Source organism: Setaria viridis, chromosome 9, assembly GCF_005286985.2.
Source record: "Setaria viridis chromosome 9, Setaria_viridis_v4.0, whole genome shotgun sequence".
NCBI classification, from domain to species: Eukaryota; Viridiplantae; Streptophyta; class Magnoliopsida; order Poales; family Poaceae; genus Setaria; species Setaria viridis.
The window spans coordinates 21217309-21288369 of NC_048271.2; the positions used below are offsets into that span (position 1 = coordinate 21217309).

Here is a 71061-nt window from a genome sequence, read left to right on the forward strand (position 1 = left end):
ATCACCTGGCCGACCTTGTGCTTGTGTAAGTGTGTTCCCTTAATTTATATGCGTATGAGAAATGAGGTGGTAATGGACTAAGTCATTCTGCTCCTCGAACCACATAAGAGTTGAAGCAGTGAAATAGGATGAATTATTTCATTCTTCAAGCAAAGCAGCATATTAATTCACATGCACCCCATGTATGTAACACGTAGACCGCAATACCACATGCCACTCCACTCTTTACCATAGAAAACACCCGAACTGGACCACTAGTTGGACGAAGAAACCATGAATAGGTGACTTCTCTAGTCGGGTCACATAAAAGATTGGTTAAGAAAAAGAACCGGACATAAGCGGCATATGCTATTAGACCACAAGACGGCCAATTCTCGTAGGCCCAAAGCCTAAAATTAAGGGAAACTTAGAAGAAAAGGTACAAAATTGGGGTTCGAACCCACTACCACTTAGAAGAAAAGGAATGGAGTAGTTGTGTTGTGCGAGCGGGCAGCCCAAGCGCAAGGGTCCATTGAGGTGGAGCTGACCATCGAGTGGATGACAGGATCTTCATCGAAGCTGGACACATGCGTGCAATGGCGCGAGCATACGCAGACACGAACACAATCTCCATTCCGCACGGAAGTGACTAGCCAACAAGAACGGAGCAGCATATGAGAAAACATGATGACAATGGAAAAAACTGACATGTGGACCATACCCTTTTGCAACAACAAAATTAGCATTTCACAACATTTCTCTCTCCTCTTAAGCTGTAAATGAATTTTTATTTGGTTCGGTGCCTACCGATAGGGATGAAAATGGGTCAGATACGAATGGATATATACGGATGTTGGTGGTTGAGTTCATGTGATTTTGACCACCGACATGCTTTGGAAATTCATGATCTTAAGCCCCATCGTAACAAATTTCATTTAAACTGATGAGTTCCACAAGTTTTGGTAACTATTTGATTTCAGGGACTCACCAAGCAAAATGGGTGAAAAGGGGCAAAGTGGCCCGGCCGCCCGACCTTCCTTAGGTTGGCTAGCCTGGCACTATGGCCCATCACGGCCATCTTCCTCCTGCATGAAAAAAAGCACACTTCCTTTCATGATGGATATAAGCTTGCATTGGCAGAATTTGGTGTAGAGCCCCTTCCTTTCCCTGCTAACAAGGGTGCCAAGGAGATGTTTGATTGGATGGATCAAGAGTTTGAATCCTTGCCCTTAGTCATTGCTGGAGCTAGCGACTACGCGGCCTATTTCTGTTGCGAGGGTATGCTGAAGCTATTGGAGGGTGAAGGCTGTTTAGATTTTCAGAAATTTGGGGCACGCAGCTATCAGTTTCCCTTAGCCTCGGAGCTTGAAGGACAAGAGATGTCAAAGAATATTACAATTGTGAAGAAGAATTTTTGAAACAATTCTAGGCAGCCTCAGGGCGCGATCATGTGAGGCTAGTTGCTCGTGATCAATTTGCGAAGGTTTGCACTTTTTCTAGTTGTTTTCTTATTGATATTGTTTTGATCAAGCCAAGGGAGAGAAATCGAGGGAAGAAGATGAAGCTGGTGGTTCTGGGCAGCACGAGGCGTACGCTCGAGGCTGGTTTTAGTTTGTTGTAAAGCTTAGGGTCAGGAAGTGAAACATTTGCTGGTTGTAACATTTGCTAGTTGTGAACATTTGCTGGTTATAAACATTTGCTATACATGGTGTCTTTTTTACCTTATCTGTTAAAACGTACTTGTTAATAATCGTGTTTGGCATCTCTCCTACTTTTGTTCGTGCGCTAGTTCTCACGATTCCTTTTTGCTTCGAGGGTTGTTTATGTTTGGTTGCTATGTTAGGTGCGCTACCTGAGGCTTCGAGGGTGAGGGTTCAAGCCCATTGGCTCTTAGTGTCGTGAGGTTTCGAGGTTCGAGTCCTGGTTATGCGATAGAAATGCTAAACAAAACTCGTAGCAAAATAGGAATAAATAGTGTTTTTTCCTTTGGAAAAGCGTCACCCCCCTCTATTCCTTTTTGTGAGGATTTTGTTTTGGTTACTAAAAATTGATGGTGCCTGTTCAACATTTGTTAGCCTTGAGGGGGTTGTTGATCCGCTGCCTTAGCATTAGTCATACAAAGGGATGAAGAGGCATTTTGCAAAAGCTACTCTCCGACAAGGACCAAGCTGAACAAGTCTCACGACAAGGCAAGAGCTATGTTCTAGTCGGAGAGAAGCTCTACAGAAGGAGCGCATCTTCAGGAATACTCATGAAATGTGTCACCGGAGAAGAAGGTCAGAAATCTTGGAAGAAGTACACAAAGGAATATGTGGGAATCATGCCTCTTCACGAACGATCGTAGGAAAAGCTTTCAGAGCAGGCTTCTACTGGCCTATGCCACTGGCCGAGCCAAAACAACTAGTCTGCAGATGCCAAGGCTACCAATTCTTTGCCAAGCAACAACATTTCCCTGCCTACAAGCTCATCACAATACCTCCAACATGGCCCTTTGCATGCTGGGGGCTTGACATGATTGGTCCACTCCCAACTGTGCTAGGACGGTTCAACCGGGTACTCGTAGCCAGTGACAAGTTCACCAAGTGGATTGAAGTCAAACCCCTCACTTGCCCCAACGCCGACCGAGTCCTCGACTTCCTGGATGAGATCGTACATCACTACGGCTTCCGCAACAGGATCATCACTGATTTAGGATCCAACTTTAACAATCACGAAATCTAGGAATACTATGAGAACAGCGGAATGAATTGATGTATGATACGTCTTCATCCCTCCCCCAAGGGCCAACGGCCAAGTCGAGCGTGCCAACAGCATGTTACTCGAAGCTCTCAAGAAAAGATTGCATGACATCGGCAACACGAAAGGAGGCAAAAGGCTCAAAGAACTACCCAATATTCTTTGGGGACTACGCACTCAACCATGCAAGCCTACTGGGCACTCTTCCTACTTCCTCATATATGGGTCAGAGGCCATCCTCCCTACAGACGTCATGTGGCAATCTCCTACAGTTGAGCAGTATGATGAAGGAGTATCAGAGGAAACAAGGCACCTAGACCTAGACAGTCTGGAAGAAACAAGATGTGCAGCACTGGTTCAGTTAGCCAGATATCTCGATAGGCTACAATGCTATCACGATCGTAATGTCAAGGAATGTTCCTTTAACATGGGTGACATGGTCCTCAGACGCATTCAAGACACATCAGGGCTGCACAAACTCAACTCACCATGGGAAGGTCCCTACGTCATATCCAAAGTCACAAGGCCTAGATCGTACCGTTTACAGTCACTCTCAGGTGAAGAAGTACCAAACTCTTGGAATATAGAGCATCTGTGTCGCTACTACCCGTAGCAGACTACAAGACATGTACCGGGGTCCTCACCCATAGTTATTAAACTCTTTGGCAAACACTACCTATCTTTGCCTCCGCTCGGCTATTCATAGCCACCCGAGCTCTTCAGCTTCGCTCCATCAAGCCTCTTCGAGTTATCACAACTCGTCACCTACTCACAGCCACTCGAGCTCTCCAGCTCCGTGAGCCCCAGCGCTCCACCCTCGACTTGATTCCATCAAGTCTTTTCAAGTTATCACAACTCATCGGCTATTCACAGCCGCTCGAGCTCTTCAGCTCCGTGAGCCCCAGCGCTCCGCCCTCGACTTGATTCCATCAAGACTCTTCGAGTTATCACAACTCGTCAGCTATTCACAGCCACTCAAGTTCTTCAGCTGCGCGAGCCCCAGTGCTCCGCCCTCGACTTCTTTTCATCAAGTCTCTTCAAGTTATCACAACTCGTCGGCTATTCACAGCCACTCAAGCTCTTCAGCTCTACGAGTTTCAACGCTCTCTCACCGACTCGTCCCTACAAATCTAAGCGGCTTCACAAAGCCACGACTCAAGTCATTCCACTTCTTGGCCTACAACGCCCTACCCACGACCTATGATAACAAGCCACAACTACGGTGCTAGTCACTTGTTCTTCAAAGGCACAAGACTGCCGCAACTATCAGTCAAGGAGTACTCAAACTCACTTGCACTTTTTGCATTAACGAAACCCCGCAGGATTACAATCGACTACCCAATAAAGTAGGAATTACAAAGTACAACACAATCACACAACAATCGATGGCGACAAGAAGAGTACCCGACGCAGGATCAGGAACAAAAGCACCAGGAAGACAAAGTGCACTCCCCAAAGCTGCTCCCTGGACAACTTCAGCGCACAAGTCCGTACCGTATGCCACACCTCCACCTCTAATCAGGGAGCCGGATAAAGACCGCGGAGCTCATCATCCTTCACTTACGAGTTCCAGCACGAACTGAGCTGGATCACGAGTTGCAAGACGAGGCATGCGGCAAACCCTCCTACGAGGATTCTTCTAGCATCGCGGCTATCCCTACGATCGTGATAGTATGTGGAGGGAAGGTGGCACTAATCTATGAGGAATCTTCTAGCACCGGGACACTCATTTGAAGCTCTTTACTATCAAACAACAGCAACCTGAAGCAAGCCATCGCTATACTGAAGGGCATGATCTTGATCGAGTACCTAGAGGCTCATTTATAGCCGAAGGGTTGCAACTGCCAACTGCTTGCAGTTACTGCTCGCTCGTGACAAAAAGCCTCAGACACTGACAAGGGCCAGACAGACAACTTAACTCCACACATGTGACCACACTGAGCACAACGGACAAAAGTGAACAGTGTACCCGTACACCCTCTCAAGTACAAAGCAATAATAGCTACCCTCACCAATAATCGAAGACCACACCGGATACTACAACTACTCGATTACTCGGATTTGTTTTCCCAATTACGTGTCAACCAACCATTCTCCATGAAAGATCATCAATCATATCAGAACTCAAATTTCTCGATAGAGCAGGATTTGCAAGACAATTGTTCGATTACATCCACAAGTATTCGGCAAAAAAATACAACACGAGTTCAAATGACTAGGGTTCCTCCAAGGATATGAACTCGGTCATCCTCACCGCATTGGGCTCACCCTCTTCACGATACTGTGCATAGGCGTCCTCTATGCAGTTCCGGGCAATACCATCTCCAGCCGTCGACAAATTTGCCCTCGGGTAATACGACTTGACAACTACGAGGACTTGCTTGCAGACAGTCTTACACAGTTCAGCGACTCTACCCAGGGCAGCTCTTAGTCTCTCGACAAATGAGCGAGGCTCTGCATCATCTTCGAGTGGAGCAATAGCATTGACTGTGTCCTGAGCAGCACTAGTCAACTCTTGAAGATCACCCTTCAGCTTCTCCACAGTTTCAGCACGACCTCTATAGGACATCGTAGCCAACGCCAGCATCACTCCCATCCGATGCTTTCTCTCCTTCTTGCGCTCATAAGCCGCCTGAGTTTCAGCCAATGACGCCCTAAGGCGGATAGCCTCATCAGCTACCCGGTCGTGAGCATTTCTCCAGTCAAGCAGTTGGCTATTCGCAGTGGCCTCCTTGCCTTTGAGCTATGCAACACACAGATCAGAGAAGAATACGACTACGATTAAACATACTCAACAACTACGAGTACTCACCCTAATATCTCTGATTGAAAGATCTATAGTGACTCTCCAGTCGCTCCTAAAGGACTTCATGATCGCTCCTTTCAATCACAAAAGACTTTGCGGCCTCCTCATGAACTCTTAAGGAATCCGTAAGGTAGAGACACTCTTGCTCCAATTGCACCACCCGCTGTACGGCTTCACTGCGCTCCTGAAGAGCCCGAGTATTTTTCTGGGCCTTGTCATACAGATCCTACAACAACACAACATAAGCATCAAAGACTTGTCAAAATATAATTACATAAAGAAAATGGGTTATATATGCACCTGAAAGCTCTTGATAGCTCTCTTGATCACCGATTCCAGTGGCAGCTCAAGTACCAGACTCCCAGTGCTCTTGACAACTTGAGGATCCGGCACTTACTCATAACAGGCCATGACAAGAAAAATCAAGGTTAGCTATTGGGTATAAGGGAGCTCCCCCTCAACAGCATCTCTACTCCAGTAACATACCTATTGCGCCAGCTTCGCCTACTCCTGTCTCAACAATCAGTGCCAGGCATCAGCACTAGTCACGCTCGCAGTCGACGCAACTTCAGCCGTTGTAGGTGGCACACCTCCAGAACTCTCGAGGACTCTAAGGTCCTCCATTGACCAGATGACCTCCTGCAGCATAGTCATGGTAGCACCCACGAGACTTGCGTCATCAATCTCAGGTGCATCATCCCTAGTCAAGTCGACTACGAGCCCAGAAATGGTAGTCGACAGACCAGCCTCAACCTTCGCCTCCACCTCGATGGGAAAAATGTCTTCGGCATCCTTGGATCGATCAAGTCACAAGATTATCATTCGGCTACAGAGTACAAAAATCATCAAACAAAAGAAAAGACTCCACAAGTCCTTACCGGGCTGATCGCGGTGGCAGACGAACACGCCTCTTTTCGACTGCCACTGGCTGGTCACTCGGTACTGGCTCCACAGGGGCCACGGGAGGAAAGTCATCCACATTCTCGCTAAGTCCTGAAAGAACCAAGGTTGAGACTACATACGCACGACTACCAGAATAGATCACGTACTCACCACCAGTAACATCCTCGGGCATTGAGGCGTCAGCACCTACTTCTGGTGTCTTTACAGCATCCGCCACTCCATCGGCCGACGGCTCTAAGACCTCGTTCACCGAAGCCGTGGCCTCATCACCTACTGGGTTAGTAGCCTGCCTGAGGGCTCCCAGCTCAGAGGCTCCTAGCTCGGGGGTTACCGGCTTGGGGGCTACCTGCTCGGGGGCTACTTGCTCGGGGGCTTTTGACCCTAAGTTTGATGGTGCCTCCTCCACGAGCAGCTCTTCAACAGCCACGACACTTGTAGCCTCATCTCTGGCAATCGTGACTACTTCAGCAGAAGTAGCCTCGTCATCACCAAAAGTCAAGTCGCCAGCCTTATCAACATACAAACTAATATCATTAGTATTCTGCAAGTAATACGACTAAGTCAACAAGAAACTCAAAGTACTCAAACAATTACAATGCACGACTACGTACCTTGGTACCTTGCGACCCCTCAGGGGTCAAGTCCGAAGCAGTCGCAGCATGCTGAGTAGCGGGTTTTTTCCGCACTACTCAGTGTTTCTTAGCTGGAGGAGCGGAAGGCGCATCTTCAGTTTTATCCTCGGCTACCTCCTCATCCATGGAAGGCGTGGTCCAGAAACCAGCCAGCACCCAGGACTACAAACCACAAGACAACATTGTTACTCGGAAAGTACTACTTGTCAACAAAATCAACCAACTACATCTTCAACTACACAAATGAACAAAGAGAAGCAAACATACCTCTACTGGTTCATACCAACCGTCGAAGTGTCAGAGGACTCCTAGGAGTACTAGCACTCCTCGATAGTTCTTAAAGAACTTAACCAACAACGCCTCCACGTCGTCATCCGATACATCTTCAGGGGACATACGCGACGGGTCATTAAAACAAGTGTACTCGAAGCCCCAATGAGCACACTGCTGCATGGGCTATACTCTGCACATGAGGAAACGTGTGGCTACATGGATCCCAGTCAACCGTAAATTTTTCAACTCGGTAATCTGCGCCAACAAATCGGTGATCTCACGGGTATCCTCAGCCTCCGTTACCCAGTTGTTCGCATGTTTCGGAGCATGGCCGGTGACTACTGGCAAGACAGGATCATGGTTCCCAATATAAAACCATCTCATTTTCCAATTGCCGTGGGAACCAGGCAGGTCGTACTCGAGATACGAACCCGAGTTTCTCAACTGAAACCCAGCTCCTCCAAAGACTTCTGTCCTAGTCCCACTAGGTTGTGGCTTACACCGAAACAACTTCCTAAACATGTCCACACTAGGCAGAGTACTTAAGTAAACTTTCCACAAGTGTACAAAGATAGCCATATGCCGCACACCATTTGGATTCAAATGGACAAGCTGAAGATTATAATACTCGAGAATACCTCTAAAGAAGTCAGAGGTAGGCACCGCTAGGCCTCTCTCGACAAAGTGAGCCAGCATCACTGTCTCCTTGGGGTGTTCTTCCAATTGCCACGCATGTCCATATGTGGGCCTCCACTCAAGCTCCACCTTCGGTTGGAGCAGCTTCGCATCAACCAAGGCTTGAACCGCCGGCTCCATCACAGAATGCTGCCAGGTGGCCCCAGGAGGTGGTGGCGTGGCCTGGTTCGTCGGGCCACACTTGGGCGCCGGCAACTCAGGCTCCTTGCCCTTATTGGATCTGGATCTCCCCTTGTTGGTGGTTGTGGCCTCCCCTTGGATCTTCTCAGGCTTCTTGCCCATCTTCTTGGTACGCATCAACTAATCTTGAGGAAAAAAGGGGGTGAAGAAGGCCGCAGTGATTTCTCTTCAAAGCTTGGGTGAGACAACAATGGCAGCGGCAGCGCAAACAGAATCAGCAGCGCTAGGGTTGCAAAAGGGCGCAAATTGCAGATCTGCTGAAACAGGTGTGCCAAGAATTAGCGCTGGGCGCCCCTATTATATCAGCAACATTTCCGGGATCCACCCGTTAATCAAGCAATGGTCAGATATGACGCAGATTTACCACCAGATAGTGTCTAATGGCTACTCTAACCAAGACATTGATCCCTTCCCCGACTACAAGTAGTCGCCCAAGTGCTCGGGGGCTGCGTATACCATACCCGTTTGGTAAAGTTTTCTTTTTCTGAAGACTAAGATAAGTCGAAGCAAAATTACAAGTTTGACCCTCAGCCTGATTCTTCGATTCAACCTAAGGCTCGGGGGCTACTCCATATGGAGTGCGATTGTCATCGTACTACCATATAAAAAAGTTTCAAGACAAAAGTTACTCAAAGAAAACATCGGGAATTGCTAACAATACCTTCCAGTCACGGGCATCTCCAGTACTTGAAAGATTGGCTGCAGCAAGAAGTACTCGAGGAGCACTAGGAGACTCGGGCAACATTCTTCAAGTACTTGGAACTGTTCCTCTCGACTACAAAGTACTCGGCGGCTTGTCGGCTAGGCATCCTCGGGCCCACCAGAAGACTTGTACGGACCCGATCAAGGGAACGTACCCAAAACCTGCTCGGACATGAAGACTATCTGTTGGGCGCATAGGCTTCATGGACCCCCCCCCCCCCCCCCGAAGACTAGTCGGGTCCAAAGGAAACTACTCTACCGAGTTAGAGTAGGACTCTGTAATGAACTCGACTAGGACTCCTGCCTTGTAACCCTGCTCCCCCGACTATATAAGGCTGAGCAGGGACCCCCTCCAAAGAAAAAGTGCAATTCAACACAAGATCAATACAACCAACACACAGGACGTAGGGTATTATGCGATCTAGCGGCCCGAACTAGTCTAAATCGTGTTCCTTGCATCACCATCGACTCCTTAATTCTCGACGATACCCACCACACAAAAGACCACCTTGGGTACTCCCTAGGAGGGTTGCCGGTCTAAAACACCGACACCCCCCCCTTCATTCCTTTGTGTGAAATGCATTGGTGCCCTTTTTTTATTGGAGATTGTGCCATCCTTGGGACCTTTAACATTTGAAATAATTTCTACTAGAGGTTTCATATTCGAGTATTCTAATGATAAGTCGACAAAAACTTATTCTCAAGTTTTGTGGACTTAAAAATTTAGCGTAAAGTTGGGTCGAAATCGCAACACTTGGTTGCTTCGACCATAAGGCTTGTAAATCTGCGAGGTTGGATAAAATTTTGTATAAATGTCGATTATGTATAGCTTGTAATCCTGCAAGCTTGAATAAATTTTCTCACGCAAGAATGCTAGACTCGTTTGCACAGAAACGCAAGTTTTTGAGGTGTTTGAAAATTAAAATTGGTGCTGCAACTTGTTGTTGCTTTTGCCCAATGCTTGTGCAGAAACGCAAGTTTTTCATCGCATAGAAATGCGAGGTTTCGCTGCAACTTGTTGTTGCTTTCGTCTTTAGCTTGCGCGGAAACACAAATCCTGCTTGCGCAGAAACGCAATTTGATAGCCTCTTCGGGGCTTGACAAACATAAGATAAGGGGAAATTGTACTTCATTAGAATGTGAAGGATTTACAAGGATCCTCCTCATTAAAAACCTTGCCTCCAGTGTGGAGCATCCCTAGCAAGGAAAAGAGTATGGTCTGTTTGCAGAAAAGTAAATACGATAAAGTAAATTTTGTGCCCTCGACATTGTTTATAGATTCACAAGTCGAAAGCTTTTGTAAGTGTAGCGACTATGGATAATATTTGCATAAGTTGTCCACATTCCAAGAGTGTGGCAACTCTGCTCCAAGCTGATTTGCAAGATAAAAGGATCCTGGCCTATTGCTTCAAGTGACAACATAAGGCCCTTCCCAAGTTTCTTGTAACTTCCCGAGGTTCTCCCAGTTTTTTCTCTTTTTGATAACTAGATCTCCCACCTTGATTTATTTTTTCACTACCTTCTTATCCCTCCACTTTCTTGTTTCTTGTTGGTACTTGTCAAGGTTTTTTGCTGCTTGGAGTATGTCAAGCTCTATCATATCTTTATCGATCTTTTCATTGTCTGAGGAAGCCTCGATCTCTAGCACTCTTAAACTTTCATTCTTGAGTTCTTTAGACGTCATTGCCTCAGAGCCATACGAAAGCCGGAAAGGTGTGAAGTCTGTTGCTCTTGAGGTTGTGGTGTTGTAAGACCATATGACTCTTGGGAGCTCGTCTACCCATTTCCCTTTCTTTTCGTCGTACAAGCATTTTTTGATGCTCGATTAGATTGTGGATGATATACTGAGGCAAATTTGCCATTTGCTCTTTCTACAGCTCCATTAGATTGTGGATGATATATTGAGGCAAATTTTACCTTGGTTCCTATACTTGCATAGAACTCCTTGAAATCGTTACAATCGAATTACTTGCCATTGGCTACTATTAGCTCTCTAGGAACCCAGAATCTGCAGATGATGTTCTGCCAAAAGAACTTTTGCACAGAGCTTGATGTTATGTTTGCCAGGGGCCTAGCATCGATCCGTTTGGTGAAGTAGTCTACTACCACAACTGCGAACTTGCATTTGACTTGAGCAGTTGGCAGAGGTCCTACCAAGTCCATACCCCATCTCTGCAGCGGCCAACTTGGCGGTATCAGCTGTACTGGTAGCAAAGGCGCTTTTTGCTAATTAGCTGTCTTTTGGTAAGCCTCGCAAGTTCTTACTAAGCTTCAAGCGTCGAGGATTGCGGTTGGCTAGAAGAAACCTTGCCTTATGGCTTTACCCACCAAGGCTTTGGTTCCGATGTGAGAACCGCAAAAACCACTTTGGATTTCAGCTAGTATTCTTTTCCACTCACTGAGATTTGTATAATTCTCCATCAACTATAGCATAGCCCCTAGCCCTTTGTTTCATTCTGCTTAGTTCAGCCTCATCATGAGGCTCGTAATGTCCCCTGAGATAGGCCATGATTGGAGCCCTCCAGTCAAATCTGGGGATGGCGTTTACAACCTTCGAGTCTTGCTCCTTTGTTGATGGTGAGTGAATGACTTCGTAGAACACGTCAGGAGGCATGGCTTGGTTTTTTGCTATTGCTTTTGCTAGTCTATCTACTTCATCATTTTCTACCCTTGGGACGTGCTATACGGTGAATCCCTTGAAATATTTCTCCACTGATCTCACTGTGGCTAAGTACTTTACGAGCTCTGGCTCTCTAGCCTCGCTATCTTTCTCGATGTGCTCTTGTATCACTTTTGAATCTGATTTCACAATGAATACTTGTTGGCCAAGGGCCCTCATTTTCCTTAGCCCCAAAAGTAATGCTTCATATTCAGTAGTATTGTTGGTCGACCTTGCTTCATTTTTGAAATCAAGCCTTGCGGCGTATCTGATTTTCACGCCCGATGGTGAAGTGATGATGGCGAACACTCCAGCCCCCTTTGTCACACCAAGCCCCATCGCAGTGTATGATCCATGGGACCTCGATCTTAGTTTGGCTAATGCATGGAGATGTCCAATCTACTATGAAATCACCTAGAACCTAAGATTTGATTTCGCTTCTTTTTTTGAAGTCCACCATGTACTCAGACAGTTCTGATGCTTCTATTCTTCCCGAGGCTTCCCTGTTTGTGAATTGGTTGTGAAGCGGCTGGTTAGTGACCACTTCTATTCTGTGATCCTCGAAGTAATGCCTTAGCTTGTGTGGTGCCATGATTACGGCATAAGCTATTTTTTCTAACTCTGAGTAGAACAGCTTTGACCCTGACAATGCTTCTGATGCAAAATATACTAGTGTTTGTCTTGGCTTGCCCTCGATCTCCTTTTCTTGTACGAAGGCGGCAATGACTGCGGAGTTTGAGGCTGACAAGTACAACAGCAAGGGGGACTTTGGCTTGGGCGGGCACAGCTTTAACATGTTTGTTAGATAGTTCTTTAGTTCTACGAAAGCTTTGCTCTGCTGTTCCCCCATTCAAATTTCTTGGAGCTTCGCAACACTTGGAAAAAAGGTAGGCTTCTTTCAGCAGCTCTTGGGATGAATCTGTTGAGAGCTGCTATTCTTCCTATCAACTTTTGCACATCTTTTACGGAAACTAATTCCTTCATGTTGATGAGGGCTTGGATTTTATCTTGATTAGCCTCGATGCCCTTGGTTGGGACCAAGCATCCCAGGACCTTGCCTCGCTGAATTCCAAATACACATTTTTCCTAATTCAGCTTTAAGTTTGCTACCCTCAGATTAGCAAAGGTTTCCGCAAGGTCATGAATATGATCTTTTCATTTGTCACTTTTTACAACAATATCATCCACGTAGGCTAGTATGTTTCTTCGAAGTTGTTTACTCAGGACTATTGCTATCATTCTTGAGAAAGTTGACCCCGCATTCTTGAGCCCCTCAGGCATTCTTACAAAGCAGTATGTCCCGAATGGAGTTATGAAACTTGTCTTTTCCTCATCTTCTTTTTTCATTCGCACTTGGTGACAACCTAAGAACATGTCTAGTAGTGACAACATTTCACTATTTGCAGCGTCATCTACCACTTTGTCAACCCTTTCTGGTGGGAAGTCATCTTTTGGGCAAGCCTTGTTTACATCAATGAAATCTATACACATTCTCCATTTTCCGTTCTTCTTCTTGACTGGGACTGTATTTGCCAACCATTCAGAGTACATAACCGTGTGTATTACATTGGCATCAGCTAGCCTTTGAACCTCTACTTTGATAGCTTGTATCTTATCTTCTGATATTTTTCGAAGCTTTTGCTTTTTGCGTCTCACGCCTTTGTTTATTTCTAGCTTTGTGTTCTATTATATCCCTATGGATCCCTTGCAGGTCACTTGCGAACCATGCGAAGACATCCTTATTTTTGTTCAGGAACTCAATTAGCCGTTTTTCTTCGTCGGGGTCAAGGTTGGCCCCTATTGTTACAGCACTGTCTAGAATGCAGTCATCTAGCAGCACTCTTTTGGTTTCGCCATCGGCACTCATTTTCACCTTTTCTTTGTGTCTTTTAGGCTTGATGTATGGTTTTTTCTTTTCTAATGGCTCAGTCTCGTCGGGGCTTTCTAGGTGGTGTTCATTAAGCTTCTTCGAGAACTCATAACTTCATGAAGTCTTCCTCCGAGTATTGTTCCTGAGTAAAGAGCGAAAAGGTAAAAGCTTGGTGTTCGAGATCAACTCCGAACACCCAAGGGTTAGCTCAGTCGGAGTTTAGTCATCAGTTATCAGTTGCCAGCTTCGAGTCCCTCCAGTAACAAAGAAGATGCGAGGGTACGAGTTTTATTGCTAGAGGAGTTCCCATGGAACGTGCGAGGTTAGCTAAGTTCTGTCTCTTAACTCGAAACTTACGAGGTTAAAGGGTTTTTTCCGTACGACGCTTAAGGGTGTTTAGGTTCTGGCGATCCCCAACAAGTTTAAATAGTGTAAATAATTAATTTATTACCAATATTAAAATTAACATCATTTGTAATTAGTATTTAGTAATATAAAAAAGTTTTAGATAGCTTCATTTGGTACTTTATTCTTTGCGGAAACGGATAATGTCAGATATTTCACATTTTGTCGAATACGAATCTGAAACTGGATAGAGAAAAAGACTTAAAATCGAATCCGGATACATCCATTTGACATCCACATTAAAAACGAATATGAATATTAGCATTATTAGCGGATACGAATTCGAATAATTCGGGTTTCTAGACATCCGTATCCATCCCTAACCGAATCAATCGGTGAGCCCTGAGCCGTAGTCTTGCACTGCCTTCCATCACCGACTGATTCGCTGCTTGCTACTATTACCACCGTATGAATTAGTGGATGTAGTGAAAACATCCGAGCCGAAACTGAGCTGATGTTGAGCCGAGCCGATGATCACCGATTGATTCCATGATGATCACTGTTAGCACTGAATGAATCAGTGCATACAGTGCACGCTCCTTCTTAACTAGCTCTGCTGCTATTCCTCTTGTCACCGAGTGATTCAGCGACCTCTCCAATTGTCACCGTATGAATCGGTGAAATATGTCGGTGCACATTTGCAGCAAGATTCGCTTCGTGTCTTCACGTGTCTTTGTTTTAGCTTTATTACCATCATTTGCATACCTTAGAAAAAGAATCTCTGGATTTTCACTATCATCTGGATGCAATAGAATTTTCTAAGTCTTTCTTTTTCTTCTCATTTTGATGGCTTTGGAATTCATTCTGTGACCTATAAAAGACCTACAAAGTACAACACATTAGTCCAATAACTATGTTATCATTAATCATCAAAATTACTGTGATCATTTTCGTAGTTGTACGTAAAAAACCTTCCGTTAGCTTTCTTGTCCGTATGTCTACAAAATAAACTTGAACACTTTCTCCCCAAACTTTTACCATCAGTACATCACGTGTCCGATCGAGCATATCTTTCTCATGCCCTCACGGTACAACCTCATGCGCGTGGACGGGACTTGGTAGGAGGGGCTAGTAATTACAGCCGGCGTTGCCATACGTAGGCGCCATAGCTAGATGATGTGGCCCTCAAATCTCCCTCATCAACGACGACGACGCTTGGCCTCAAGGACATTGTAGCTTCAACCACATGGAGATGATCCCGGTGGAGGAAGAGCAGCCACTGGCTACCGAAGAGGACATGCTGCCAATCGCATGCAGCCGTGGGCGGACAACGCAGATGGAGGGGACGAGGGCACATGCATCCCATGGGCTTATTTGAGGCCTGAGATCTAGAGAAGTTTCCGCTGCATTGCATCGTGCGTGTGTCTAAGAGCAGAAACAGTAACAGTTTCCGGCGGTTTGTGTTGGTACGCAGAACCGGCTCTGTCTTCACGTTTCCGCAGCCCATCACGGTGAGGAGCTTCCAGTTCTACAGGCCAACAATGTATAGCTGTCTGGCGATTTGGGTCGCTACGTACTCGATCTCTCATAATAGTATATACTATATAGTAGGTACCTACGAGCAGCGATATCGATGGCATTCAATGTCGGATGTCGACTTTTTTGTGTATATCGATGCTGCAAGCTTAGTCCAAACGACACCAGAGAGGTCGACATCATTTGTCCTTTGTCAAGTATCTGCGAACTGAGCATAGCTCATCAACCGATAAGTGTCTTAGGGATGTTTGGATACCATGTCACATCGGATATTTTGATACTAATTAGGAGTATTAAACATAGGCTAATTACAAAACTAATTGCACAGATGAAGTCTAATTCGCGAGATAAATCTATTAAGCCTAATTAGTCCATGATTTGACAATTTGATGCTATAGTAACTATTTGCTAATGATGGATTAATTAGGCTTAATAGATTCATCTCGTGAATTAGCCCAGAGGTTCTACAATTAGTTTTATAATTAGCTCATATTTAGTTCTCCTAATTAGCATTCGAACATCCGATGTGACACTGCTAAAGTTTAGCACATATCCGAACACCCCTTTAGTTTTTTTTTCCCTGTCCATTCCGAGTTTAAGTTCTCGACTGTACCTACGAGCAACGATACCGATGGCATTCAATGTCGGATGTCGACTTTTTTGTGTATATCGATGCTGCAAGCTTCGTCGAAACGACACCAGAGAGGTCAACATTTGTCATTTGTCAAGTATTTGCGAACTGAGCATCATCAACGTCTTAGTATCTTTTTTTTTTAACTGTCCATCCGAGTTTAAGTTCTGGACTCGGCATGGTTACTCGTATTTTTCTGAACGTGTCCACCCGAGCATAAGTTCTCGACTCGGTATGGTTACTCGTATTTTTCTGAATTTATTTCAAGATTTAACCAGCAATATTCTTTTAGGGATAAACAATGTGCCTATAAATAGCGAGGCACCACTACGTCAATCTCGAGATCTGCGGGCTCAGTATCACGGATGTGCTCATAGAGGTAGGGTTGCGTGCGTATTTTATTGGGGTGAGTGTGCGTGTATTTGTGATCGTTTGTGTGTTTCCAAAAAAATAGATTCCACGTATTTGGAAAAAAAATTGACCATTGATTTATCTTGGAATACATTATCAATTATTATAAAATTAATATCATATTGAAAATATGTGAAATAGCTGTATAACTCATTTCCACTAAGCATAGATACTATTTAACTAATCGTTGATCAAAACTTATGAAGTCAGACTTTTTCAAATACTTAATATGCCTTAATAAGAAATAATAGAATATTTCTTGGCATGTCTTTAGTACATCCTCCCGTTGGTCCTCTCTTTGCACCAATCTCCAAAAGCGTAGCCAATAAATCCACCTGAAAATTGCGAGGATTACGGTGACATTAGAACGTTTAATGAAGACAATATCATTACGAGACAACCATATGGACCAAAAAACTGCCGCTACCCCTGCTAAGTGTTGAGCCTTGGTAGTATTATTGCACTGCTGCATCCAACCACCAATTACATGAAGCATATTACTAGGTTTTTTAAAGAATTATTTTAACCCATTTTAATCTAAAATATTCAAAAAAGTCCGTGCCAAACTAAATTTCCAAGAAGTAGCCCATTTGATCACGCCAAAGGCTGCGGCTCGACTAATAGGGCGGTCGCGCTACATCACGTGGCGCGACTAGCCCTCCATGCTGGCGCGGCGCGTGATGGGAGGGCAACGTGGATGCTGAGCTAGCCAGGCTGAATCGCGCCACATCCTTTGGCGTGACTCAGTTGCGCCAGGGCGCATGGCACGACTCAACCCATTACAACCAGGTGCCGTCGGGCCCTCCCTTTCTTCCTCCTCATATCCTTCCTCCCGTTCCACCTACCGAGCTTCCTCCACTCTCCCATAGCGCTGCCCCTCCCACTCCCCCTCTAGATCTGCTCCATCCCCTACCGGATTCGAGGGGGAAATGAGTGGAAATCGATCCTTGAAGGTACCTCCTCCACTTGAACCAACTAGGTTTTCTTGATTTGTGGCTTTGTTGGGATTTGAGGTGGTTAGGGTTTGGGTAGGTTTTGGGTTAGAATGTGTGATTGAGTACGGCACCGTTAGGTGCCTTGTATCGATGAATTGATTGATTGTAATGCGTGTCTATCGTGTAGTTTGTATTGCATGCTTGGATTTCCACGGCATTTCATGGTGTAGATGTTGTTGTTAAATTATAGCATGAAAAAATGAAATGCAGCATTGGGAATGTATTAAGTAGAAGAAATGGTTTATTGCTGTTCACGGAAATGTAGAAGTTATGAATGGAAGTGTTTATTTGTCGATAAAGATATAGAATATTAGAATTGGTTATTACATATGTTTTCATATTAAAGTTATGCTTATTACATTTGGTAGTGGAAGTAGTGTAATATTAAATGTGCAACATTGATCCTTGATTATGTTATAGCACATGCCATATGGTTAAAGATTTGCATTACATTGCTGAAATGGTTTTTTAATATTTAATTTAGTAAAATGGCGCACAATCCGCGGTACCCCCTCCTTGATATGTTCTATGATGAGCACCACCATAGGAGGATGCTTGAAGACGTATAGATGGGCGAGCGGTAACCGGGAGCATAAAGCCGGGTGGATGGAGGGACAGGGTGCATATGTTGCTTGGAGTCTGGCCAGAAGATCCCGCACAAGATGTGAAGGATATGAAAACTACAGGTGTGAGTTTGGCTTGGCTGGTCCAACACTTTAGTAATCGACCACCCGCTGATGCTCAGGCGGGAGTTATTGCTAGGTACTCCCGTGCATGGTTGCGGCATATAGTGTCTCTGTTCCTATTCTCCGATTCTAGCAGGAGCACCATATCTTGGATGTGGCTACCAATCATTGGGCAAGAGTGGGAGAACATTAGCACTTATAGCTGGGGATTGCAACTCTTGCATGGTTGTATCGTAGGATGTGTGATTCCTGCAGGAGGATCGGAAATAATGCTAATCTTGGGGTTGTGCCTACCTTCTTCAGTTGTGGATGTGGGAGTGCCTTCCAATAGGCAGAGCGCCTTCCAAAAGGGTTAAAATACAAAATCTTGTTTTAACTCCCAAAGCAATGGTAATTATATGCCATATAGTATTAGCAAAAATGCACTAAAAAAAGAGGTATTTGATAGTCTCTTTATGGTTAAAAAAACACACTTTAGGCTGTCCTACCAATTCCTTTTGGACAAGTTGTCCTTGGTCAAAATAAAACCTTTGCCTAAGTACCATAAAAAAACCCTACATCTTGAGAGGTAGCTTTAGTTTCCATGATCATTTTGCTTGGACTGAAACGGGTTGAAGAAGCATTTGCTTATACATAGAGTGTACTATGAAACTGCACTGGAGTGTAAACCCCATTTAAATGTATATTGCCCTTCACATGTAAGTGAACATCAACTAATCTTTCAACCATATGATTCTAAGCATTTAGCTTATCCCCAATTATTGGTCTTCGGAAGGAGAGTCTAAGCAGGATAGAGCTCGTTACCTCCGACACGATGGAATTTTTCCATCTAACCACAATATACAAAGAGGGATATTGTTGGCTTTAAAGAGTATCGCCCAGCCAAGTATCATTCCGTAATCTAACCTTGGCCTCATTTTTTATGTTGAAGGATCCCGTTTAAAGTAGCCATGTTTCACTTTCATAAGTCCAGCCTAGAAGTGAGAATATCACCTGGCCGACCTTGTGCTTGTGTAAGTGTGTTCCCTTAATTTATATGCGTACGAGAAATGAGGTGGTAATGGACTAACTCATTCTGTTCCTCGAACCACATAAGAGTTGAAGCAGTGAAATAGGATGAATTATTTCATTCTTCAAGCAAAGCAGCATATTAATTCACATGCACCCCATGTATGTAACACGTAGACGGCAATACCACATGCCACTCCACTCTTTACCATAGAAAAAAACCGAACTGGACCACTAGTTGGACGAAGAAACCATGAACAAGTGACTTCTCTAGTCGGGTCACATAAAAGATTGGTTAAGAAAAAGAACCGGAGATAAGCGGCATATGCTATTAGACCACAAGACGGCCAATTCTCGTAGGCCCAAAGCCTAAAATTAAGGGAAACTTAGAAGAAAAGGTACAAAATTGGGGTTCGAACCCACTACCACTTAGAAGAAAAGGAATGGAGTAGTTGTGTTGTGCGAGCGGGCAGCCCAGGCGCAAGGGTCCTGGCCTAGCATTGAGGTGGAGCTGACCATCGAGTGGATGACAGGATCTTCATCGAAGCTGGACGCATGCGTGCAATGGCGCGAGCATACGCAGACACGAACACAATCTCCATTCCACACGGAAGTGACTAGCCAACAAGAACAGAGCAGCATATGAGAAAACATGTGCATTCGACTATATGGGCTTTCCAAGTCTTTCATTTTTTAATCAATAGTGAGATGGATCATAGGTAGATGAGAAGTATATGGGGTAGGTAGTGAATCAACAGTTAGATGAAGAGAAACCAATGGGCAAGATAATCTTTGTGGTCACATATACATGTGGATTTACGTTTTCCGAGAAACACAATGACAATGGAAAAAACTGACATGTGGACCATACCCTTTTGCAACAAAAAAATTAGCATTTCACAACATTTCTCTCTCCTCTTAAGCTGTAAATGAATTTTTATTTGGTTCGGTGCCTACCGATAGGGATGAAAATGGGTCAGATACGAACGGATATATACGGATGTTGGTGGTTGAGTTCATGTGATTTTGACCACCAACATGCTTTGGAAATTCATGATCTTAAGCCCCATCGTAACAAATTTCATTTAAACTGATGAGTTCCACAAGTTTTGGTGACTATTTGATTTCAAGGACTCACCAAGCAAAATGGGTGAAAAGGGGCAAAGTGGCCCGGCCGCCCGACCTTCCTTAGGTTGGCTAGCCTGGCACTATGGCCCGTCACGGCCACCTTCCTCCTGCATGCAAAAAAGCACACTTTAGAGCCAATCCAACCATCAACCGATCAGGTGGTGCATCCTACAGCCGAAAGGCTTGACCTATGGATTGAAGGACCCACATGAAGCGAGAGACAAAGGCTTCAGGCTCTGAACTACCACTCAGCATACACGCTACAATTTGGCACATGTAGTCAGTTAAGAAGTGGAGATGAAGCAAAAGAAGCTGAGCCGAGGCCAGCCGGACTCCCCCAGGCCGACTGGCCTAGTCAGGAGAATACCCTACAGAGATGCCCGTACAACCGCCATCCAGGGAGTAATCAGGAGCATCTGCAAGAAGGCGGTGCCAAGTGGCACCCATTCCAAGCCGGCCAGCCTCCCTTTGGCGCCGCTACGTGTTGCCTTTGTGGGCGGGCCACTTAACTGCCACAACTGCCTCCTGTCCGAGCAACCGACTCCTAAAGGCTATAAATACCCTCCTAGGCCTCCAATCTCAAACACACAATCTTGGAGAGAAGAAGAGTCTCAAGGCAAAGCCCTGCTCTACTCAAAGTAGAATTAGGGAGAGTGCGAGGTGAGAGTCCAGAGACGAGCTAGGTTTATCGCCCATCTTCAACTTTATCGCCTTGGAGGAATGAAGCTATATTGAGTTATGTTCCTCATCTCTCGTTGGTAACTCGCATGTCTTTCTGCTACTTTAGCTTCTTGTTTTATTTACCTACTTTGATTTGCAGGATCCCTTGACGGCGCAAGTAGCAAGTTCTGCTTATTTGCGTATGCTCTCTACATAAGTACACGGTAGGAGTATTTAACTAGCTAGTTTAGGTGTGGTGCCTAGGCTCGTTTAGTTATCTTGGGTTGTGTTCTACCCTGTGGAACTATGTGGTAGGTGGTTAAGTGGTGACAACTATGTCTGTCCATCATATTCCACCATGTTCGGGTAGTATCATAGGAGTAGTAGCTGACTGTTCGAGATTCCCTTCTCACCCATGTCTGAATCCCTTGCTGAGACCCCCAAAGTAGATCAAGTTTGCAAATTGCAAGTTGTCTGGGTAACTAGTTGGCTAGCTAACATTAGACCCTCTACCCATCACCTCTCTTGTCCCAAGTTGGTCCGGTTGAACACTTTTCTAGCTACTAGTGTAGGTTATCATTCCACGAATTTGATATCCAGTTTACTACTCGGTGAAAGCTACATCAGTATCCGTGCGCTTACAGATTATATCTATATAGGCTAAGGCTGCCAATAATTGATACGGATACATATAGTTATTTTTTTCTCGAAACGAATTCAGATATGAACAGTGCCCAGATGTGTCAAATATTAACATTCATCCTATTTGTATATTATATATGCAACTTTGAGTATTTAGATTCGGATACGATATGGATATTGAACGTCCGGATTTGGATACAAACCATTTGAGTGTCTAGACCTCTTCGGTCGGACATACGAATAGATAATATTCGTACCACTTTCATCCCTACCAACCAGCAAATAGACACAAAGGAGGAGTGTTTATCACCGAATCCAACATTAAACGATATCCACTGACAAATGGCATTTTTCTATAATACCCAAGTGCAATTACCCTTACTCACTAGAGCTCGGTATTAGTCAGGCCGGGTCGGGTCAAAAAAAATTCCGATTCATTTTGAGACAAAAAATTGTGCCCACGACCATCCCATGGGCATTGTTGGGCCGGGCCCGAGCCGAGCTCGAACTTCCCATTATTTTTTTAGTTGAAAATAAATCAAATAAATTTTTTGGACAGGACCCAACCTGAATCTTTTTCGAGCTTGGTTTTTGCTAACCACATCTAGTCCCATAGCAAGAGAGGCCGGGCAAAAAAAATGCTCTGGTCTATTACTCACTAGTTGACCACTGTCCACGGCATAGGGCGCTTTCTTCTTGGCGCTCCGAGAGAATCACTTTACAGCCCGGCCGTAGGAGGGCACCACCCGTTTATCGAGTCTAATAGTATCAATAAGTATTCCATGCCTAATTTGCAACAATCGGATCCGTGGCGCAATGGTAGCGCGTCTGACTCCAGATCAGAAGGTTGCGTGTTCGATTCACGTCGGGTTCAAAACCCCGGTCCATCAAACGGGTTCTTATTTTTTTATCAAGTTTATTAGATGCTCGGGCTACTGGGCCGTTTCCTTGTGCTTGTCTCGTGGGCCGGGCCCAGTTTGTCTGAGCCCCCATGTTGAGGCGCGGCCAATTGCGCGCGCTTTCTCCCACAATCCCGCGCCGCTTCTTCCTTTGGCGCGCTCAGCGGCGGCGACGCACGGCAACTGCAGCAGGGCTCCTCCCTTCCGGCCTCCCCCGCACTCCGGCAACCCCCAAAGGTGCTCCTGACCGGCGTAGCCGCCGTAGTCCCCATCGAATCCGAGCAGGTGCGAACTTTCGCCCTTGTCTTTTACATCTCCTCCTCAACGAGCCTCCAACGCCGTCGCTTATTGCGCCCAGATCCGGCAGTGAAGCTCGCACTGCTAGCGTTTTGTTCCGTTCCGTTCGCTAGGTCTGCGCACCAGCCATGGCCGCGCCCCCCGGCGACGCTCCCCTCACCGCCGCCAACAATATCCAGGTGCGCTGTCCATTCCCGACTCGCCTTTATCCCCTCCATTCACGACTGCTAAACTGATCCCTCGCCGTTTCTTTGCAGCCGTTCTTCGTCCTCCACAAGGCAGCCGCGGCCGCCGCTTCGTCGGTGCCATCCTCCCGGGCTCGGCGGCGGATCGATGCCTCACTCCCATCCTCCCCCAACCCCAAATCGGCGAAGAGGTCCCGTGACGTTGATGTGCAGGATGAGGAAGACTCGGAGCTGTACGAGCAGCTCCGCCTGGAGGCCTTCCACCGAACCTGGTCCAAGATCCAGTCCACCATCGATGTATGCACCCTCTAGCATCTCTTTAATTCCATTCCGCGTCTCAATTTTTACAGGCTCTGATGAGTGCGGTTTCTCATCTTGGAATTTTTTTCTTTGGATCCTTGTCGATTGCCACCAGGAGGTCCTCAGGGGCATCAACCTCAAGCTGTTCGACCAGGTGCTGCAGTGGGCGCAGGAATCATTCTCTGCAGTCCGCGCCATTGCAAAACCCTGCCACGCTGAAGTCCAGCAGCCGTACCCTCTCCTAACTGATGTGATCTGCAGAAGGATACCGACTTCATTTGTTCTCACCAGTCAGTGCTCCCTGACAAATGTCCAATAGATGATTGTCCCCATTGCAGAAGAATTGCATATTGATGCGCTCATACTTTGGTCTTTTGCAGAGAATGCGGAGTTTGTTGATGACATCACAACATTTCGGGATCTTGCGGAGCATCTCCAGTCCAATGGATGTCACCTGGCCAAGCTGTCAGCAGCTGAATTGTCAGTGAAACATGGAGTTGGGGGTTGCTTTAGGAGCCTGTTGAGGCAGCTACTATCAGATGTTCCAGATGTGAGTGACATGACTTGGCTTAAATCTTTTATGGTGTACTGGTAGTCCTAATTAAGTGTTCTCATGTGGCCTATTCTCACTACAAAAGGTTGCTGATGTATATTCGCTGGCATCTTGGTACTGTGAAGCTGAGAACTATGATCAGCCTATCGTTATCATAATTGATGATTTGGAGCAATGTTCCGGTGATGTCCTGGGTGAGCTTGTGATGATGCTGAGGTATTATATCCCATAGCATCCATGCATTTGTTCAATTCCTTCGGCATATGCGTCCATCTTCCATGCTGACCCAAACATAAATAAGTACAAACTTTTCTAAAAAAAAAGTCCATGTTGTTACATCAAACAAGGACCATGTCTTTGTTTCAAGTGACCAACCTATCCCATTATGATCGCGTTAGATTCCTCGTTTGATTTTATCTGGGAAAGCATAGATGCGTATTGTTGTGGCCCTCACCTCACTTTAAATGTGTTTGTGCTCCATGGAACTCACCTTACCTTATCTATATCTTTGATGGAAGACTGTCAATTACAAACATAATATGTAGTTCAACTAAAAGCTCAAAGTTATATATTCTGTATGCATAGACTTCATTTGAGCACATACGTAGTATATTTGCAGCTTAATACATGATCTCTGTGTTGCAGTGAATGGGTAATTAAAATTCCAATCTTCTTTGTGATGGGGATAGCAACTACCCTTGATGCACCTAAGAAACTGCTCTCGTCAGAGGCTCTTCAACGATTAGATTCCTGCAAACTTACCTTGGGGTCTCCCTCGGATAGAATGAATGCACTTGTTGAGGCTGTCCTTGTTAAACCATGCGCTGGATTCTGCATCAGTCATGAAGTTGCAACATTCCTCAGAAATTACTTCTTTAGGCATGATGGAACAATAACTTCTTTTATTAGTGCGCTCAAGGTTAGTGCTTAATATTCGAGTATTCTTCCATCCCCCTTTTATGTTATTGATTATGTTGTATCTGTTTTCTTCATATGCTATGGGCAACTAGGACTAACTCAAACATCAGCTTGCATGCAGTAAGCACTTCTCCATGGAACCTCTGAGCTTTTTGTGCATGGGAGTACTTGAGGAAGATTGTGAGGTTGCTGTTATTCATATTCTGAAGATCATACAATATTAACTATTTACATATTACTACTAGTATCTATATTAAAATTTTTAGTCTCTCCTATATTTATTGTCTAATTACTAATTGATGTATTTATTTTGACTTCATTATCCAAATCTGACTTATGGTTGATTTACTGTCATTTAGGAATTTTGGCGTGGTAAATTTGAAGCACTACCTCAAGTGATATGGAAATACGCTTTTGGTCTTCCCTCATGTTCAAGGTATAAGACTTGGAAACACAGTTTTCGATAAGTGTTTTAGTGTAAAACTTTAGTATAATGTTTGCATTGCAGTGCAAAGAACTCAAGCAATTCTAGCAACGACATGGTAAAAGGATTGTCTAACCTACTGAAATTACAAAAGGATTGGGGTTCTGTTCTATTGGTAAGCTTTCATTGCATCCATGAATTGTTGTATTTTTCTGTCAATTTTTTCAGTCATTGCAAGTTGTCAAAATTAAATCTTAGCTCAACTGCCATAGTAATAATAATATATGTGGTTTATACATTATTTTTACACAGTGCCTGTATGAAGCTGGAAGACATGACAAAGTGCAGCTTTTAGATATTTTCTGTGAGGCAGTCAACCCAGATCTGCGAACTCAAAATGCATCAAACAGTGATCTGTTCGTCTCTAAAGTGAACAGTGAAAAATTATCAGGAGTGAAGCCAGGATCCGGTGATGTGTTTATGGCCCAAGTAATGAATGCAATAAGGTAATATGTTAAAATTTGGTTTCAGGATTTGGATGCACCAATCTAGGTTATTACCATTATTAGAACTGGATTGTTCGAGGATGTGTTCTGGTGCAATGATCAAGGGCTGAGGCTACATGATCGGCAACCTGGGTTCAGTTCATGTTGAATTATATGCATAGGAACTCTTTCCTGGACCTGATAAAGAAAAGGAAGGAAAAGGCAGCTTAACTGGGGATGAGAAACAACAAAAACAAAACTAGGTCCAAAAAATGCCACTGTTGCTGATCCTATGAAGCAATATCGAGTCATTGACACAAGTAATTTTTGTATGAGTCATGCAGTCAAACTTACTGATTTTGTCGTTTGAATAACTTTAAAGGAAGTACATTTTAAAGTACATTTTTCTGTAAGATCTATTTCCACTTGCAATTATGTTATTCTTTAGAGTAAGAGTGACTGAAATGTGTTCTTCTGGATCAGGTACCTGCCAATGAAAACTTTATTGCATGTCCTTGAAGTTTGGAGCAACTATGTAAAGGGAATTAGTGAGGTAAGCTCACTTCTGCATTATTTCTTCTGACAAACAGTTCGGCATGCATAGTACTGAGCTATAAGCTAGTTGAGCTTCTTGAATTCTTTTTAATGATCTCTTTCATATTGCATACTGTTTATTGGAAAATACGTATGCCATCCAGTACCTTAATATACCAGAGATTTTATGTCATTTGTTTCTCTATAGTAAACCACAGGAATTGATTTATTATATTTTGCTATCCAAATTCATTTCTGTGAAGCTTAAACATTTAGTTATTATAGGTATTTCTGCTTACAGTGATGGCTTTTGCTATTTCTTTTGAAAAATGAGCTATCTTTTTGTTCCTTGATGTTCAAATCATAGTTTTTTTTTCTTTTGTTAAACTACCTTCAGAAGATTTTTCCTCTGACACCATCTTTGACCAAATGGATTCATTAGCCCTTAGTTTAATTGAAGTAACCAGATTTGAATTGCGGAGTTCAGACATATTAGTTGCAAATACAGTTGTGCTAGTTCTCAGAGTGCTTATTCCCTTTCTAGATCAATGAGAAAGTGAAAGAGCTTCAGTCAACCACAATTGATGCAGATAGTGCAAGGACCGCAAAGGAAAAGTGGACTAGGTAAGCCCTTCCCATGTAAAATTTGACTGAAGAAGGCGGCCAAATAAGAACAACTGTACTGAATATAGTTAGTGTAGTAGAATCATTGGAGATCCTGGTAATCAATCTGGCTAGGTTAGTATTCCTTAAAGTACTTTATTATATTAGTAACATGAGGTTGATTATACTAGGTACTCAAAACTCCAATATACTATTTTTTTTATTACCTGAAACTATCTCACTATCAATTTCTTATGCTACATCAGGAGATCAACTGGCAGTGCTGGAAATGGGACAGCTCCATTAAATGAGAAAGCTGCCATGCTATTACAGGATGTTACTAGGTAAAAGATATAGAAAAATTATTAACTCTGTATAATTAAACCTAGTTTTTCACATGACCTGTAAGATAAGAAATTTCATACACATTGAGATTGTGTTGACATCATCAAAGAAACCACTTTTATCATTTTATTTTAGAAAATTCTTTTATTTTTTCAGTTAATTTTTTTCTCAACATCTGAATTCGTATATTCAAACAGGAAGTATTTGGTGCCTGTTGAGTGTTTACCTTTTCATGAAATTATCTGCTTCAAGAATGTTAGTGTTCTGCAATCTGTAAGTTCACTTCTGACTTACTGATGGTGTTAAATTATCTAGTCCTGTTCTGGAAACCAAATTGGTGGTATCATGTTACATTCAGTTTTATAATAGTAGCAAACCTGTATAAGAACATTATCCTGATTTCTAGCATTGCATCTCAATCCAGGCGCTGATTGGAAATCCAAGAAGAATGGTTCAACTTGATCTACTGAAGTCACAGAGCCATCTGAAATGCTCTTGTTGCAGTAGAAGTGGGACTGCTGTGTCAGGATCATTGCATGACACATCAATTATGTAAGTCCATATATTCATTTAAATAACATTTGACTGGTTTCTGTAAAGTTGTGATTCTTAGAATATAAATGCTACTGCGCCATGATTAAGGGAGAGCAATGACAAATAGTTTATTTACCCCTTATAGTACAATTCCAATAGAATATATGCTTTCAGTTTTATCAAAAAATATATATATCGATGAACCTTACTGCCAAAGGTAAGGATTAAGGAACTTTATTGAATTTGTCCATGTCTCTAGATGAACTGCTCATTCAGTGGGGACCTCAAGTATGTGGGATGAAAATGATTGCATGCTACTTATCCTTATGTAAACCCTAATCAAAATACTCTTTCCTACATGCAAGTCACCAATTACCCACCCTGTGAACAGTGCTGTGCTGCCAGTTGGGCTTTGCATCCATCCAACAAGCTACCATTTCAGCTTAAGTTTGAAGGACCCTACAACATTAAGAGAATAGGAATCCAATTGAATTTTGTAATGAACTCTGGAGATTAATGTTAATTAATCTTGGTGAGATGAACTGTATCCTTCTGCTTTGCAGGTGCAATCTAGCCCAAGAGTATGGTGATGTAATTAACCTTCATGATTGGTACATATCCTTTGAAGGAATTATCAACAGCACAAATTCAAAAGTCAAACGGAAATCATATGGTTCTCCCTCAAAGAAGAAATCAAAATCTACACCTCCGGAGAGTGAAGCTATGATCCAGTATCCTTCAACTATAAGCTGTCCATAAATATATTTCTGTAGTGCTTCTTTGCTCTCCAAAAATAGGAAATCAGAAATTTGAAAGCATGATAAGAGCCTAATTTGGACAATCCACTATTCTGCTACTCACTACTACGTTTAGAATCATGCGATTAATTTGTAGGGGAGTGTGGAACCACTGATATTTTCCTTAAAATATTGGTTCATTGTATCTTATACATGATTCTAAGTCAACATAATCCTTAACACAATGTCTTCCAGAGCAAGGTTCTGCAGAGCTGTTACTGAGATGCAAATCACTGGCCTTCTTCGGATGCCAAGCAAGAGAAGGCCTGATCTTGTGCAGAGAATCGCCTTTGGTTCTTAATAGTTTTGTGTTGGCATGCTATACAGGGGTGAAGAATTCGCTACATATGGGGATTGGAATGTACCAAGCTGAGCAAGCTAGATTACTTAGTAACTAGTGGTACTTTTCTAAGCTCTAAGATGGCTTTATTGTTGATGGAGTCAGAAGGCTCATGATAGTAACATGTGGAAGGTTCAACTTGTATGGGTACATGTAAAGAATGAAGTGTCTCATGAACCTTAAGATGTGAGCAACGAAATGATGCAGCGGCCACCTGACGATAGCTTTGTCCCTTTTTTTCTAGGGTAGTAATGAACATGACCCGTGGGTTACTGACATTTCTTTTCCGTAGAGGCGACTTACTCAATGAAGCTCTGGTCAACGTTCTTGTAGTGGAGTATACTCCGTTTTTTTTATAAGGCGCATATGTATAGCAAGATTTAAACTTTGCAAATTTTGACCAATAATTTGATTATTAATTTTTTTTTAATGTAAACTATATATATGGTTGGATTCATGATCAAATATACTTTACAATGATCATAATCCGTCCTGCAAAGAGCCCAAAGAGTGTTTGTTTAGAAAATTTCAGACATATTAGTAGTGATGAGAAATGTCTATGTTGCCCTTAATAACTAATACTAATTGTGATTGAAAATTGTGTTGTCCCGTTTAGTTTTCTGGATCCTAAATAAATGCACGTGCATTGGAACTAGAGAAATAACATCAACTGGTCATTTGATTGGCTCTACACACTTCTTCATATGATTTTCTTTATTGGTGTGATTGTTGCTTTAATTAGATAATGTTTACCAGGAAGTTAAAAGACACTCTTTGTAGGACCAATTTTAGACCAGTCTCAGTGTACAGTTTGATTGCACAGTTACCAAGGCTGAGAACTAGATAACTGTGCCAGAGAAGTGTCATGTGTCATGGGGATGAAACTCCTCTCACATCTGATGAAACTCTCCTTATAAATGACTTTGCCAAGTCAGCAAAATTGCTGATGTGGCATAAAATTTAATACTAATGAAACTCTTCATGAAACTCCATTGAGATTGGCCTTAGAGTCTAAAAGGACACTCTTTGCGGAACGAAAGAGTATAATATAAAATAAATGAATGATCAAAGTGTTATTTGAAAAACCATGTCAAGTCATGCTACACCATATGGACGGCCGAAGTATATACTTTGTGTCACTAACTGCATGTATTCCAAGATTATGAACCTCGGGAACCGAAACGATCATGGGTGTATTCCCAGGCAAAGCAGGTTGCTAGGACAAAATAGCGAAGCATTTTGATGGAATCATTGATAAATAATAAGATTCCACGTTATTTATTACTATCAAATGGACCAAAAAATTAATGCTAATGCTTCCCCTCCGCATATCTCAAGGTATGCTATTGCTTAACTTTATTTTTGTTAAAGCAACACCCGTTATATAAGCAATGCAGCAAAAAATAAGCAGCAGATGGTAATCATCACCATTAGCATGGAGCTTGTTCGTTTCAGCTTATTCAACTGGCTTATCAGCCACCAAACAGTGTTTTCCTCTTACAACAAATCAGCCGTTTCAGCTTTTCAGCCGGCTTATAAGCTGAAGCGAACGGGCCCATATCCGCGAGCATACGGATGCCTCCTTCACAAAATTCACAAAATCGAGGGGCATATGCATAAAACACAGGCCTAAAATACTATCCGAAAGAGCGTAACATCCAGTAAATGCTGCAGGACAACTGTAACAATAGTTCAGAAGCTGCCATCCCCCTGCTTGGTGATGGTCAAAACAAGACCAAAGTGGTCACTAGGGAAGACAGGCAGTTCAATCTTCCGGATCTCTTTCCGAACCTTCTTCTCCTTGAAGTATGACACGCCCGGTATCGCCTCCTTCCCGATCATATCAATGTTGTCAATCTTGAAGTCTTCCAGCTTGCACAGAAACCGGTCCATTCGTTTCTGCAGCTTGCGGTTGCCTGACAGCATGCCGTTGGCCTTCGTGTCGTAGGTCCAGCCATTCTCTCCAGGCTTCAGCTCAACCCAAGCATCAATCCACCCGTCCTGCAGAGGGAAGGGACCGTCTCCTTTATCATCCCAGTTCATGTCCCCACAGAGTATTGCATTGCGGCAATGTCCCAGAATTTCCAGGGATTTCTTTGCCTGATCTACGCGTTCTTTGCTGTACATCTGGTCCCACTTAGGAGGTGCAGGACATGGGCTCTCTAGGTGGGTTGTGGCTAACACCAACTTCGTCATCTCTCCTGTGCTAACACTTGCGATGCAAAGTTCCCTTCCCATTATTGAGTTAGAAAATGGGATGTATTTAGATAGCTCAACTGGCACTTTGCTCAACTGCAATTGTTGAGGTTGAAACAAATCAGTAAAAATAAATGAACTGCAGAAAAAGGATATATGGACCATAAAGGGAACAAAGCAGTAACACTAGGAAAAGATCAAAGTTGAGGAATCTAAACTAAGCACAAATTGTGAGAGGGATTCATAACACCTGAATTCATAAAGGACAGCTTGTGAGCATGATAATGTCTGGAATGTGTTAGTGTCCATGTGTTGGCAGTAGGAAACCGCGTGGTGGCACCAGGTCAATGATAGCTCAAGTTTTTTAACATTACAGACTGTGGGATGGTGATGGTGATTTAGCTCCACACTATTGAATTTGCCCATAGAGTTCAACTATAGACTTGAGGTGAGTACATCAAGTAACCATGATACCACATGAACCCAACACAGCATAAGTTTTTTATTAAGTTTAGCTATGAAACATGCAGTCAAATTCTTTAAACTTGACAAATATATGCAGACTTTTGGATTGACCATATGAATATGAAAATATGCATAACTCTTTAAACTCCTCCATATTTTGCAGGCCTTATATAAAATGAAAAAATGTCTTAAGAGGACATGAAAAGAAAAACATTCAGTAACTTCTTTTGGTGAAGTTAGAAATGTTTTTTTCTATGCAGGTTCTGTTGCAAGAAGTGAAGCCATTCATCCCATATATCTGAAATCATATATATCAAACATGAAGTTGGAGAGAAGAACTACCTGCATGCAGTAATATGGCTTCAGAATAGCCATCTCCTGTGACAACAAGCATTCGTATTGTTGCCACCATTTAGATTTTTGCATAAGAAGATGTATGTATGGTGTAACCTCCTGCAGATCCACATATCAGATTCCATTGAGAAGAGAAAAGGAAAATAACACAAAGCTCAAAATGGGGACCTGGAAGCATATAAAGTCCGGGCTGTGGTGCTTAATAAGATCTCCAAGAGCATCCATTCTTTTGCTCAGTTCCATATCCTCCCGGAACCAGACATTGTATGTCATGATTTTGAAGGTCTTCTTATCCAAATGAATCCCTAGATTTGCTGTGGAAGACATTTTGAGTTTTCATGTGACTATACTAAAACCAAAATGCACAAGTAACAGCTTGAAACAAAAGCAATATTCATAAGTAAGAGCTTGAAAAAAAAAAGAGGCCAGGAAAGAAAAAGATAACAGCAAGGTCTACACAAGTCATACATCCATTCTGCTTAGTGGTGCATCATGCAACAGAAATATAGCGACATGGCCACATGGGTATACCACCTGGATAATGACTACCAATTGGCAGCTGACATAGCGTTATTACTCTTATTGGGAGTTTGGGACGCTCCTACTGCAATGCCTCATCTGTGGCAATCCATCATGTCCCTTTTCAACACATATTGACCGGGATCAGAATTGTTAAATACTTGTATATTTTTCACCACAAGCCCGCACCCCCACCCCCTCAACAATTGGAATAACAAATTTCAATTCTTTTCTCAAAAGATATAACAGATAAGTAACATAACATAGCACAATGCAGTATATAGGGCAATAACATGACGGAACGGATTGGGGGCAATTCACCAGCTCAAGCAAAAACATCCCAATCTGTCGAACCTGCAATGTAGTAAAGAGGCCCGCGAGCGAACCTTTCTTGGCGGCGGGCGCCTTGTCCTCCCCGTCCGCGTCCCCGCCGCGGCCCGCGCTATCGCAGAGCTCAACGACATCCGGTGACGCAGCGCGCTCCCTCTTCCTCTCGCACCGCCGAGGGGGCGACCCGGAGGCGTCGACCAAGACGGTGGGGGTATCGGTGTGGACCTCCACGGGGGGCTCCGCCTCCGCAACCGCCGGAGAGCGCCCCCTCTTCTTCCCGCACCGCCGCGGGGGCGACGCGGAGGCGTCGACCACGAAGGTGGGGGTATCGGCGTGGACCTCCACGGGGGCCTCCGCCTCCGCAACCGCCGGAGAGCGCTCCCTCTTCTTCCCGCACCGCAGAGGGGGCGACGCGGAGGCGTCGACCACGATGACGGGGCTATCGGCGTGGACCTCCACGGGGCGCTCCGCCGGAGAGCGTTCCCTCTTCCTCCCGCACCGCCGAGGCGGCGACGCGGGGGCGGCGACCACGACGACGGGGCTGTCGGCGTCGACCTCCAAGGGGCGCGGGGCCTCGCATGCCTCGCAGGAATCGGAGCAGATGGGATTTAACAGCGTGCACTGGGCGCAGGACCACTCCGGCGGCGAGCGGGAGGGGGAGGTCATGGTCGGGGCTCGGGACTGGAGGCAGAGGCGGCGGTTCTCGGGCGGCGGCGGCGGGGGGGAGGGTTAAAAAGGGCGTGCTGGCTTTTCGAATTTCGAATGGGAATGCTGCCGCTTTCAAACAGAGCGGCCACGGCTGATCTGGCCCGTCTGCTGACCCGATCGGACGGATCCTTTTAACAATCCGTTGGGGTTCCGTCCTGGTGGAATTTAAGGATCGTCTATATTTGGAACAAAATTGTGTTGAGGATCTCTACATATGGTTGCCGTGATGTATTACCTTACTGTAAGTAGAGGAATATATTGGCCTCTTAATATTTCTTTTTAAATCCATGCTTCCAAATTCCAACTAATGGCTGTATCTGAAATAGTAAATCAATAAACTTTACAAAGTTACGATTGTATAAACTACCGCAGAGCTACATTTTGAAATATAATTTTACAAAACTATACTTTGATGTGAAAAGGTAAACAAAATAATAACTATTGCATATTTAAAAAAATGAAATATTGCATTGGAAGAACTATTTCAATCATCAATAAAAAAATATTCTTATTCACATGGGACACTTATAAACAGCAATGTAAAATGATTCAATACGATTGGCGTGAAAGAACCCAACTTTTAGAAAATAGCATCAAAATGGTAGCACCAAAAGACTGCAATCTTCACCTTTTTTTTTCATGGAACTGTCCCCTTTTTTTTATCCGCTTTTCTCTATGCCAGCATCCGTTCCGTCCGTGCCAGCTCTGAACGTGATGTTGGGTTCTCCCACACACCATCACTGTGTACGCGCGAGCCCGCATCATGTATGTGGCGGCAGTGGGGTTGGTACGGATCACGCTTGTACATACCTTTGCTTGTACATACCTTCTCCAGCTCGGTCGCTCCAACTTGTCCAGCAGCTCGGTAGACGCCGCACGGCATGGTACTATGGCAGTGGCACGCGTGAGACTGTCACGGATCACATGATGGACACAAAAGTGTTGTGGTTGCGAGCATTGACATGGGAGTTACTAAGGCTGGACCAATTGGTAATATATACCAGGGTGTTTGGTTAGAAATTTCCTTGTCTAGAATAAAATGATCTGTGAATGCATATAGTTCTTGTTATTAATGAGCATATCAAGTGATTGTGAGGAATGAGATGTTGATAGACTAACCTATTCCATTTCCCAAACTAAACAAAAAAAATGAGAAGATGATGAATCGCACCCATTACCAGCACCTAATGGAAGAAAGAAATACTAAGGCCTCACTTGGTAGGATAATGAGCTTGTTTAGTTCCAATCCTGAGCCAGGTAGCTGCTCTCAGGCATCAATCCTGACCTTAGGCAAAAAAAACGATGGCCCCGTTTGAACTGCTTATTTGCAGCTTCTACTTAATTTTAAGCTATAAACCTTCCCAAACGCGCAGCTTCTCATCAGCGTAAAGAACAAGCGCTTCTCCTGTTATAACGCGAAACTCAAAAAGCTCAGAAGCCGACAGCATCCGGCTTGCTGGCTTTTCCCCCACCTCCGCCCACCCACAAGCGTTTGAACTAGAGCTCGGCCCGCCTGCGCACCGAAGCTTCTCTGCCCGATCCACATCACTGCCGCCGGCGAACTCACCTCCGCCGCTGCCGACTCCGAGCTCCCCTTGTCCAAGATTCACTCACCCGAGTTCTCACCGTCCCGGACCTCCACACCTCGAGCTCACACCGTCCCGGACCTCCATGGCATCCGCGGCCTGTCTGCCAAGCCCTCCGAGCCCCACATCAGGAAGCTGCCACCTCAAATCGACGTCATTACCCATGGATCGAGGTGCTGCAGCCTCAAATCAATGATTTACCATGGATTGATGCCCGGCTGCCCCAAATCGATGAGCCACCATCCCCAATCGACACCATGCCGCATGGCTTAAGGAGTCGCAGGCCTGAATCGATGCCGTGCCGCACGGATTGACGCCTGACTGCCCCAAATCGAGAAGGACTCGTCTCCAATCGATGTCCCACCGCATGGATCGAGGAGTAATGGAGGGGAGTTGCGTGACTGCAGCGGTCAAGGACGTGCGGCAGGCGGCGACGGAGATGCGCAGTCAGGCGAAGAGGCTAGTAAACGATGAGCTTTTTGCGCTTGGGCTTTTTCACCGAGCGGCTGCTGCGGTAAGTTAGCCAAAAAGCTGCTTCTACTTAATAATAAGTGGTGCCAAACGGGGCCATTAATGAATCACACATTAGAGGGGTGCACCCAGTTAATGTTTAACACCTGTCACATCGGATGTTTGAATGCTAATTAGAAGTATTAAACATAGGTTAATTACAAAACTAATTGCACAGATGGAGTATAATTCGCGAGACGAATCTATTAAACCTAATTAGTCCATAATTTGACAATGTGGTGCTACAGTAACCATTTGCTAATGATGGATTAATTAGGCTTAATAGATTCGTCTCGCGAATTAGCACATGGTTTTGCAAATAGTTTTATAATTAGCTCATGTTTAGTCCTCCTAATTAACGTCCGAACATCCGATTTGACACTGTTAAAGTTTAGCACCTCGTATCCAAACACCCCTAGAACTAAAAGTAAACCCTACGAACATACCAGATTCCTTATTCGGGAAGGCTGTTCTTGCGAGACGAACCTGCCACAAGAAATCACCTAAAATAGGCCGAGAGCTACCAATTATTATATTAAAAAGATTCCCGACTGGGTACAACAATAGAGTCACAAATGTAACTTCCATCGGATAGCTCAACTCAAAACAAAACAAACTCTATGGTAGGTCGGGTTGAGACATCGACACACAATGCTAACGCTTCAGCACCGACTCCCACGCCGCACCACCACAACCAGGAGAAAAAGCCGACAAGTAACCCTCATCGTCAGCACCGTCATCCTGACGATGTCCTACGCCGAACTAGCTACTGCCATGCAGGATTGGCCGCCACAGTCCGCTGCAAGCCATGTAGCTACCAGGGCTCATCCACCGTGCCGCCGTCATCCTCAGGTCACACACATATGGTTGTCGATCTCTCAATCCACGGCCTTGCGTCGGTAGAAGTCAAAAGAGGAGCACACTGCACCACATCGAAAAGGCCACCGTTGTGCATGACCCAACGTCGAAGCACCGTTGCAGCACCGTACACACCAAACGACCAAAACACCGCACCAGATCCTGGCCCTGCAAGGCAACTCGAAACGCGTGGGAGCCTCACCACATCCACCGTCGCACACCACTCCTCGGACACATCACCTTAAAGCGAACGGGACCTCGCCACTTCCACCGCTGGACTCCACACCAAGGATCCGAACTTGCTTTGCCGCCAAGGGTGATATGGTGCCACCAAGCTACTCTAATAACTTCACCCCCACCTTGCCGACACCGGAATCTCAGCTGTACCATGTGCACATACACAAAGTTTCCAAAGACAATGGCTCATCACTTTAGCAAAACGTATCAAACGTCGACCAGAAGAGGAGGTGTGTCAAAACACAAAGACAATACCTCAGAGGAAGGAAACAGTGCCCAAAGACGTTGCCGTCATCGTAATCGGTTAAACCGATTAAGACTTTCACCCAAATTTGTGTACAGCCCACCTCACACACAATCGAACGCCGGCATCAACACCACTCCACCACCGACGTAGATCCTCCTCGTCGCAGGCCGTTGTCACGGCCCCCACCGCGCACCACTGCACAGCTCACGCCGCCGCGACACCACGCGAGCGACTACCGTAGCACGACCATGGCCTCGTGGCCTCTGATCCGCTGCACCTCCTCGCTTGCGTGGCCTCTACCCGCACGTCCTTGCCGGCGTTGCCGAATCTCCTCGCGCCGCGCTGGGTGCCACCACGGCCTCCACGTGCCGCGCCGGTCGCAACTGCACGGCCTCCTCACGCCACGCCGGACCTGCAGGTGCGCGACGTCCACACACTTCTCCGAGCTACTACCACGTGGCTTCCCCGACCCTGGGAAACGCGGTAGGCTTCCATAGCCCACTCGCGGACGCCCAAGAGCTGCACTTGCTGCAGCCGTTGCCGCCTACGGCAACATGGCCGCCGCAGACCACATCACAAGACGCTTGCCTTCTCCTCCACTGCTTCTTGCCCTCCATGCAGATCCGGCCGGGAAGGCACCGGATTCGGCCCTGCAGTTGCCGGATCTGGCCAGCGCTGACCTCAACGGCGAGAGCCATTGCCGGAGACCGCCACCAACATAGAAGACAAAGAAAGCTGCTGAGACGCGAGGAGAGGAGGGGGCTCGCCGCCGCTGTCCTTGCACCAGCATGGGCTTCCAGTCAGGTGCTCCATCGACGGCGGGAGGGAGGGAAAGAAGGGTGGGGCTCTTCGGCGGCGGCGCAGGTTTCCGCCCTTGTCGCCCTGACAGGAGCGACGCGGGGGCGTCGGTTCAATTTCCTGAAAGGTTGTTCTAAAGAGTATGGTTGTAGACTGATTCCATAGCAACAGAATGCAAAAGCATGTTATGCCCTCAAATGTCTTGAGTGGTCTATTCACTGTTTTGTGAAATGTTTGCATCTCATTTATAAAATATAAGAAAAATCCAAAATTAATAAATTGAAAAAAAAACGCATCATGCATATATACATACTTAACCAATTTTTGGATACGGAAGTGGCACGGGGGAATCACTTCTCAAGTCCGGCGAGCACTGCGGTACAATTGCGGTCCACGACCTAGAAAAGATTAGGTACTGGTGGATTGTTGCATCGTGGCATCTGAATCACCTAGATTGTAAAATCTAATATAAAAAAACAATCAGTGTGTTTCAGCTTTAGATTTTTTAAAGCTCCTTTGGAACATAGGATTTATGTGGAATTTTGTAGGATTTGAATCCTATAGGAAATTTTTCCATGTGGCCCATTGGAGTAGAGGGTTGGCCATCTTCCTATCCTTCAAAATTTCTGTGGAAATATGGAATGGCTCAATCCATAAAAATTTTGGAGGAAATCACATGAGGTCTAAGAGCAACTCCAAGAGGCTGCTAATCTTACCCCAATACCTTTTTTAGGAAAAAAGAGAGAAAAAATGAACTTCAACAATCTACCTAAACCTTCCCCAATTTTTTAGCGACGCTAAAAAACAGCCTGCCACCGCGTATATTTTAGCGTTGGCGTTCCTCCCCAATCCCGATTCCCGCACACCCGCGCGTCCCTTCCGATGGGCCCAATACGATGACGTGACCTGTGTTTGAAATATTGGGGGCTATTTATTAGCGATCTGTTGTGGACTGATATGCTTTTGGGGGAAATTTTTTTTGGGAGAACCCACAATACATAGTTTTGGGAAAGAATTTTTTAGGATACTCTTGGAGTTGCTCTAACCTTTGTAAACTTTCCTTTGTATCTATCTTTCTTCCCATTCCTTTTCCCATTCCTTTTCCCTACGTTGTATCCGAAACCTTTATTACTGCATTCTCAATTCCTATTACTGCATTCTCAATTCCTATAAGAATGCAAATATCATGCAAATTTATTTTTATATTTTTTTCTATTAAGATTCCTTCATTCCAAAGAGAGATGTTCAAACAGAGTGCTTTACGTCCTCTTACGAGTTCTCGTTTCGCTGAACAACAATGGTGAAATGGTACGGTCACGGACTCACGGGTTTTTGCCCTCACTGCTTTTTCTTTTTTATTTCGTGCGCAGTAAGTCCGAGTGCGACGCCACGTCGCTACCTACACAGAGAGGTTCTGGCACCCACAGATAGCTTGACACGTCGCAGTCACCCCGCCGCCAGATGTCCATGTTTAACTCAACCGGCGGCGTTTGGGTCCCGTCCCGTCCCCGCGCATGTGGCAGGCTTATCCGAACCCGGCCGGCTCCGCCGAGCAGGTCAGCAGTCGGCGGGGTGTATATAATACAGGGCCACCGGCCAGCTCGCGATCGACTCACCGGAGCCTGAGAGCAGAGTGCAGAGGAGGAAGGTAAAAAAGGTCGCTGTGTGTGAGCGAGCTTGCAGGGCTGCAATGGCGGACATCGCGCTGCTGGTGGTTGAGGAGTTCGAGCGGGGGACCAAGAGGGCAGCAGCACTGAGGCGGGGGAGCCAAGAACCGCCCGCCGGCGACGGTGACGGCTGCGATCGCGCTGCTTCCGCCTACGGTAGGAGCAAGCAGAGGGCTTGGGTGGCGGCATTGGCGGCCGGGACGCGCTCGGAGACCGGGGGGGCGCTGGGTCTGGCCGCCGCCGACGGCTTCTTCTCAGCTTAGCAGTCTCTCATCCCGTCTGGACTCTAGTCTGTAACCTGTGGATGCTTTGATTTCTCTCTCGCTTTTTTCTTTTCCTGTTTTGTGTATGTGGCGTTTTGCAAACCTGGAAGTTGATTCTGGAATGCGAATCTCGATCACTTTGTTTCTACTGCTTGCATTATCTGTTTCCATGTAGCATTACCTTGTTTTTTTGGAGAGAGTAGCATTACCTTGTTTAGTCAGGCGTATAGGAGTATTATACAACGAAGCAAAATTTCTTTTACTGCTACCAAATACCAGTATCGCTTGCTAATTACAGTATGTTTCTAGAAGCTACCACAAACAAGCCCAGAGTTTTCCAGCCTTAGGGTGCTAAGGGGGCGTTTGGTTCCCTTTACTTATTTTTAGCAAGTGTCACATCAAATGTTTAGATACTAATTAGGAGTATTAAACGTAGGCTATTTACAAAACCCATTGTTGGGATACGAGGTAGGCTACACTAGCGCAATTCAAAAAAATCTACCGCGTATAACCAGGAAGAACTGTCGTATAAGGATCACGGGATTACCACTCGACGCACTACTGGTGCGGAAGATGTAGATATGCGTCGATGCAGTGAAGACGATCACGTAGTCGTACGTAGTCGATCAACGTAGTCGTACGTAGTCGATCACGTCCAGCAGCTCCTCAGCAGCTCGTCCACGTGCAGCAAGATCGCCTCCGGTGCCGCGGCTCGTCGTGGCTCGTCGGTGGCTCGTCCAAGTGCTGCAGGCGCAACACCTCCAAGGTATCCACATGTGCAGGGAGGAAGCGTCGCAAGCCGGACTGCTAGATCCGCGAGTTGCAACAGGCGAGGGGGTGGGAGGCGCGGCAAGTGTGTTTCGCCAAAAAGGTGTAAACCCTAGGGCGCCCCCACCCCTCTATTTATAGAGGTTCCTGACGGGCCTCTGTATTCGAGGCCCATTAGTACTTCTAAACCTAATCCAACTCGGATCAGATCCGAATTGGGCTTCCAGCCCCTTAAGTGTGTGACCCTATGGGTTCGGATACGTATAGACATGGCCCGAGTACTCCTACTCGGCCCAATAGTCGGTAGCGGCCTCTAGCAAGACGTGCCAACTCCTATACGCACACGAAGATCATATCAGACGAACCATCACAGCATAATATACATGCTATTCCCTTTGCCTCACGATATTTGGTCTAGCTTCAAGCCGACCGCTCTTTCTCGATCCTGTGATTCGGAATCCCTTTGTAGGTTAACTCTTAACCGTACGTAGCATGGTCATGCATTTTCGGATCCGATCACTCGAGGGGCCCAGATATATCACTCTCAATCAGAGAGGGGCAAATCCCATCTTGATTGACCATGTCTCATAGCATGCTTCTTGACAAACCCGAAAGCTACCTTTATAACTACCCTGTTACGGCGTAGCGTTTGATAGCCCCTAAGTAGGTCGATCCACATCTAGAATACATGCGACAATCTCAGGTCTAAGGACAAAGCGTATATGTTGTTTAAAGAGAGAACTACTTCTCGTGTTGGGTCAGTCCTAGCACATGTCTCCACATGTGTCCACATTATTAGTTCAACATCTCCATGTCCATGACTTGTGAAACATAGTCATCAACTAATACATGTGCTAGTCTAATATTCATGTGTGTCCTCACATGAACTCCGACTAGGGACAACTTTAGAATAACCATACAAGTAAAGAGTTTCACATACAATTCACATAATTGCAAATCAATTCAAGTAGCCTTTAATGGATATTCAATGAACACAATATATAAATCATGGATACAAATGGAATATCATCATCTCTATGATTGCCTCTAGGGCATACCTCCAACACCCATTACATAAGTGGAGGCTAAACGGCGAGACGAACCTATTAAGCCTAATTAATCCATCATTAGCAAATGTTTACTGTAGCAACACATTGTCAAATCATGGACTAATTAGGCTTAATAGATTCGTCTCGCCGTTTAGCCTCCGCTTATGTAATGGATTTTGTAAATAGTCTACGTTTAATACTCCTAATTAGTATCTAAACATTCGATGTGACGGGTGCTTAAAAATAAGCAACCGAACCAAACCAAGCCTAAAACACATGTCACATCGGAGATTTGATGTTTTCTAGCCTTAGGGGTGGTGAAAACTTTATCACATGTCACATCGGAAGATTATTAAAACATAATCTAATTACTAAACTAATTGCATAGATGGAGTCTAATTCATGAGACATCTAATTGCATAGATGAAGTCTAATTCGCGAGACATCTCTATCAAGTCTAATTAGTTCAAACTAATTGCATAGATGGAGTCTAATTCGTGAGACATCTAATTGTAGACATCCTAATTATTTCAAACTAAGATGAAGTCTAATTCGTGAGACATCTAATTGCACAGATGGAGTCTAATTCGCGAGACATCTCTATCAAGTCTAATTAGTTCATGATTTGACAATGTGGTACTACAGTAATGATGGATTAATTAGCCTTAATAGATTCGTTTATAAATTAGATTTCATTTGTGCAAGTAGATTCATATGTGCAATTAGTTTGTAATTAGCTCATATTTAATCCTCCTAATTAGCATTTGATTATCTGATATGACCGAACATCCGATATAACCTTATTAAAGTTTAGCCCCTCCTTTCGACAACCGCAACACAACTCGATCTGCAGCTCCTGCACAGTGCTCTCCACTGCACGCCATGTAAGAGGAAAATGTGGACAGCCAATTACCATCTTATTCTGGGTGAGCCCGTAAAAGGATTCGATTTTATGGGTCGTCGGATCACAAAGGTTACAGACCACAACGATCGACAAAGATGGTTAGGCGATACACCGGATTATGGACAATTCGTCATTTAGCAACATTTTTTGTATAATATTTTATTTATTTATGCAGGGGCTGCTAAAAATATCACTCCAGCAATGTCAATTATTCTACAGAACGTGCTAAGTCATTTCGGCGCAAGAAGGTTGTACAACAAAAAGCCGCTCAAACCATTTCGTAACAATGGAAAGCCGCTCAGACCATTTCGGACAGGATGTGCCGGTATCTGCCAAAGTCCGACGTGGCCTTGAAGCTCGGGGTGAACTCGCAGAAGAAGCTCAGCACCGCGGCCAGGTTCTGCGCGCTGTTGTTTGCCACGGCTTTCTCCAGGAACAGGGCGGGCTGCACGGTAATAACCTGAGCCAGTCGTCAGGGTAAGTGATCCCATGATGCGATAAAAACGTTTCGGGGAACAAATGCAAGGTGAATTGCTGGCGACGGGCGAGAGGTAAAAGCACCTTGTATTTTCTGGCGTAGCGTAGGGCCTCCAGGTAGTACCCGTCTTGCAGAAGTGCAGCGACGTAGTCATGGTGCAGGCTCCGCTCCCTCAGCATGTCCAGGCCCAGCTTCCTTGTTGGAGGGTGATGCTGACCCAGTTCCATGAGTTGCATTGCCAGTTCCTTGGAAGGCTCAAGGATCTACAGGGATTGATCGATAACCAAAATGAAGACATCACAAAGTGTCCAATGACAATCAATATCAGCATCACTTGTCAAACCAGAATCTGAATTCACACTTGGTTCTGCCATATGTTAATACACTGACTGTTAACCACTAACTTTTGGGGAATAACTAGAGGTAGAAAAAGCTTTATGAAGTCAGCCCAGCATTTTACAGAAATACCATAGAAATTTGTGTTCCCAAAATTTGGTGGCCAAAAGAATCCCATCTGTTGAACGATCAAATGGACTCAGGGTCTCAACTAAGGGCGTGTTTGGATACTAGGGGCTAAACTTTAGCAGTGTCACGTCGGATGTTCGGATGCTAATTAAAAGGACTAAACAGGAGCTAATTATAAAACTAATTGTAGAACCCCTGTGCTAATTCGCGAGACGAATCTATTAAGCCTAATTAATCCTTCATTAGCAAATGGTTACTGTAGCACCACGTTGTCAAATCATGGACTAATTAGGCTTAATAGATTCGTCTCGCGAATTAGACTCCATTTGTGCAATTAGTTTTGTAATTAACCTATATGTAATACTCCTAATTAGCATCCAAACATTCGACGTGACATGTGCTAAATTTTAACGGGGTGTTTCCAAACACCCCCTAAATAAACAAGCAAAGGGGTCTGGTTACACAGAATTCTTTTGCTCGAACCACGCATGTCATTTCATTAAGGTAGAACAAAATGTACACGAGTCTGGTCAGACCCCACTCGAGTACAGGAACACCACACGCACACTCACTCTAAGGAACTAAAACAGACGTGCCACGGACTACAAAGGGACACGACCAGAGACCTTCAGGGCCTAAATGCCCAAGGTTGGCGACCTGGCCAAGAGCTCCTGGAGCTTCTTTGCTATGTACCAGTTATTAGACAAAAATCCAAACGCGAACTATTGAACTAAAGGTAATATCATAGGCAACCAACAAGTGAAAAATTCCCACTCTAAATGAAATTACAAACCAATATTTCCACCTTATTTGTTTTGGCATTGCCTCTACTTGTTTCCAGTTTTGCAGGTATAGCACTCAGGGAGAATTAGCTCAAATAATTGCTAAATAACACCACAACCATCTTGGACTGCACTTTTACATTCCAACATATTTGGCTGAATGACAGTGCTGTCATCATCTTTTCCACCAGAGTAACAAAGCATGTTATACTAGGCAAGCAAAATTGATGAGAATGCCCAATTTATCATCATTTGACAGTCCATATCCCGTATCATGAAACATAGCTCAATAGTGAACAAAATAATCATAATTGAAAACTGAGAACAATAAACTGACCTTGTTTGATACAAACAGTGCTATTTCAGCATAACGGTTGCTACGAGCTAGCAGCGTTGCCATCATCACATAAATGTTGGGAGGAGCCTTGAGGCCAGCCTTTGAGGCGCTGCAAAAAGACAACAAAGTATTTATCCTTAATTTCTTATCTTGTTTTGCCTTGAGATAAGATAAACAGCATGCACTAAAAAAATCAATGCATACACTATAACTGATGAAGTCAACACAAGAAAATAAAAGATAAAACGGATGGTGGCAGTAATTTCTTAGAGGAATGATCATCGCATCACATTGGCTAGTGTAAACGGAGTGAATGGTTACATGGTCACATTGCATGGAACCACCATGCCAATCACGTGGCGCTATATTGCAGATTTATTGTTCTTCTATATCATGAACAAGAATATTGATACTCCTCAACAATTAATGAATACTAAAACAACAAGAAATACCTCCGCAGAAACTCCATGATGACAGCAGTAAGATATGCGGGGTCACCTATCATCTCATCTTCCACAAGTGCAAAGACAGACTGGAACATCTCAATTGGAGAAATTGCCACACTTCCAGCATGTTGTCCATGCTGCATAGATGTGCCTGAAGATAACGGTCTGCTATCTTCACCTGCAACTTGCTGTCTTTTGTTGATAGCATCAGATGTTTGGTAACCTGATGTTCCCTGACTTGTCACTCCTGATACATTCGTAATCTCATCAGAATCCGAAGATGTATTTAAAGCTGCCCTGTCTATTCCATGATCAACTCCTGAATTTGCCTGCGCAGATCTATTTACAACCCCACCAGCTTGGTCTGGGTTCACAGAAGGACTAACTGTTGTTGCAGGACTAGTTTCCTGAGAAATCACATGGGAACCTTCAACAGGTTGACTACCCAACTGTTGGCTTTGCTCATGTGTTCGCCTAACCCCAGGAAGACCACCTCCCATTTTCATCAAGCGAGAGTAGGAATCAAGAACAACATCCATTGCCTTAGCAACCATGGTTACCGGCCTCCTCTCCAGGATGATTGTACGAACTATAGAAAGGCATGTCGTCTTAACCTGAATCATAATAATAAACATAAATTGGTAAGATACAGATGATATTTGGCCAAAATTGAACAACCAGATATGCTTATCCGCGAATTAATAAAATATTATTACCATGCTTGCATCAGACTTTCGTCTCTGAAGGAATTCCAAAACAGAAGGAGCGTCAGAACTACTAGCAGCAATAGCCTGTAATAGCTATGCATGTTAGAGAAAACAATGTATTTACAGTGAAAATATTGTATAAAAGCATCAATTATTAGCAATTTCTTACCTCAAGATCTAAATGGAGTCTCCATAAGAGCCCATTCTCAGCATCACAGATCAAGTCAGGGATGAGAAAGTTCCAACCATCTCCATAAATGGTTCCACCATATGCACTAGATTGACTATCTGCAGTCTGAGAAGGTTGCCTACTATTGCTGGGCAGCCCTCTCACTAGCAGTGGAAGTGGTGCAGAAACTGGTGCATAAGAATCCAAGGACACATCATAAAGTATGACTACTTTTGCATCTATTTGATGAACCATAATTATGTTGTCAACCGCACTAACTGCAATTCTGCTTGAGTAAGTAGGCAGGGTACACTGAAATTAAAAATTGTGAGTTAGGGGCCAGACATTCCTTGTAAAGAAAGGAAACAGGGAAAAATAACTCAGACCTGCTGTACGACAGCATCACGGTAAAAACGATACAAATTCAATGACGTACTAACTCGGTCAAGCTGCAAGCAGTAAATCCTACCATAGCTGCCATATTCGAGAATAAGTTAGTGGAAATGTTTTGCAAAAGAAAGACAGCATAAACTGTGATGGCTAAAGTTTTGCCAAATTTGAGAAAGCATACACTGTTACAATGTGAACATCATCTGCAGCTAGAACAGGCTTGTTGTTTGCTTCAGTTTTAGACATCATCATCTCAAACTTCGGTATTTTGACAATCCCACCAGCAGAAAACTGACAGAAAGGAATGATAAAAAACTTAGCACACAACTAACAGAAAAACAAAGCATTTGTTTGGAACTTAAATACATAAATAAAGGCTAACTCGAGAAATAATCACATTGAAGCAATGTATTCAATCTGAATAAATAATCAGCACCCAAAATAAAAGAGAAAACAAGGTAGTTTCTGCAAAATTGATTGTTGTAAGAAACGTTTGACATGCTCAAAGTTTCACATGGAAAACTAAGCTCAATATTGAATTCAGAAAACAGGGCCAGCAGGTAAATAGCATCAAGAATATATTCACATTGAGACTATAGTATATATGTCAAGGTGTCTCTCCTGAATTTGGGACAAGATCCTGTAAAAAATCTATTGGCATATATGCACATATGCAACTATATTGTGTCAATGTGAACATTTGCTTTTTTCCACATAAAAAACATATGCACAGACTGCTGAATGTGCATTTGCTATATTGAAAACAATCCACGTAAAAAATCCTGAATACATTTGCTTTTTCCCTATATTTTTACATAAAACATATGCACAACAAGTTACAATTGCAACTAGAAAGTTTCCTTCCACATATGACATGTTATGTCAGTTATTATCTATAAGATGTTATATACTCTATAAATAAGAAATCTAAATTTACTCGCAAGAAAATGGTAAGCTTCAACAAAGTCGTCGGAAAAATTCTCATCTGGGGAACTACCTTAGAGGACAGCCACAGTATCAGCCAGCACGTGACTCTGGCATGGGTCAGGACGGTAAAATGCGAAAGCATCCGAATCAAAGACGTACTAAAGGAATTCATTACTTGGAATCTGGAGGATGTTGTCTCAAAATGGGTGCCATTACCTGATAACCAGTAAACATCGTGCATTGCATTCCAGAAGCAAGAAGAATCAGCCTACTTTCATGTGTGTAGAGATACCAGCTCACATTGAATTTCTTTGATTCCACCAAGCGAAAAGCATGGGACTGAGGCTCGTAGGCAAGCAGATCTAGGCCACTGCAACAGAAACTTACTGCATAAATGACTTAAGAATATGTTTGTCTCCTTTTATCATACAACTAAAATACGAAATAACTTGACATTACTGCTCCGAAATTGATTGACAACATAATAAGAACACAAATAATAACATGATTTATTGGCAAATAGCTAATAGTTACATGCTTCTATAAAGGGGACTCATTATAGACTATCTGTTCATGATGTTGTAGCTGTAACACATTCCACATACCTTGTTTTAACAAGTATAACATCACATGTGGGGCAATCTGTCCAGAAAAAGCCAAGAATAGTTTCGGAATCGGCTCTGCACTTTTTGCTACAGGTCTCCCCTGTTTCTCTATTTCTGAACTCAATTTCATGTCTGGAACGTTGAATCCCGATGACTTTATGATCCAGGGAATATCTAACTGACAAGACAGGTCCTTCATTAACTGGATCAGAATTTGGAGGTCCTGGTGGAATAGATGGAACTATTTTCCAGTACAAAATCTGCAGTATGGACAGGTTAACTTTAGTGATAACCAGATCTTTAGCAAAAAATCAGCTGATTAAATGTTCATATACCCGATCAGCTGTTGGAGCTATAAGGAACTTATTTGCATCATCATAGAACAGACCCCGGATGTCTGGTATATCGCATCGCAGTGGAGGATGTTGTACATAAGCATGAGACAAAGCCCCAGGAGTGCCCAAACCACCTTGCATCTGATTGCCCAGCATTCTTTGTCACCTCAATTACTAGATAGACTGCTTGTTCAACCAAGCAAATAAGGCTCCACTTGTCGAGATGACTGAAACTAGAAAGGGACCTGCAGTCAACATGGTACAGTTTTTCTTACTACATGTAAGTTGATAACAAAATAGCATGATACCAAATATTTTCCTTTGGTTTAAAAATCAAGAGCCAGATTTCTCACCTGAAATCCACAGCAAGTGCACCAAAAGAGATTAAAATTGAACTTTCTACAAATATGGAACCTCAAGCTTTGTTCTTAACCTTTCAGAACAGAAGAGAGAGCACAGTTACAATTGATGACTTATAAACAGGAAAACTACTCATGTTTCAGACATTAGGGCATCGTACAGATTCCAAAGACTAACAGAAAATAGATGTTTCATTTTTGAATAGGAGCTGACTCAACCAATGGACCACAACATTGAAGGCAACAGACACCAATATTCCTACATGACCTAGATATCAGTAGATGAAGTGAGCACAAAGACCCTTTGCCCTTGGCATATAAATTGCCTGCTTCTAACTTTAGGATTTAATTGGACAAATTTAGTAATGAAGCCATAACTCCAAGCCAAGCCTCTTACAGTTTGAATGGACCTCAACAATGTGGTGTTCTCATGTACAGACGTTTGTTTCTGGAGGACCTAGAAAACATGTGATTAACTTATTTAGGATGAAATGATCACTTGGAAACAATCTGGGCACTCAAGTACATGCATCTAACTTTATGATTCAATTGGACCATATATATCTGTTGGCAGAGAAAATTACCACAGTCTGCATGCATGCTCTGAGCGCTAGAAACTCCTTAGAACACATATTATGTTCAATCTCAGGGACCTTTGAAGCTATGCATCTCCCATAATCTTTTGCCTACATTTACATAGCCAAAACAATAGCATCCACAACATAAGTAGAGCAAAGACAAGGCAAGTTGGCACTAGATCTTTCAAAATTAGCACTCTTCATAAGGTATGCAACCAAGGCATTTGGTAATGTGTACGACCTAACTAAGACAGGGTGTTTAGCATCTTGCTTCAATAAACTTCAAAGCCTTTTAAATACTTGCCATTTGTCTGGCAGGACATACTCCTATTTAGGCACATACTTCAAAGCCTGTAACTAAGACAGGGAGGCGTAACATGCTTTCATACTTAAAAGGCTTTAGATTGAGCCAATTCATATGCTAACATTGCACATATCTATAAGAAATGAGGCTGTATTTTCCTAAATAAGGCACTTGGCCGTTGGTCACAGCTGTAATAAATTGCTACAGGAGGATTTTGGATGCACAAACTCTCAAACTGTGCTAGGATTGGCACTGGTTTCCAACATCAGAACTGAAGTGCTGAGATGCTCCAATTACACAGGATATGAATCACAAGGAAACTACTATTACCGCGAAGAGCAACTAGCAAACATCCACAAGCACTCTAAGCAGCAAATCAGCAATCTATAAATGGTATTTGCAGTTAGACCAAACAAACTAGAACCCATAGCCCCGCAACTCGTCGACTGCTACCACCACCAGAGCATCGGGATCACATGAGCAACGAACTGCTGGCAACAAATCACCACACGGCCAATCAATTCCCCATGCCTGTACCGGCTAATCAGCAACCCTTATAAGCCCTACTAGGTTGGTCGTACTAGAACTTGACGCGGCCGATCGAATCATGAGCCGTCACCCCATAAGCATACACGGAAGGGAGGCTAGCGTGCGAGCGCGAGAGAGAGCGGCACCTGGGATGCGCAGGATGCGAGGATCCGGGCGAGAGCGGAGGAGGATGCCGCCGGCTTCCGCTCCTTCATCCGAGCCCCAGCCGGATACTCAGGCCGCCATGCCCCCCACACAGACCTCACCGCAGAAGCGCCTCCGGGAAGAGCAGAATTCGAGGGGAATATCGCCGCCGGAGTTCGTGCCAGGCCGCGGCCGACGAGTTGGGAAGCGCTCGGGGCCTCGGGGGTTTGGTGGGGCGAGCTCGTGCCGGCCCGGCGTTCGCCGCTTACCTGCCGGTCTCCTGGGAGCGGATGGGTGAGGAAGCTTGGGCTAGGCTGGGCCGTTTGGGTGCTTTTTGCCGTGGGCTTGGTTTCTCTAGTCGAAAGATGCCGTTCAGAGCCCAAACTAGGGAGAAATAGAACGGGACCGTGGAAATGAAGGCATTTTCTAGGGAGAAAACAGGGAAGAAAAATAGACGGCTTGATACTGAGCAGCACAAGGTTCAAGATTATGGAACTTCTCGACAATTTTTGCAAAGAAAACATAAATTTCTCGACAATGTAGTAAATCCTTGAGGTGCCTTTTTTTTTTAGATCGTGGAAATCTCAAGTATGGATGGCAATGGGCACATTACCCGCAGGCGGAGGGTTTACAGACTCGCGCCCGCGAGGCAAACTTTGTACCCATACCCGCGCCCGCCGCCCGTTACGGGTAAGAAGTTGTGCCCGCCACCCATTCATGCGATCTCCAACTCCAATTGGAGATAGGTAAAACAAAATCGCTATGAGTTGACGAAGCCTTTCTACGAAGCTGGTGCTGGATTCATCGTCAGATGATGATGATGATGAATTCTTATTCTCTGTTGTCTGTTGATGAATCAAAATAGTGTGGTTCCATCCATGGGCATCAAGTACTTTGGCGGGATAGATAGGCAAGGCATCTAGCCATGAATGCGGATAAGTCTGTTGATGAACCAAAACATTGTGGTTCCAGGCATCAAGTACTTTGGCGGGATAGACAGGCAAGGCATCTGGCGGGATAGACACGCAAGGCATCAGAATTGTATCAAGATTATTTTTCAAATGATCCTATGTACGATCTAATTATTTCATACGACAGTATGTATACAATAGATTTATTTGGACCATCTTTTTTATAAATTCATATATATGTGTCTCATTACTCTTCACGGGCAGGTTTCGAATGAGGCGTACACTGTTTGTACGCATATGGGATGCCGTAGAACAACACAAAGAATATTTCGTGCAGAAAAGGAACGTTGCTAGTATACTTGGCCTTTCTAGTTTGCAAAAGCTTACTGCAACATTTCGGATGTTAACTTATGGAGTAGCAGCTGATGCTACCGATAATTATGTTCGTATTGGTGAGAGTACTGCTATTGAGAGTCTGAGAAGGTTTGTCACTGCTATTGTGGAGGTTTTTGGAGAGTACTTTAGAGAACCTAATGAAGATGATACTGCAAGATTACTTGCAATTGGAGAGCATAGAGGTTTTCTCGGTATGTTGGGGTCGATTGATTTTATGCATTGGAGGTGGAAAAATTATCCTTCAGCATGGCAAGGTATGTACACCAGGCATGTGTATGAGCCTACAATTATACTAGAAGCTGTTGTAGATAAAGATTTTTGGATTTGGTATGCTTTCTTTGGGATGCCTGGTTCCCACAATGACATCAACGTTTTGCACCGGTTTTCTCTATTTGCACAGCTAGCTGAAGGTCAAGCTCCAGAGGTGAATTATACTATTAATAACAATGAATGTAGAAAGGGTTATTATCTTGCCGATGACATATATCCCTCATGGGCCGCATTTGTCAAGACCATACCTGAACCGCAAGGTAACAAGTAGAAATATTTTGCACTTGCCCAAGAAGCTTGTAGGAAGGATGTGGAACGAGTGTTTGGGGTTCTACAGGCTCGTTTCGCTATCATCAGAGGGCCAGCTCAATTTTAGGATGAAGACATCCTTGGACGAATCATGAGGGCTTGTATCATTTTGCACAATATGATAGTTGAGGATGAGCGCGATGAAGAAGATGATTTGAATTATGATGGAGTGGGAGAAAAGGTGAAGATTTCTCATAATAAAACACTTGAACTTAAGGAGTTTATTCAAAATTACCTAAGTATAAAGGATAAAGAAATTCATAATCAGCTTCAAGGTGACCTCGTTGAGCACCTGTGGCAACATCATTTGGACCTCTACGTACTATGAATACTTGTTTATATTTACTTTTACTTTGAATATTTTGTATCCTGATAAACATTACCATACACGATATGCAAAGCTTGTGTGCATGTTGACCACTTGGCCGTTACCGTCGGATTTCAAACATCAAACATTAGCATACCACTTGCGTTTGATCTTACTGTCTCAGCCACATGTTATATTATACCTGGGCTCAACATCACGAACAGTGAAACAAGTCAGAATCATCACTGATCTGCCTGTATCACACATCACACAGTACCATACTCTTTCATTTATTCACATGACATAGACCTCTCATCTCAAAAATCAAACAGATCTTACTTGCAGTGAAGCTACCAATAAGGATAAACAAGACACACATGGTGATAAAAATAGCGAAGTCAGTATAATTTGTAGAACAGAGTTATGCCAAGTTGCAAAAGGAAATCAGTACCATATGGAAAAAGAGATCTGCCAAGTTGCAGAACAGTAGCTACTAATATTATTTCGAGGAATCAAATACTAATTAAGTACTAGGCATAGATAGTCGGCTTTGCTGCTTAGATATTAACAGACCATGTAATGCTGGAACCTCATGTTATCACCTAATTAGCCATTGCCTACATCATAACAGCAGAGAAGTCAAGAAACTGAACATTGAGAAGGCACATTCCCTATCCCCTACTGCAGTGCTTCTTGAGACTAGTCAATTGGCACCATCAGTCATATACTAGTCTTCAGGTACGATAACAGTAAGAGCATTAGCTCCTGTTGCCATCACTGTACTGGAATGCAAGGGCAATCATATGAAGCAAGCGAAATGGCATCAAAATAAGCAAAGCAGGTCACAATTTCCATTACTCATGTGTTCGATAGTCGGCAAAAATCTTCACTGTTTCGGAACTCCATTAAAGAACTACGTCAGGATTTCAAGCACTACTGCCAGAAAAAATCAACAATGCATTCTACAGTTCTAATTAAATCTTCACAGTTTGTGGGCCAATTACATGTATAGAGCACTACACATTAGCAAAATTAACTCAAATCTTTACAGAAACCAAGGATCCAAGAACAAAACATGAATTCTATTGACGAATTAGGATAACAGGTTATGAGAAAAAATTAACAATGCATTCTACAGTTCTGACCAAATCTTCACAGTTTGTGGGCCAATTGCATGCACAGAGCACTACACATTAGCAAAATTAACTCAAATCTTTACAGAAACCTAGGATCCAAGAACAAAACATGAATTTGATTGACGAATTAGGGTAACAGTGAGAACCATACCATTCAGAAAAGTGTTGATGTTGGTCATGTGCTCAAAGGATGCAGAGGGGGCGGCTCTACCAGGGTACTGCTCCGCCAGGGGATCATCATCATCGCCGGCAAGGCTTGCCATCGGAGGACATGGTAGTCGTCGACCCTGCCCTTCACTTCGCATCTCACCTCCACCGGTCTGGCCCAGGTACTCACCACCAGCAAACTGGAAATCTTGGACGCCGCCGTTCCATTGGGCGTTGGGGCCGCCGACGGCCATGACCCGGCGCATCTTCTGCCTGCCGCGCTGATCTTGCCCTTGCCAGATGCGACCACTTGACATTGGTGGCTCCTTCTGTAGGCCTCTTGCGCTGCCGCCGCCGATGCTCAACGTGCTGTCTCTCAAGAACTAGCGCGCGCGGAAAAAAAGACCGCAAATGGATCAGGCGTGAGCGCGGGAAAGGAAGCGCGGGCTGATTGGGGGGAGGAGAAGTGCTGTGCAAATCTGCGGGCCGATGGTCTCTCGATGGGGGAAGCCATAAATATGCGGCGGTTTTGGGGGAAGCGTTGGAGCATCTTTTTTTTCTTTTCTCCCTAAATTATGTGTTAGGGGTAATTTAAGGGACCTTTTGGAGTTGCTTTTAGAAGAGAAAAATAAAAAGAAGCTGGTGGTGTGGAAGGGAAGCACCATGTCGATTTCACGTAGAAACACCCTCATAAACTCTAGCCTTTCTAGCTCTTTTATTACCACATGTCAATGTACCTTTTCTCTAAGGCTACCACCTCGATTGCCTTGATAAACAAAGTGTTGGAAATATGCTTTTAAATCTACCAAATATAAACATGAGGCATATTACGTAACTCATTGCTACTGCTATGTAACCAAATTCTAGGTTCAAACAAGGTGTAACCCGCAACACTCATGTAAACAATGTGTAAAAGCAGCATAAGCAAAGCAGATGTAACCAAAACTTCTAAGCACGTAACCTTCCTGCACATGATGTAACCCAAACTGTAACAGATCCAATCTTTGGACTTACAAATCAGACGCTCCATCCTCGTGTAGACTCGTTGCAGGGTTACTCTGTGTAGTGCAGATCGTCGATGTGGCAGCGCAGAACGTCGCGCAGTTGCGCTACCCATAAATCTTATTGCAGTCCCTCGTGCAGGCTTCACGACGGCAACGGCTTAGAGATACCATTCACCCTCCTCCTCGGTGCATGCCAAGGAGAAGAGCCGGCGATATCCAGCAGCTCAGTACCATAGCACACTTCACCAGATGGAAAAGGGGGAAGAGAAGGAATTCGTGGGTGTCTCGTGTGTGTATTCCTCGACGTCTCTGGACTTCTTCTAGAGAAGATGATAGCCCTCTGCTGACCGTTTCCCTACAAAATTGCCCCAATAATTGGCACTAGTAACTGCCTAGTTAATTCTGAATTAAGGCATTGATTGCGTGATTATCACCTCTAATGACTGTTGTCAAAAGATCACACGCAAATGGCAAAAAGGTTAGACCACCAACTTGGCTTGGTTCCTCGCTGCATTGCAAGTCACAAGTCGCGCGGTTGGTTACGTGAAAAGGAACGCGAATACGTGCGCGCATGCGTTGTGTAAGCTAAGCCCCATTCTCCCCTTTAGTTACGTGTTCAGAGAAGTGAGAGTGCTCTCCTATTTAAGTTGGCTTCCACCATCTCAAACTAGCAGTATGGGACTATTGAATGCCACTGCACTTTTGCTTTGGGATTTCATTAAATGGGCCTCTCCACCAGTGTTTTAATACCAAAGTAAGAATAAGAAGGACAAAGGATCAATGTGCTGTAATACTATTAATATACCAGTGTTTTAGTATAAGTCCTATACGGATTGAACTTACACCTAGAACAAGGTTCATCTTCCTACCGCTGGAGAATAGACTAGACCTTGAATTCTCAGCTTTATTGTAGTCGGACTTCAACTTGAAGTCATAGCTGATACTAGGCTACCAAAATAACCTTGCCTAACCGGAGCGTTGATGGTCTGCTCCCATATCTTTTAGTGAGCTTTTGATGAGAGCGCCCTGTCTCAAGAACTACGACCTACAGTTAGGCTCATGTAGGTGTTTCCCTTCAAGATTATCCTGCTGGCTGATATCTTTTTCAACGGAAAACATTAAGGCTTTATGCCAACCTTCCAAGCAGTAAAGAGTACTTGGTGTCATTTGGACATGGGTACATTTTGTTATATGTAAATGTACTCTTTGAGTTACACCCTCAACTTGTTCTTCCTATTACCTACTTCACGGCATCTGCGATCACATAGGATATGTTACCATTGTGATGTAACATACTCAAATGGGCCTCATACCCATGTCATTAGACATCACAGAAATCACATTCCGTGATAATCCATTTGTAAAAGGGTCTGCCAGATTATTTTCAGTTCTCACATAGCTCACAGCAACTACTCCGAAGTTTCTCATTTTTCTGACAGATTTAAGCCTCCACTTAATATGCTTGTTGGACTTGGAATTATCCTTTGTATTCATAACCTGAGCTAGCATTGATTGGTTATTGCAATACACTAGGATGGGTAGTACTAGCTTCTCAAGCAAAGGCAAGTCCATAAGCAGCTCTCTAATCCATTCAACCTCATTAGTGGCGGTCTCCAAGAGTTACGTTGAGGGTTCCTAGTATGGGTGCATCTAGGAACAATTTTTTCAATGGGGGTACCCTATCAAAATGTTGAAGTCATAGAATTCAAAGATATGGAAATTAAGGGCAACCTCGACGTTCTTGTGCCATATAGGCACTTTGTGCATAATCCCAACTTCTTCATTGTAGAACGTGGTGCAATATGGAACGTTTTGTTGGTTGGGGCTAAAGGGTTCTCACCTAGATGACTGAGTGCAAAACATGCGGACATGATGTTGGCTCCAACTGGGATTATAAACAACCTCTACTGCAATTCCTTGGATATGGCATTGGACGGTTAAGGAGGGGGCACATATCTTAATTGCTTGAGAAGAAAGTTCCCCCTCTTGTAGCCATTCACCGCACATGACATATGTCAACTCTTTAACGGTCTCTTTATGGAAAACCTTATCAAGAGGCCTAGGAGGGTTGATTGGAACTGGAGGTCTCTTTTGGAAAAAGTAATTTGAGGTATTCCCGTAATCTTCGAATGACTCTTCCTCGAATTCAATTGGGAACTCCAGAAGTTCAATTTCTTCTTCCTTCGAAGTTCTGGGTTCGGGGGAAGGCTCTGGGGTTGATTCTGAGTAGGTTAGCAAAAAGGGTGTAGATTCAACCAAAGGGACTTCCTCATGGCTTGACGGTTCTACTACTGAGAGGGATTCGATAAAAGAGGTATTTTCTAGAATGCGACCTAGAAGCGCCTCCCCTTCGGCGGTGGTTTTGTGTGCGAACGATCCTCCAGCAGTAATATCAAGCTGTAGGGCAGACTCCTTGCTAATCCGTAACCAGAAGTGTTGCAACAACATGTGGTTGGGCATAGACAAGTCAGGGCTGGTATAGGTTAACTTTGAAAACCTAGCCCAGGCTGCACCTATGGTTTCCTTCTCTCTTTCCGTAGGGAAGCAATACGAGATATAGGGAAAAAGGCAAGACAAAATCCATCTCTAAGCTCATCCCAATCTCCATTTATCTTTCCTACATTATGGTCGTACCATTGCCTCGCTCTCTCATCAAGGGAGTGTCGGGGATACATCCCCAGTACCCGCAAGGAAGGAAGAAGTCAGACTCCTACTAGGATTCCCCTGTAATCCGACTAGGACTAGTCCCGAGTACTCCTACTAGGACTCCTCCTTGTAATCCGACTAGTACTCTGCCCCCTGGACTATATAAAGGAGGGCAGGGGTACCTAGCTCGGCAGGCCAGACCTCAAGGTCATACCCCCCTCAAAACAGATCCCCAAGATCAATACAAACCAACACACAGGACGTAGGGTATTACACGATCTAGCGGCCCGAACCTGTCTAAATCGTGTTCCTTGCGTCACCATTGATTCCTTGATTCCCGACGACCCTTACCGCATAAAAGACCACCTAGGGTACTCCCTAGGCGGGTTGCCGGTCTAAAACACCGACAGCTGGCGCGCCAGGTAGGGGCGCTCGTCGAGTTTCTCAGCGCGAACTCAATGGCGAAAGTTATCATCAGGCCCGTCTTCTTCATCGAAGCTGGCGCCACCTTCATCTTCGGATCCTGGCCCTACGTCGCCGAAGGCTCGGGATCGTTCCGGCACCAGATCATCGACACTCAGGAGACGAAACCAGAAGAAGTAACCGAAAAAAAAATCAAGATTTCAAAGTCAACAAGCTCAAGTTCGACTACGCGTCGGATTCGACTTCGCCTCGGACTACGCCAACACCTTGCTCAAAGATCGGGCTCCGCCGACCCCAGCACTCAGGTTCGGGCGAGGCGGAGCCTCCCTCGGGGTCGGGCGAGGCGGAGCTACCCTTCCAAAGGGTCAGGCTCTGCCGACCCCAGGCCTCGGGGTCGGGCGAGGTGGAGTCTCGCTCAGGGGTCAGGCTCTCCCGACCCCAGGACTCGGGGTCGGGCGAGGCGGACTTCCACTCCGGGTCGGGCGAGGCGGAGCTACTCCCTCACAGGGTCGGGCTCAGCCGACCCCTGGACTCAGGGTCGGACTCGCCTCGGATTCGATGGCCCCAGTCAGCATCCGCATCGTGGCGCTCACTGACGACTACTTCCACTACTCGTCTCAACTACAAGTCGACTTCGTCAACAACCGTTACGGCTTCATCACCGACCGTCACGGCTTCGTCGACAATCATCCAAGAATCAAGCTAAGTCACTTTTCTAAATTATTTTCCGGCTTATTCTCCGTTTGCGTGCAACACGCACTCTACTCGCCGGAAACTTTTGCGCAACGTGCGCTCTATTCGCCGAAGGGCAGCAAACTTTTTCGCGCTACCGCGCTCCCTTTTTATCGCAACATCGAATTCTCCTTTTCTCTTGAGGTCACTACTCTTCTTGAGTAGTACACGCCTTAACTCGTGAAAGCCTCAGGCGCATCTATCACGCCTAAGCCCATACGCGTATACGAGGCCGATCTCACACACGCAGCGGCAACGGCTACCCAGAGACTGAGAGCCTAAGCGTAACAGGCTAACTACTCGGGAAGAGTATGACCGGAATAAGAGCATGGCACAACTTTCATACTGATCACTGGATAAATTTTAGCAGTTTCAAAATCCTACAAATATGCTACATAATGTACGCATTTTATCTTTCAGGTCAAGCTTTGGCGACGACGCTCGTCGCGACGCCCACTAAGCATGCCTCCAACGGCACAGGCTAGTTCCCAACCTCGGGGGCTAAGCACCAATCAAGTATTCAGAATATCTCTAGCGGCTCAGCTAGCTCCCAGGCTCGGGGGCTAGACGCCACAAAACCACTCGACGTGGCTCCAATGACTTACCTGGCGTATAAGCTCGGGGGCTGGACGCCGCAAGACTACTCGAATGATGACCTGAGTGAAGATTCAAGACCCTCGGGTTGATTATTCAATCAATCCAAGGCTCGGGGGCTGATAAGCTACACCCAACAATCGATTTTTTCAAGTCAAAAGAGGAAGATTCAAGATTTTGACCCTCAGCCTGATTCTACGATTCAACCTAAGGCTCGGGGGCTACTCCATATGGAGTGCGACTTTCGCTGCCCTCCATACACGAAGACTACAATATCATGTTGATCAAGACTTTGAGCACACCATAGCCTCATGGCAGCTTTGAGAAGCATTGAGAGATTCAGCCTGACAAAGTACTCGAAGAGCACCAAGACTACTCGGCGAATATCTCAAGACTACTCGAAAACTGCTGCATTCGACTATGAAGCGCTCAGGGGCTTGTCGGGGATACATCCCCAGTACCCGCAAGGAAGGAAGAAGTCAGACTCCTACTAGGATTCCCCTGTAATCCGACTAGGACTAGTCCCGAGTACTCCTACTAGGACTCCTCCTTGTAATCCGACTAGTACTCTGCCCCCTAGACTATATAAAGGAGGGCAGGGGTACCTAGCTCGGCAGGCCAGACCTCAAGGTCATACCCCCCTCAAAACAGATCCCCAAGATCAATACAAACCAACACACAGGATGTAGGGTATTACGCGATCTAGCGGCCCGAACCTGTCTAAATCATGTTCCTTGCGTCACCATTGATTCCTTGATTCTCGACGACCCTTACCGCATAAAAGACCACCTAGGGTACTCCCTAGGCGGGTTGCCAGTCTAAAACACTGACAGGGAGAAAGGAAACAACTTCCACCAAAGTGTTTCTTGTGCCATGCCTGAGATTGTCAAGCACGAACACAATTGCTCGAACTCTCGTAGGTGGTGGTAAGGGTTTTTGTCATCAAAACCAGAGAAGGTTTGTTCCTGAACCATGGCAATGAAGTCAGGACAGAGCTCATAGCTGGAAGCTGTGATGGGCTTCGATGATGGTATTGGCTCTAAGAGCTCGTCCTTGGGAGCAGAAAGTTTTTGAATAGAAATATTTTTTGTGGAAAAGAAAAGGATGAAATATAGAGAAAAGTAAAATAAAGGATACAAGGGCAGACTAGGTTCAAAGACAATTACAGCAACCGTTCCCCGGCAACGATGTCAGAAATGCTTGTTGGTATTTCTTAACGTTCACGAATAAATCCTCAAGCCCACGGATATACCGTTGTAGAACTTCACCAGAAGAGTATTCAGGGTATCATATTTTCTCAGGGAATTGAGGTGCAAAGGTCTTCTAGCTAGTTTACCCAAGGATAAGAGATAGAATGGCTTGGGTAGTGTGGTTGTCCAAGGATAAGACTCTTGGTAGGATAAACTCGGTTACTAAGTGTTTACTTCGGGGCACCGGTTCACAACTGGTCTGCCAAGTGCCTCCAGCCTTTAGCTCTACTCCGTACCTGAATGGGGAGGACTGCAAAGGACGGACATGGCTGTCACCACCTGCTGCCTACCTTATTCTGAATCGTGGAGCACGGAGCAAACAAAGGTAACCTCTAGCCTAGACACCACGTCTATACTATCGATTACTACTCTAGCGTTGCACTGTATTATCCATCTTTGTCAGGAGTCCTCTACTAGAGCAATCGCTACAAGAGCGAACAATGAACCCGTAAACGGATAACAACGAAAGCTTAGCCCTACCAAAGAACTCACCAACGTAGATGAACTTGAATACTTACTCAAATGGAGGTTCGTATCCAATGAGGTACAAGGTAGAGTGAGGCCGACAAGTCCGGCTCTTCTCTTCTCCTTCTCCTTCTCCTCACACACTCCCTATCCTATACTACAAAAGTAGGCTAAGTGGTAGAGTCCCTCTTCTCTTCTCCTTCTTCTTGTGTTGTGTGTTGCTGAATGGAGGAGGGGGTCCTTTATTAGTGGAGAGAGAGCCTTGGGAGAGTGGAGATCCTCATGGAATATTCCTTTATTCCCTCCACTTGTGAAGGAACCAATGTCCAGGTACATTGCTTTGCGCCAAACCACCGTGACTGCCTTCAGGAAGGCGGTGGGAGAGTCAACGTGGAAGACGGGCGCGAGTGGGCCCACTGAGGGTTCAACTGAACCCATGAACCAAGGTCAGGCCTGCTCGCAACCTCCTTTCTCCTGTGGGCCTACCTTCAGTTTGGCTGGTTTGCCCTTTCATGTGGATCCTTTTTTCCCTTGGGTTTGTGTAGATTGTTGTGTCTTGTGTTTCTTCTTCATTTAAGCCCATTTTCTCCCTCTATACATCTATGGGTTCCTGTATACAATATTTCACCAAAGCTTATGGAAATAGTTAGAATAAAGCTCCTATCTCTAAGTTGGTGATTGTTATAAAGTTATTTGATACAGGAGTTGACAGTTGAATTTGGTTATAAGGACCGTCAATAGAGATACCGGTCACCCTTCTCCTCGGTGCACGCCAAGGAGAAGAGCCGGCGAGATCGAGTAGCTCAGTACCACAGCACACTTCACTGGATGGAAAAAGGGAGAAGAGAAGGAATTCATGGGTGTGTCGCATGTGTATTCCTGAACGTCTCCAGGACTTCTTATAGAGAAGACGATAGCCCTCTGCTGACCATTTCCCCTTTGCCCCACTAATTGGCAGTAGTAACTGCCCAGTTAATTCGGGATTAAGGCATTAACTACGTGATTATCACCTCAAATGACCGTTGTCAAAAGATCACACGCAAGTGGCAAAAAGGATACACCACCAACTTGGCTTGGCTGCTCGCTGCGTCGCAAGTCACAAGTCATGCAGTTGGTTACGCGAAAAGGAAAGCGAATATGCGCGCGCATGCATTTTGTAACCCAAGCCTCAATCTCTCCTTCAGTTATGTATTCAGAGAAGTAAGAGTGCTCTCCTATTTAAGTCAGCTTCCATTGTCGGTGTTTAGACTTGGCAACCTACCGAGGGGGTACCCGAGGTAGTGTTTTATGTGTGGGGCTCACCGAGATCAGGAACTCGAAGGTGAACTCGAACACACAATTTAGATAGGTTCGGACTGCTTATGTCACGTAATACCCTACGTCCTGTGTGTTGGTTGGATTGTATTAATTGATGATGATTTGGAGGGGGTCCTTGCTCACCTTATATTGTTGGGGGCAGGGTTACAGGTCGGTTGCTTTACAAGAGTACTAGTCGGATATGACTAGAGAGTCCTACTCTAATTGCTACGAGTAGTTTCCTAATCCTCGACTAGTCCTTATCCTCCACGTAGACCATGCCGTCCTGCACCGTAGTCTTCATGTCTGACACGTCTCGGTGTCAGCCCCGTATTGTAGGACTGTCCAAACCTACCGATGGGCCCATAGATGTATGACCGATATCCACCATCTCAAACTACTAGTATGGGACTATTGAATGCCACTGCACTCTTGCTTTGGGATTTCATTAAATGGGCCTCTCCATGGACCATTTTTCCAACACAAAGAAGGATGTTTCTCTAGCAAGACAGTAGCTGAAAAAGGTCACTTAATTTGATGGGAAATCATCTACAAAAGTAAGAAAAAAAGGTGACCTTGGAGTAAAGAACATTAGAAAGATGAATGTAAGCCTACTATGCAAATGGTGGCTGGCTGTTTGTTTTGGTGCAGACAACATTCCTCGGAACATACAACAATATAAGAGTTGGGTTGGAAAATGGTTGCCTGGAGGCAGGGCAGCATACACTTTTGGCTGTGCTGCTATTTGCTGGGTGATCTGGAAAGGTAGAAACAAAGCCTGCATTGACAAGAAAATAATTAGAAATCCTGTCAAAATTATGATAAGTGCTTGTGCCTTTATGAACTATTGGGCATGTCTCTACAGCTCTAATTTCCACGACAAGCTGCTGGAGGGAGTCAAGACTTTGCTGGCTATATCATCATCCCCGGCAAGGAGGCATCATTGCTTCCCATAGATCCCTCACAACCACCATCTCCTAAGAATTCAAGACCGTCATCTCCAACACATCCACCTCCAGGACTGTCATCACCATTGGGACCATCGCATCCTACTCAATCACCGTCTCCAACACCATCGAATCCTAGTGGTGCGAGTGATGATGACCAAAACACCCCTCCCCGATCACCGTCTGCATCGCCGGGACTAAACTCTAGTGTGAGCAAGGAACCTGTAGCACCTCTCAAGAAATCGTGACCATCACCTTCCAAGCCAAGGCAGCCAAAGGCGAAAGAACCTATTAAGAAAACAAAGAAGTCTGAACCCATTAAGAAGCTAGCAGGCGATATGACTCTTGAGGAATTGCAGGAAGCATCGCAAGCACGGGTAAGGGAGTTCTTCCAAGCATGCGCTGAACAAATAAAAGCGAAGATGATGGAGCCAAATCCAGTAGATCCAGTGAAATTAAAGTTTTTATTAGCATGAAAAAAAAGTAAAGAAGACTTTACTATAGAACTAGGATCATTTGTTAGTTAAGTCTTATCAGAAGAAAAAACAAGAAGAGTCATCTTCTAGTCATACTATCCCCCAGCTCAGGCAGCAAGTAGATAAAGTTGCTCAAGCTATAGTAGCTTTGCCCTTAGAACATCAAATCCAAGTCATTAAGTTTATGGAAGATACAGGTCTGTCGCTTGCTGAAGTTCTAGGGCAAGCTGAACTGTCAGGTCTAGAAAAGATTCTACCTAAATGGCCTTTTGAGTTAGGCATGCCTCTAGTCAGATCTGAATTGGCACGGAAGCACTCTACGAAGATGTATGAATTCCATCAATGGTACATGGAGTAGTTGGCCAAGGAAAGGGTCATGTTCGCTCTTCGTGTTAAACCGATTGATTTTTTCGGTGAGGGTGAGAAACTCCTGTGGTTGCAATTCAAGGATATATATGAAGTGTACCATCAGGATGCCCTTGATGTCTCTTTAGCGCCTGGGTTCTGTAAGTGTGTGGTTATCAAAATGTAAATTTTGGCTCAGATCATTATTTTGTGTGTGTGTCGCCCTACTAACTTTATCTTTCATTTTATGTAGGATGCTAATTTAGAGGTGCCGCAGAGAATCCTACTTCAACATTGGCTTCATGGATCCATCGCTTGTTAACCAAGTTTAGATACGGGATCAACCAAAGTCTACATTGGACGCAATATACAAATTCTTGGAGCAACAAAATTACAAGCAATATATGCTACTGCCATACAACTTTAAGTAAGTGTGGGTTTTGTTTATTTTCATTTTTTCTTTTCCTCACCTAAGTAATGTTAGTTAGTTCTAATATGAACATTTATGTAAGCAGTTTCTACTAGATTCTCCTTGTAATTATGATTGATAAAAGCAACATTATTGTGTTTGATTCATTAAGGAAACTATAGGTGGAGTACAAAGACATTCAAGACATGTTGAACTTGTAATAATTCTGGACCTTTATCTCTATGCAAAAGTTTGTTTCCTAAATTTTCACCTAACACTGTATCATTCATTATTTTAAGTCGCAATGCATGGAAACGATTCCGTAAGACTACATTCAATACAACATTCCGGTACGTATGAAGTTTGCACATTTTGTACATTCTATAACACGAATATTTTATAAATTGTTTTTTTCCTACTAAAGTGCTTGAGACAGGAACAAGGCAATAATTTATGTGAATACTAGGTCTTTGAGAACATGTACCATTTTGTGTGGGACAAGGTGATATCGGACAATATAATTGTACATAAAATAAAACTATTAATAATTAATTTATTTCTAGCTCCTTATATTTAACTGTTCGTGTAACATTCACATATTTTTAAATTACAGATGTTGCAAATTAGAGAAAAACTCTTGGAGAAGGAGAGGCTTTTGGCAATCCAAGAAACTCTCATAGGATTTCTGGTGGATGAGGTGATAAATTTCGAAGGAGAATTTTATTACGATATTCAGCAGCCGAGCGGAGGAACACCACAATGGGAGGATCCTAAGAATGAAGAGGACAAATTATTGTATATATAGTAATTGTATAAATACTAGTTTGATGTGTATAATATACTAAAAATTGTATATATAAAGTAGTTATAATTAATATTATGCATATAATATCATGAAATATATATACAACATGTATACAATATGAGCGTGTACATCTAAGTAGTGTACGCTAAGGATGTATACATATATGTACCTATATATATGTATATATATAGACATATATATGTGTGTGTGGGTGTGTGTGAAGCAACAATTAGCGTTAATATGGAAAAGAATTTAAAAAGAAAAAAGGTCTTTAGTCCCGGTTGGTAATACAAACCGGGACTAAAGGGGTCACATGCATGGCCTGCTGGCGGGCTCTTTAGTCCCGGGTGACACTACTAGAAAACCCCCCATGTAGCTACACCAGACTTAGAGTTTCTACATGCTTTATTTCGTCTCTATGTCAATGTAGGCACGCTTTCATAAAGCGTGTTAGAAGCATCTTCGTACGTATCGCGTCAGACCTTGTAGAGACGAATCCTTTAAGCGTTGCTATAAAAGAAAGAAACATTTTATAAACACGTTAGATGCATATCTAAAAATATTGATACAATTTTGCAGACACATGTATAAAACATCTCTAGTGGTGTAGTTACGTAGTATAGTAACGCTTCATTTCGTATTAATAAATATAGATACAATATATAGGTACATATACAAAACATGCCTACTAATATAGACGCGTTTTATAGCGATGTCTTATTGCGTAGTAATTAGTATAGAGACGATTTAGTAGAGCGTGACAGGTGACGTGGCACGTGATGTGGCAGATGATATGGCTGGTGATGTGGCGGATGTTGTGGCGGGTGACGTGGCACGTGATGTGGCCGGTGATGTGGCGGGTGACACGTTTCATAGTAACACCAAATTGCGTGTTAACAAATGTAGAAACAATATCGTAAATACATTTTTATTACGTGTCTACGGATATAGACACGTTTTATTGTGTATTAAGAAATGTAGAGACGATTTTTCAGATACATCTATTTTCATGTGTATTAATATATAATGATTCGTTTATTTGCATTTACAAATTCAATATATCATTTTATTTTCGAATAGTTTAATAATACCTAAATAAATTATCCATGACATTGCATAAGAACACCAGTACATTAATTCTTTGCTTCACCAAAAGGAAACTGACCAACAAGTACATTAATTAAAGTACTGTCAACAAGATCATTGGCTTGATAAAGAAACATAGACAAAGTGACAATATCATACAATTATTTCTAAATTTTTTCAATAACAACTAAAACCTACGCTTCACTTCAGTGCCTGTTCTTGCCCCTCTCTCCATCGCAGCTTCACTTCTACCTTGAAAAGTTACATCATCAGGTTGTTTAAGATTTGAACTTGTAGCTTTCTTCACCTGGGCACAAGAACACCAGTAGCAACAACACCTACACACCAAAACTCAAGAAATAATAGAGCCATAGTCAGAGATGAGTAGATCAGAAATGATCTTGCTGTCAAGCAACATAGATCAAAAGTCCATGAAAAGGACATCCTATATCAGCAATGTTGTAATTCTGTAGAAGATAGCTCAATCTGCTATCAGGTAGCGAAATAATATCAAAATAGAAAGCAGTTCACTTTTGTGCCATGCTACTGTACATGCTGCAAGTTTCATAACAGACCTCATAGTTGGTTAAACTAGAATTAACTTCTGCAACGGTACTGTAGATTCTACCACATTGTCAACACTAATGATTTGCATGTACAGAACACTAAGCATTACTTCAAGGATCCAAGAACAATAAATGTTTGTGTGTGTCATATGACAGCAAGCAAGATTTCTAGGTTAAAACTTGAAAGCAATATTTCCTTGTCTCCATGCTTGCAGCATATATATTGTACCATGTAAACTCTATTTCTACCACCAGCTAATAGAACCTTGACACAATTTTGTTTGTAATGTCCAGAACTTTCATGCATCCCAAAAGCTGACGTGCAGGATCAACAATTAGAAATACTCCATGGAACACAGAAACACCACCAATAGTATGAAGTTATCATCAGAACTAAGTTCACAAGCAGAAATGGTTTGGAGACAATGAGTGGTATGGATATCTAACATGTTTGCTTTTGTAAGCGCACATTGCATGGTGACTGAAAAGACACCATCATAAGATTTTAGAGCAAATGCTGAATATGGATGGGTATGGGTTCTACAGCCGCTACAGGTCTACAGTTTAAGTGAGAGTACCACGCACCATTTTCAGTTCTTCATTTGGAATTTGGATACCGAGAACATCACATTTCAAAGCTTTTTTGTTTTATTTGTCCGCAAAAATCATGCATGCAGATCACACCCAATCCTAGCTGTTAAAATGTTGCTTTCCTATAGCTCTAGAGATTGAACTAATCATATTTGTGTTTATTTGGTATGGGTTTAACTAATCATGAAGGAAAGCAGGGGCAGCGACGTCGGGACTTGCTGGGGCGGCGCGTTGGCGGCTACCTGGGGCGGCGGCGGTGGGGGCTTGCAGCCGGCGGCTTCCAGGGGCGGCTGCGCAGGCGGATTCCGGGGCGGCGGTGTTAGGGACTTGCAGGGACGGTGGTGCCAGGGGCTAATAGAGGCGGCGATAGCGGGGGCTTCCAAGGGCGGCGGCGAAGGCGAATTCCAGGGGCGGCGGCGGCGGGGGCTTCTAGGGGCGGCGGCGCAGGCGGATTCCAGGGGCGGCGGGGCCAGGGACTTGCAGGACATCGTAAAAAAAAAGCTTGGAACGGCATCTGGGACAGGCTAGGATAGATTGCCAATTTTGGCCCGAGGGTGGCTGGGCGGGTTTTGTTTAGTCAAAAGTAATTTTATTTAGTCACTTGATAGATATACATTGCTAGCTCAATGGTAAGTCTGTAAGACTGGTATTGGCAGCCGCTGTTTGATTCCTAGAAGCCACATTTTTTTTCCTTTTTTTAAAATTCTATTGTACACTTTATTCCTGGGAGCCACCATTTTTTTCCTTTTTTAAGAAATTTTGTTGTTCACTTTCATCATGTAATGCAGAAACACGCTATATGTACTTTGTTTGCTCACAATCAAGGATGTTTTTGTGTAGTCGCAGTTAGGAAACTTGTTGGTGGTCTCTCATCAGTCTACTATTGCAATTTACTTTATAACAAACTTTCATCATGTAATGCAGAAACACGCTATTTGTACTTTGTTTGCTCACAATCAAGGATGTTTTTGTGTAGTCGTAGTTAGGAAACTTGTTAGTGGTCTCTCATTAGTCTACTATTGCAATTTAATTTATAACAACTTCTGGGCTAACAACTGCTTTTGTTTCTGTTGGAGCATGTCTCCGAGATTGGATATGTTTGGAAGGATTTCATTCCTTTTTCTTTCAACACCTGCCTTTTGCTTTCCTCTAAATCGATCAACCTTGAAATGCGCTGTATCAATGATTTTCTCATGTTACATTGTTGCAAAGTGTATGCTAATGTTTTCATCCTGCTTGTCTTATCTAGGTCCCTATCCAATTTTATTTGTTCAATAGTGAAGGCTCAACAGCAAACAACAACTATAATATATGGTAATACAATAGATTGAGACTACTAAATATAGTTAAGAATATGTATTCATGCATACCTTCTTGCTCAACAAATTTGAACATTTTTAGCCTTTCTCCATTACATGATGAAATTGTATATTTATTTTGCCAGTGGGTGCCTATTGATGGTTATTTGATACGCTTTACGATTTATCTACATGCTATTCACGATTGAAAGCATGTCAAACTTTGTATCAATTCGATACGTTTTTCTAATCAAGTAAGAAAGCATTTTTACCTGGCTATAGACAATTGTTTGATACGCTTTACAACGTGTCTAGAGGGTAATGACGCTTTAAAGCGTTTCAAACTTTGTATCAATTCGATACTTTTTTTAATCAAGTCAGAAAGCATCTTTATCTGGCTATAGACAATTGTTTGATACGCTTTACAGTGTGTCTAGGTGATAATGATGCTTTAAAGCGTGTCAAACTTTGTATCAATTTGATACATTTTTCTAATCAAGTCAGAAAGCATCTTTACATGGCTATAGACAATTGTTTGATATGCTTTACAACATGTCTAGGTGATAATGACGTTTTAAAGCGTGTCAAACTTTGTATCAATTCGATACGTTTTTCTAATCAAGTCAGAAAGCATGCCTACCTGGCTATAGACAATTGTTTGATACGCTTTACAACGTGTCTAGGTGATAATGATGCTTTAAAGCGTGTCAAACTTTGTATCAATTCGATACGTTTTTCTAATCAAGTCAGAAAGCATGCTTACCTGGCTATAGACAATTGTTTGATACGGTTTACAACGTGTCTAGGGGATAATGACGCTTTAAAGCGTGTCTAACTCCGTGTCATTTTGAGATGACTTTAATAGCGTGTTAAAAAATATCTTTATATGACTAATAACACTGTAAGTGTGTCTAATATCGTAACAGTCTGACACGCTTTCGAAATCGTGTCAAAAAGCATCTTTACATGTTGATGTAGAGGCGCTTTTATCGTGCGTTACTACTATAGCGTAGCTAAGGGGGAAGGTTTTCTAGTAGTGTGAATGACCCGGAACTAAAGAGAGGGATCTTTAGTCCCAAATAGTAAGTCATGGTTGGTTTTTCGGGAGGTATGAGGCTTACCAGCCGGGTCTAAAGCTCGGTTTTCCACCGGTGGAGGTTGTTACACCTTCTGAGAATTTTAAATTGACTAATATTCCCTACCACCAAGGATCTGTTACATAGTTTAGGAGGGCAACTTAAACGTGTTTATTCTTTACGATTATAATATCTAAAACTTAATCTATCTAGGATGATAACAAGAAACTATCGACAGCCAAGTCGCTTGTGTCCGTGCATGTCCCTGTCCTGCTGTCCACGTGCTGGTGGCAGTTGAAGTATTGAACTGCTTGTTATCAGTAATTAAGATCTCGTCTCCACCTAGCAAACGCGGAAAGCATCAGTGCGTAGCCTAGCGTGCGCACTCGCAAATCGCAATATAAGCCACCCCGATCTGCCTGCTGCAGCCGCACTCCAAAAGAACTCAAGCCAAAGCAAACAGCCTGTAGCTTGTCGCCTTCTCCTGCTGTTGCTTTGTACTGCTAAGCTAGGCTAAGCTAAAAACTTGTTGGCTATGGGCAGCTTGCCACTCGACGCGCCAGTGCAGCCACTGGACCCCGAGGCCTTCGCCAGCGACTCGCGCGCCGTCGTGGACTTCCTCGCCGAGTACTACCGCGACGTCGACAAGTACCCGGTCCGGGCGGCCGACCTCGAACCGGGCCGTCTCCGCAAGCTGCTTCCGGACTCGGCGCCGGAGCATGGCGAGCCGTTGGAGGACGTCCTCGAGGACGTGCGGCGGGACATCCTGCCGGGGCTCACCCACTGGCAGAGCCCTAGCTTCTTCGCCTACTTCCCCATGAACGCCAGCACCGCCGGCTTCGCGGGGGAGATGCTGTCCGTCGGCCTCAACGTCGTGCCCTTCCTGTGGGCCGCGTCGCCGGCCGCTGCCGAACTCGAGGGCGTGGTGGTGGACTGGATGGGCCGGCTGCTCGGCCTGCCAAGCCGGCTACTCTTCTCGGGCGGCGGTGGTGGCGTCCTGCAGGGGAGCACGTGCGAGGCCGTGGTCTGCACGCTCGCCGCCGCGCGGGACCGCGCGCTGGCCAAGCTGGGACACGAGGCCATCATGAAGCTGGTGGTCTACACCTCCGACCAGACGCACGCCACATTCCAGAAGGGCGCGCGGCTCGTTGGCATCCCGCCGTCCAACTTCCGCGTCATTCCGACGTCGGCGGCCTCCGGGTACGGCCTTACCGCCGACGCCGTCCGCGCCGCCGTCGATCGCGACGTCGCCAGCGGCCTTGTGCCTCTGTACCTGTGCGCCACGGTGGGCACGACGGGGCTCGGCGCGGTCGACCCCGTGCGCGAGCTCGGGGAGGCGGCGCGGCGCCACGGAATGTGGCTGCACGTAGACGCCGCGTACGCCGGCAGCGCGGCCATCTGCCCGGAGTTCCAGGGCTACCTCGATGGCGCCGAGCTCGCCGACTCAGTGAGCATGAACCCGCACAAGTGGTTCCTCACCAACATGGACTGCTGCTGCCTGTGGGTTGCAAGCCCCCGTGACCTAACCTCCGCGCTGTCCACCGATCCGGAGTACCTCAAGAACGTGGGCACAAACGGCACGGGGAAGCCGGCCGCCATAGACTACAAGGACTGGCAGATCTCCCTATCGCGCCGATTTCGCGCCATCAAGCTCTGGGTCGTGCTGCGACGATACGGTGCCGTCGGGCTGCGCGCGCACATCCGGCGCCACGTCACGGCAGCGAAATGGTTTGAGCGGTCGGTGGCGGCGGACGAGCGCTTCGAGGTGGTGGTTCCGAGAAGGTTCTCTCTCGTGTGCTTCCGCCTCCGGGAAAGGTTCGTGGGGGATGACGCGGTAGACGACGTGAACCGGGAGCTCCTCGCGGCGGTGA

At 44.4% G+C, this 71061-nt stretch overlaps 4 protein-coding genes, 1 long non-coding RNA gene and 1 other non-coding gene across 11 annotated transcripts in view; 3 read left to right on the top strand and 3 right to left on the bottom strand.

The window, feature by feature from the left end:
• Positions 1–20768: 20768 nt before the first annotated feature.
• On the top strand, positions 20769–28905 carry LOC117840877 (origin of replication complex subunit 3). Of its 3 annotated transcripts, XM_034721411.2 has the most exons (19): positions 20778–20911; positions 20997–22662; positions 22736–22853; positions 22932–23156; positions 23275–23449; positions 23540–23709; positions 23798–23928; positions 24358–24631; positions 24741–24815; positions 24990–25066; positions 25139–25229; positions 25367–25560; positions 26023–26092; positions 26618–26697; positions 26943–27020; positions 27219–27294; positions 27446–27573; positions 28119–28286; positions 28548–28905. In XM_034721411.2, the coding sequence occupies exons 3-19, from the start codon at positions 22803–22805 to the stop codon at positions 28651–28653; spliced, it is 2169 nt and encodes a 722-aa protein (XP_034577302.1). In that variant the 5' UTR covers positions 20778–20911; positions 20997–22662; positions 22736–22802; the 3' UTR covers positions 28654–28905. The 3 variants fall into 3 exon arrangements, with proteins under 3 accessions (XP_072147149.1, XP_034577303.1, XP_034577302.1); XM_072291048.1 differs by having other exon boundaries at positions 20769–22662; XM_034721412.2 differs by having other exon boundaries at positions 20769–22662; positions 22745–22853.
• On the top strand, positions 22281–22352 carry TRNAW-CCA (transfer RNA tryptophan (anticodon CCA)). Its single transcript has one exon. It is a non-coding gene; the product is annotated as a tRNA-Trp (tRNA).
• Positions 28906–30096: 1191 nt separating the features above from the next.
• On the bottom strand, positions 30097–33376 carry LOC117836374 (uncharacterized). Its single transcript, XM_034715783.2, has 4 exons — positions 32613–33376; positions 31876–32021; positions 31696–31806; positions 30097–30984 (listed from the first exon to the last, which is right to left on the bottom strand). Exons 1-4 carry the CDS (start codon positions 33220–33222, stop codon positions 30385–30387), a joined length of 1467 nt encoding a protein of 488 aa, XP_034571674.1. The 5' UTR covers positions 33223–33376; the 3' UTR covers positions 30097–30384.
• Positions 33377–35869: 2493 nt separating this feature from the next.
• Positions 35870–37853, bottom strand: LOC117836129 (uncharacterized). The gene is made up of 2 exons (XR_004636021.2): positions 36711–37853; positions 35870–36599 (listed from the first exon to the last, which is right to left on the bottom strand). It is a non-coding gene; the product is annotated as an uncharacterized lncRNA (long non-coding RNA).
• Positions 37854–42284: 4431 nt separating this feature from the next.
• On the bottom strand, positions 42285–49970 carry LOC117838726 (uncharacterized). Of its 4 annotated transcripts, XM_034718862.2 has the most exons (15): positions 49708–49970; positions 48736–48837; positions 48549–48608; positions 48146–48225; positions 47793–48037; positions 47458–47717; positions 47069–47222; positions 46107–46216; positions 45922–46009; positions 45536–45847; positions 45376–45450; positions 44666–45273; positions 44214–44322; positions 42713–42892; positions 42285–42611 (listed from the first exon to the last, which is right to left on the bottom strand). In XM_034718862.2, the coding sequence occupies exons 5-15, from the start codon at positions 47946–47948 to the stop codon at positions 42450–42452; spliced, it is 2214 nt and encodes a 737-aa protein (XP_034574753.1). In that variant the 5' UTR covers positions 47949–48037; positions 48146–48225; positions 48549–48608; positions 48736–48837; positions 49708–49970; the 3' UTR covers positions 42285–42449. The 4 variants fall into 4 exon arrangements, with proteins under 4 accessions (XP_034574753.1, XP_034574752.1, XP_034574755.1 ...); XM_034718861.2 differs by lacking the exon at positions 48549–48608; XM_034718864.2 differs by lacking the exons at positions 48549–48608; positions 48736–48837.
• Positions 49971–69561: 19591 nt separating this feature from the next.
• The window catches only part of LOC117836991 (tyrosine decarboxylase 1), a 1962-nt gene continuing 462 nt past the window's right edge, over positions 69562–71061 (top strand). Inside the window, exon 1 of the mRNA XM_034716525.2 lies at positions 69562–71061. This exon is cut by the window's right edge and continues 462 nt beyond it. Within this exon, the coding sequence (XP_034572416.1) occupies positions 69726–71061 (1336 nt within the window). The 5' untranslated portion in view covers positions 69562–69725.

Coding starts and splice junctions, on each gene's coding strand:
- LOC117840877 (XM_072291048.1), top strand. CDS start 22,803: ATGGCCGCGCCCCCCGGCGACGCTCCCCTCACCGCCGCCAACAATATC. Junction 23,450..23,539: donor GACTTCATTTGTTCTCACCA/GTCAGTGCTCCC, acceptor GGTCTTTTGCAG/AGAATGCGGAGTTTGTTGAT. Junction 25,230..25,366: donor ATTGGGGTTCTGTTCTATTG/GTAAGCTTTCAT, acceptor ATTTTTACACAG/TGCCTGTATGAAGCTGGAAG.
- LOC117836374 (XM_034715783.2), bottom strand. CDS start 33,222: ATGACCTCCCCCTCCCGCTCGCCGCCGGAGTGGTCCTGCGCCCAGTGC. Junction 32,022..32,612: donor GGCGCCCGCCGCCAAGAAAG/GTTCGCTCGCGG, acceptor TGTCTTCCACAG/CAAATCTAGGGATTCATTTG. Junction 31,807..31,875: donor CGGACTTTATATGCTTCCAG/GTCCCCATTTTG, acceptor GTGGATCTGCAG/GAGGTTACACCATACATACA.
- LOC117838726 (XM_034718864.2), bottom strand. CDS start 47,948: ATGCTGGGCAATCAGATGCAAGGTGGTTTGGGCACTCCTGGGGCTTTG. Junction 46,217..47,068: donor CGATGTTTACTGGTTATCAG/GTAATGGCACCC, acceptor CCTTTCTGTCAG/TTTTCTGCTGGTGGGATTGT. Junction 45,451..45,535: donor GACTCCATTTAGATCTTGAG/GTAAGAAATTGC, acceptor TAGCTATTACAG/GCTATTGCTGCTAGTAGTTC.